Source organism: Sphaeramia orbicularis, unplaced genomic scaffold (genome assembly GCF_902148855.1).
Source record: "Sphaeramia orbicularis unplaced genomic scaffold, fSphaOr1.1, whole genome shotgun sequence".
Classification (NCBI taxonomy): domain Eukaryota; kingdom Metazoa; phylum Chordata; class Actinopteri; order Kurtiformes; family Apogonidae; genus Sphaeramia; species Sphaeramia orbicularis.
The window spans coordinates 14,143-86,231 of record NW_021941672.1 but is presented as its reverse complement, the minus strand read 5'-3'; the positions used below and the strand labels follow the sequence as shown (position 1 = coordinate 86,231).

The following is a 72,089-nucleotide window of genomic DNA, read 5'->3' as shown; positions in this document are numbered from 1 at the left end:
GCAAACTTGAGCACGGAGCAACAAACTGACCCTGATCCCAGAGCATTGAGCCCACAGTTTTGCCCGAACCTGGAACCTGGGGCCCGGAGCCTTGAGCCCGGAGCCTGGAACTGACCAAGAGCCTTAAGCCTGGAGCCTGAAAACCGGCCGGAGAATGGAACTGCCCCAAAGCCCGAAGCCTGGAGCCCGGACCTTGACCGCAGAGCCATAAGCCTTGAGCAGGAAGCCGGAATTTGAAGGCTGGAGACTGGAACTTAACCCTAGCTCGGATTCTTGAAATTGGAGAATGGAGCGTGGATCTCAGAGCCTGGAACCTGGAGCCTGGAAACTGGAGCCTGGAGTCTTGAGCCTAGAGCTTGAGCCTGGAACCTGGAGTTTGGAGCCCTCAACTGACCCCAGACCCGGAGCATGGAGCATGGAGCATGGAGCCTGGAGTTTGGATCCCCGAGCCCTTAACTGACCCAAGCTCGGAGCATGGAGCATGGAGCATGGACAATGGAGCCTGGAGTTTGGATCCCGGAGCCCTTAACTGACCCAAGCTCGGAGCATGGAGCATGGAGCATGGAGCATGGACAATGGAGCATGGAGCATGGACCCATGAGCTTGGAGCCTGGAGCCTGGAGCCTGGAGCCCGGAACCTGGAGCCAAAAGCCTGGATCTGACACTGAGCCTGAGCCTTGAGCCTTGAGCCTTGAGCCTTGAGCCCGGAGCCCGGAGCCTTGAGGGGGGAGATCGGAGCCTGAAACTGACCCCGACCCTGGAGCCTATAGCCTGGAGCCCAGAGCATAAAGCACGGAGCCTTGAGCCTTCAGTCTAGAGCCTTTTGACTGGAGCCATAAACTGACCCTTAGCCTTGAGCCTGGAGTCCTGAGCCCGGAGCATGGAACTGACCCCGAGGCTTGAGCCTGGAGAACGGAGCCTTGAGCCATGTGCTATTAGCCTGGAAATTGTAGTCACAAACTTGGAGAATAGAACCTGTAGCCTGGAACAGTGCCCATAATATGGAGCCTAAAACCTGGAGCCCGGAACCACAAACATACTCCGAGCCCAAACCCTGGATACCAGAGGAAGGAACGCGGAGCCTGGAGCCTGGAGCCTGGAGCCTGGAGCCTGGAGCCTGGAGCCACGAGCCTTCAAACTGGAGCCCGGAGCCACAAACTGACCCTGATCCCAGAGCCTCGAACTGACCCGGATCCTGGAGCGTGGTGTCTGGAACCTGGAGCCTGGAGCCTGGAGCCCGGAACCTGGAGCCTTGAGCCTGGAGCCTTGAGCCGGAGCTGGAACTGACCAAGCCTTATGCCTGGGGCCTGAAGCCTGGTACCCGGAGAATTGAACTGCCCCAAAGCCGGAAGCCTGGAGCTTTGAGTGCGGAGCCATGAGCCTTTGAGCAGGGAGCCCGGAGTCTTAAGCCTGGAGACTGGAGGCTTGAGCCCTTAGCCCGGAGCCTGGAACTAGACCTTAGCCCAGATTCTTGAAACCAGAGAATGGAGCCTGGAGCCTGGAGCCCGGAGCCTGAAGCCTGGAGCCTGGAGACTTGAGCCTGGCGTCTGGAGTCGGGAACCTGGAGCCTTGAGCTCTTAACCTACCCAAAGACCGGAGCAGGGAGCATGGAGCATGGAACTGGGAAATTGGATTCTGGATCCTTCATCCTGGTGGCTGGAGCCTGGAGCCTGGAGCCTGGAGCCTGGAGCCTGGAGCCTTGGAGCTGGAGCCTGGAGCCTGGAGCCTGGACCGGAATCTGAAGCCCAAAGCCTGGAACTGACACTGAGCCTTGAACCTGGATCCTGGACCCCGGAGCCCAAAGCCCAAAGCCTGGAAATTACCCTGAGCAAGGAACCTTGCACCTTGACCTGGTGTTTGGGGCACGGAGCCAGGAGCCTGGAGCCCGATGCGCATGCCTGAAACTGACCCCGAGCCAAGAGGCCTGAGCCTGGCGCCGTAGAACGGAACTGACCCCAAGCCCGGAACCCTTGCCTGGAATCTGAGCCTGGAGCGCGCAGCCTGGATCCTTAAGCCCGGAGCCTGAAACTGATCCGATCCTGGAGTCTGGAGCCGGTAGCCTGGAGAAAGGAGTCTGCAACTGACAAAGACCCTGGAGCCTGGCACCTTGAGCCTGGAGCATGAAGCCATGAGCCTTGAGCCTGGAGCCTGGAGCCTGGAGCCTGGAGCATGCGCCTGGAGCCTCGAGCCTTGAGCCTTGAGCCTGGAGCCTGGAGCATTAAGCCTTTGGCCTCGTGCGCGGAATCTGGAGCCAAGTCCTTTATGACATGAGCCCGGAACCCAGATTCTCGAAGTGACCCCGAGCCGGAGAAAAGAACCAGTATCCTTGAACTGACCATGAATATTGAGCCATGATCCCTGAGCCTTGAACCCGAACCCTGGAACTTACCCCAAGCCTGGATCCTCTAGCATGGAGCCGTGAGCTTGGTGCTTGGAGCATAGAGCCTGGAACTGACCTTAAGTCCGGACCTTGGAGCCCAGAGCAAAGAAATGACCCCAAGCCCGGAGCCCTGAAAATGGAGCGGAGATCGCGGATCCTGGAACTGACCCCGAGCACAGAATCTTGTGCTCGGAGCCTGGGATCATGGAGCCGGAGCCTGGAGCCGCGAGCCAACGCCTTGTACTGACCCGGAGTCAAGAGCCTGGATCCTGGAGTCATGAGCCCGGAGCCTGGAAATGACCCTGTGCCTGGAGTCTTGAGCCCAGAGCCTAGAACTGACCCCGAGCACAAAACCTTGAGCCAGGACCCTGCAGCCAAGAGACTGGAACTGATCCCGAGCCTGGAGCCTGGAGCTCGAAGCATTGAGCCGTGAGCATGGAGCCGTGAGCCTGGAGTCTGGAGCCTGGAACTGACCCCAAGTGCGGAGCCTTGAACCTGGATTCTGGAGCCCGGAGTGTGGAAATGACCCCGTTCTCAGAGCCTGGAGCCAGGCGTGGATCCCGAGGATGGAACTTACCCCGAGCCCGAAGACTTAGTCTTACAGGGGTTCTCTTAAGTATTTGTTATTATACTTCTTGCTCCCTGTGAAAGAGGCTTTTATTTTGTAGACGCCTACAGTATGTTTGTATGTATTTCCTGTTGTCCTTCTCTTGTACGGCGCTCATGGTCATGGCTGTAGTTGTTGCTACGCGCATATAAGTTGTGAGTAAAAATTAATAAAATGCCCACAAAAGTGGCTAAAGAACAGACGTGAAAGCATCGTTATTGCAGTGGAAGCCAGAATCCAGACTTGCACGCTTTAACAGTTCTGTCTGGAAAAAAAAATAAAAAACACCTTCATACGGTTCGACTTTACTGTTATCCAGCTCCAGATGAGAAAAGCACCGGAAGTTAAACGGGGGATCAGCAAACCGGCGTTCTGTCTTTGAAAAACAAAACCAAAAGATTCCCACAAAGGGCCTGGAAATAGCAAAGTCCCACACAGGCCTGGAAAAAAGACAGACTGCACACGGTCCGCCGGCCGTCCCGGCCTAATCCTGACCCGGGTAAGGGCGACATTTCCCGGAGCTCCTCCTCCTCAGCGCATGCAAATGTGCAGCTTCAAGGTGGCTGGAAGAAAAAGGGGGAGAAAAGGGGAAAAGAAGAACCAGGACCAGGGCGAGAGGTCGTCCCCGAGTGTGAGGCTCTGATGTTGGGCAGCATCACATTCCCAATGGGGGGGTTTGAAAAAGTTCCACAACTCAGTGAGTAGTTTTAAGGACGCTGGAGGTAAGAGAGGGAGAGGGGAAAAGAATCAGACCTTGAACAAGGTTAGGTTTCGGGCTGAAGTTGAGGAGAAGCCCCGAAGGTTAAACAAAAAGAAAAAAAAGGTGTTAGGCTTACAGGGGTTGTCTCTGGAAAAGAAATAACAAAGTTCAACATACAGTTCATGTTTTATCGTTATCCAGCTCCAGATGAGAAAAGAACCGGAGCTTAAAAAAAAGGGCTAACCGGTGTTCTATCTCTGGAAATATAACAATGTCCCACATGGGCTGGAAAAAAGACAGAGTCCACACCGTCCACCAGCCGTCCCGGTCTAACCCTGACAAGGGTCAGTGCGACATTTCCCAGTGCTCTTCCTCATCCATGCACGCCAGTGTGCAGCTTTAAGGGGGGTGGAGGAAAGAGGGAGAGAGAGCAAGAGAGAAAGAAAGACAAAGAATCAGGACCACAGACAGAGTTCGTCCACTAGAGTGTGGCTGCAATGTCAGGCAGCATTCAATCTCCACGGGGCGGTTTGAGAAATGCCAGAACTAATGTGAAGCTTTTCGTTCTGCTTGAGAGAAAACATCCTTGTCTCAAAAGTGACCAAATCAGCTTCTGCTTGCATGAAACGCTAAAAACTGACATTTTTACCAATATAGTAAGAAAAGCATGAAAACACATAAAAAACAGTCAAAAATAAGAGTTTTATTGCTATTTTTGTAGTCGTCTGAGGTCTTGAAAAAACGTCCTTGTCTCAAAGTGAAAAAAAAGCTTCTGATCTTCTTAAACGCTAAGAAATGACATTTTGCATCTTCTATAATATTTATTATATATTTTTATTTATTATATTTTTATATTATAAAAAAAAAAACTAAAAAAAAAAACTAAAAACCAGTCAGCAATAAGTGTTTTATGGCTGTTTTTTAAAAGTCTTCTCAAATCATGAAGTTCTGTTTGAAAAACACATCTTTGTCTCAAAGTGACCAAAACAGCTTCTTATCGTCTGAAACGCTCAAAAATGACATTTTTGAATCTTCTACTCAGAAAAGTTTGAAAACACTTTAAAAAAGTCAGAAATAAGTGTTTCATGGCTGTTTTTTTTAAAGTCTTCTCAAATCATGAAGTTCTGCTTGATAAAAAAAATCCTTGTCTCAAAGTGACCAAAACAGCTTTGATCGTCTGAAACGCTCAAAATGACATTTTTAAATCGTCTACTCATAAAAGCATAAAAACACTAAAAACAAGTCAGAAATAAGTGTTTTATTGCTGTTTTGTCAAAGTCTTCTCAAATCATGAAGTTCTTCTCTAGAAAAAACCCCTTTCTCAAAGTGACCAAAACAGCTTCTTATCGTCTGAAACGCTCAAAAATCACATTTTTGCCTCTTCTCCTCAGAAAAGCATGAAAACACTAAAAATGAGTCAGAAATAAGTGTTTTATGGCTGTTTTTTTGTTTTGTTGTTTTTGAAGTTTTATCAAATCATGAAGTTCTGCTTTAAAAAAAAACATTTTTTTTCTCAAAGTGACCAAAACAGCTTCTTTTCGTCTGAAACGCTCAAAAAGGACATTTTTTCCTCTTCTACTCAGAAAAGCATAAAAATACTAAAAACAAGTCAGAAATAAGTGTTTGATGGCTGTTTCTTAAAAGTCTTCTCAAATCATGAAGTTCTGCTTGAAAAAAACATCTTTGTCTCAAAGTGACAAAAACAGCTTTTTACCATCTGAAACGCTTAAAAATGACATTTTGCCTCTTCTAATCAGAAAGAAGGGAAACACTAAAAACAAATCAAAATAAGTGTTTTATGGCTTTCTTGTATAAGTATCTCAAATCAGGAAGTTCTGCTGGAAAAAACATCCTTGTCTCAAAGTGACAAAAACAGCTTCTAATCGTGTAAAACGCTCAAAAATGACATTTCTACCTACATAGTTAGAAAAAATTGAAAACACTAAAAAAGAGTCAGAAATAAGTTTTTTATGGCTGTTTTGTCAAAGTCTTCTACGATCATGAAGTTCTGCTTTAGAAAAAAACATCTTTTCTGAAAGTGACCAAAACAGCTTCTTATCGTCTGAAAGGCTCAATAATCACATTTTTGCCTCTTCTACTATGAAAAGTAGAAAAACGCAAAAAAGAAGTCAGAAATAAGTGGTTTTACCTTTTTATTCGAGTCTTTTCAGTTCATAAAGTTGCCCTTGAGACAAAAATATTCTTTTCTTAAAATGACCAAACAAATCTTCTCATTGTTTGAAACGCTCAAAAATGACAATATCCTCTTCTACCAAAAAACAAGGAAAACCCAGAGGTCTGGGCAATGTGATGAGTGTAGGCCTTAGCCCAGCACTAGGAGCCCTTTGAGCCTGGAGCTGAACACGAGACCGGAGCCCGGAGCCCGTAAGCCTGGAAATGAACGCAAAAATGGAGCGGGAGCCCGGAGCCCAGTGCAAGAAGCCCGGAGCTCGGAGGCCGGAGGAAAGGAGTCCGGAGCCCTGAGCCCCGAGCCCCGAGCCCCGAGCCCCGAGCCCGAGCCCCGAGCCCCGAGCCCGAGCCCCGAGCCTGGAACTGAACCCGAGCCCAGACTTCTGAGCCGGTAACCTGGAGAACGGAGCCTTACACTTAAAAATAACCTGAAGCCTTGAGTCTGGAGGGCGGAGCCTAGAGCGCGGAGCTTAGAGACACGGGATTAAGGACTGGAGCTCGAAGGCCAGATCCTCAAACTGACCAAGTGCAGGGAGCCATGAGCCCGGAGCTTGGAGCTGAAAACGAGCACAGAGCCCGGGACTGACCCCCCGAAGCCTGGAGAATGGAGCCGTGAGCCAAGAGCCGTGAGCATGGAGATTTGAGCCTTGAGTCCGGAGCCTGGAAATGACCCCGTGCTTAAGCCTGAAGCCTGGAACCTGGAACCTGGAGCGCGGAGCCTAGAGCCTGTGCCTGGAGCCCGTAGACTGGAACTGACCCCGTGCCTGGAATATGACTTGTACTTGGAACTGACTCCATGCCCAGAGCCTGGAGCCCGAAGCCCGGAGCCCGGAGGCCGGAGCCCGAGCCCGGCCCGGACCCGGAGCCCGGACCCCGGAGCCAGAGCCATGAGCCTTGAGCGGGGAGCCCGGAGCCTGGAACTGAAACTGAGCCAGGCGTCTTTAGCCTGGATCCCAGAGCCTGGAGCCTGGAGCCTGGAGCCGGGAGCCTAGAGCCTGGAGCATGGTGCTCGGAGCCTTTAGCCTGGAATGCTTGGCAATGAACCTGGACTATGGAGCTTGTAGCCTGGAACTGACCTCTAGCCCGAAAAGTGGAGCCGTAAACGTGGAGACCAGATCGTGGAACTTACCCCATGCCAAGAGCCTTGAGCCCGGAGTCTGGAACCTTGAGGGGGAACACGGAGCCTGGAACTGACCCTTGAGCCAGGTGCCATTTGCCTGGAATGTGTAGTCACAAACTTGGAGCATAGAACCTGTAGCCTGGCACTGCGCCCAAATATGGAGCCTTAAACCTGGAGCCCGGAGCCATGAACTATGGGCTAGGAGTAATCCTAGCCCAAAGCCTGGATCCCGGAGGAAGCAATGCGGAGCCTGGAACCTTGAGCCTGGAGCAAGGAACCTGGAGCCTGCAATCAGGAGCACGGAGAAAAAAACTAACTTTTCCCAGAGCATTGAGCCCAGAGTCTCGAACTTACCTTGTCATGACAATTTAATTTTGTGTTTTCAATTCTTTATTTAGTCCAGCTTTAAATTTCATTTTGGTGTATAAGCGCCATCTAGTGGTTATATAGGTGTTGCATTGTAAGTTAGTTCAACGTCACCGCCCCTAGTCAGTGGAATGTTAAGTTTCGATTTCATCTGAATGCTGTGCTGTGCGTGCGCTGAACCTCGGAGTAGATATGCCCGTAAGTTGTTTTATTTTCTGTTTGAATATTTGTACTTTTCGGTCTAACTGTTTATGACTGATATTCTGTTGACACTGTTAACTAAGAGAGAAATACTTTTGAGTAGAATGCTGTACTGTATGTTTGTGTCAGAAATCAACATCAGCTACCAGTTGTGTTATGCTAGCGTGCCAGTAACGTGCACACCTGGAACGCCTTTGTGATTATGTTTTATCTTGTATTTCTTTTAGTTTTACGGACATGAGTGGAAGAGTTCATCAGTAAAGCATCTTAATTGCAACAACTGTGCTCTGTCAATCATTCAACCGTTCGCTATCTGTCTATGCATTGTTGGGACACATCGCTAGGACAGAATAGTAAAAGGGCATCCACTCGGCGGGAGAAGCAACTGCACAGCAGCGTCGCCGACTGAAGATCCAACATGTCGCAGGAAGACGGGAACAGACTGCAAACTTTAGAGGCGAAGTCTAGAGCCTCATCAGTAAAATCCAGTACATCAACAGCCAGCAGTGCAGCAACCAAAGCAAGGGCGAGGCAGAAGCATATAAGGTGAAAATTGCATATGCCGAGAAAGAGGGCAGCTATGTTACGTGAGAAAGCTCGCATTGAGGAGCAGCAACAGAAAACACTGGCTGAAGCAACGCGCCGCAAAGCAGAGGTAGAAGCCGACCTTCATGTTTTGCAGCTAGAGAAGGAAGCAACAGCGGCATCCAGAGAAGCAGAGGTCTACGAAGCAGCAGCTGACATGGAGAAGAACAGCATCTTGATTTTGGAGAAGAAGAGAGAGCTCAGCGCACAAGGAGTATGTACAGAATATCCCAGTGCAATACGCTCAACAGCCTTTTCCTCGATCACAGACACTTCCTCCTCCTCCAACTGCCACTCAGCACCTCCTCAAGCTCAGCCTCATGCCAGCAACGTTCTTCAGCAAACATCCAGTCAGCTATACGAGACCCCAGAACAACCACACACCACAGTACGCCTCCAACCCTCCTTCACGTGTGGCATCTGAAGGCTACACGAATGCACCGCCTCAGCTTCCCGACTTCACCACCTATTTGATAAGAAAGGAGATGGTGAGTTCAGGACTGACCCAATTTGATGACCGCCCAGAGAATTATTGGGCATGGAAAACCTCATTTCAAAGCACAACGCACGGCCTAAGCCTGACGTCCAGGGAAGAGCTTCAACCTACTCGTCAATGGCTTGGACCAGAGTCTTCCACGCATTGCCAAACGAATCAGGTCAGTCCAGGTAACATATCCAGAAAAAGCAGTGCAGCTAGTATGGGAGCGCCTAGAGGACTGCTATGGGAGTCCTGAAGTCATTGAGTATGCTTTGCTGAAGAGGCTTGAAGAGTTTCCCCGCATCACAAACAAAGACCCTCGACTACTCAGAGAGCTGGGAGACCTGCTACAGGAGCTAGAGTCTGCAAAGTGGAATGGCCTCACACCTGGGCTTGCATACCTCGACACTGCACGGGGTGTTAACCCTATAGTTGAAAAACTCCCATACAGCCTTCAGGAAAAATGGATGACACAAGGCTCCAGATATAAAGAACAGTTAAAAGTAGCCTTCCCACCATTTAGCGTTTTTGTAGAGTTTATATGCGGACAAGCAAAAACTAGAAACGACCCAAGTTTTGTTTTCTCCTCATCCAGCTGTGCAAGCAGCGTGAAACCAGACAGAACCATTAAGTCAATCAAGCCATCTGTCTTCGTCAAGAAGACTGAAGTATCAGCCACTGCCTCAGCTTCCACATCCAGCCAGCCTGAGAGGAAGTCAGATGAGCCGGACAAACACTGTCCTATCCATGACAAACCCCACCCCCTCTCTAAGTGTCGAACTTTTCGAAGCAAACACCTAGATGACCGGAAAACCTATCTCAAAGAAAATTCCATCTGTTACAGATGTTGTGCTTCTACCAAACATATTGCTAAGGACTGCAAGTTATCTGTGAAATGCAAAGAATGTGACAGTGAGAAGCATGTGACTGCTTTACAACCCCTGGGCCTGCCCCTTGGTCCACTCAAGAGACCAAAAGTGAGCCAGAGCAGACAGATGATCCTCCGAGCGTGAGCTCTAAATGCACAGAGATATGTACCACTCTCTCCAGCCTAGGTCATGCTCGAAGATATGCCTGGTAAGAGTCTACCCCTCCAACCAGCGTGAACGAATGCAACATGTCTATGCAGTACTAGACGAACAAAGCATCGGTCGTTGGCTAAGTCACAGTTCTTTGATCTGTTCGGCATTGAAAGTAACCCCTCTCCATACACTCTGAAGACGGTGTTCAGGCACGGTTGAGACGGCGGGGAGGAAGGCGAACAACTTCGTAGTGGAGGCACTTGATGGAAAAACTACAGTACCACTCCCTGTCCTTATAGAATGTAACACCATTCCTGATGACAAAGCGGAAATTCCAACACCAGACATAATTCAACACTTCCCCCACCTTGCTCCGGTGGCTGGCAAGATTCCACCTCCAGATCCGAACGCTCAGATCCTTTTACTCCTGGGGAGAGATGTCTTGTGCGTGCATAAGGTACGTGAACAGCACAATGGGCCTCACAACACTCCATATGCACAACGCTTAGACTTGGGCTGGGTCGTCGTTGGAGAAATCTGCCTCGACAGAGCCCACCAACCGAGCGAGGTCAAAGTCTACAAGACAAACATACTCAATAACGGCAGGGCTTCATTCTTCATGCCTTGCATACGGAATGTTCAAGTCAAGGAGCGGATGACGTCTTGCCCCCTCCAGTATGTGCCTGATGTGCCACACTACTCTAGGCCTTCAAACAGCCTCAGTTCAGTTCCAAGTCGCCTCGGAGACGTCTTCTCGAGACATGCTGATGATGAAAAAATTGCACCCTCAATCGAAGACAACGTCTTCATAGACATGATGAACAAAGAAGTGTTCCTTGATGAAGACAACCACTGGGTGGCGCCACTGCCATTTCGTTCACCTAGACATCAGCTTCCGAACAACAGAGAACAAGCAATGCAGAGGCTGTCTTCGTTGCAACGCACCTTCTCAAGAAACCAGGTATGAAGGAACATTTCTTTGACTTCATGCAAAAAGGTAATTGAAACCCGCCAAGCGGAACTCGCTCCACCTGTACAGCCAGGTGCAGAGTGCTGGTATTTGCCATATTTGGTGTTTACCACCCTCAAAAGCCTGACCAAATCAGAGTGGTGTTTGATTCAAGCGCGCAGTATCATAACACCTCTCTCAATGATGTCCTGCTACAAGGGCCAGACCTCAACAACACCTTAATAGGTGTGCTGATGCGTTTCCGCAAAGAGAAAATAGCCATTACGGCGGACATCGAGCAAATGTTTTACAGCTTCAAGGTGAAACAAGACCACCGCAATTATCTTCGCTTCTTGTGGCACAAAGAAAACTGCCCCGGAGAAGAAATCACTGAGTACAGAATGACTGTGCACGTCTTTGGCAACAGTCCATCACCTGCTGTCGCCATATACGGCCTACAGCGCACAGCAGAACTGGGTGAAGCAGAATATGGCACCGATGCCAAAGAGTTTGTACTTCGCAATTTCTACGTCGACGATGGGATAACTTCAGTTCCCAATGAAAAGACAGCGATTGACCTGCTGAAAAGGACGCAAAAGATGTTGGCAGCCGCAAACCTGAAACTCCATAAAGTGGCCTCTAACAGTGCTACAGTCATAGAAGCCTTTCCATCAGAGGAACGAGCAAAAGAGTTCAAGGACTTAGATCTGAGCACAGACCCTCTGCCTCTCCAGCGCAGTCTGGGCGTGAGCTGGAATCTGAAAATGGACTGCTTCACATTCAGAGTGTCAAGAGAGGTGAAGCCATTCACACGAAGAGGAACACTTTCAACGGTCAACAGCCTGTACGATCCCTTGGGGTTTGTCTCCCCGGTCACCATGCAGGGCAAGGCACTTGTGAGAGAACTCTCATGCGTACAACAGGACTGGGATGAGCCTCTCCCAGCAGACAAAAAGGTTCAGTGGGAAACATGGACTACATCTCTTGTAGACCTCGAACATCTACACATTCCAAGACCATATGTCTCAGTGTCATTCTCTCAAGCTGTTAGCAGAGAGCTGTGTGTCTTCTCCGATGCGTCCGTTCTGGCCATAGCTGCTGTGGCATATGTGCGGGTCAAAGATTCAGAAGGACAACATCATGTGGGGTTTGTGATGAGCAAATCTAAGCTAGCTCCATTTCCTGCTCACGCTGTCCCACGCTTGGAGTTATGTGCCGCAGTGCTTGCAGTTGAGCTCATGGAGCTCATAAAAGAAGAAATGGATGCTGACCTGCATGTCCAGTTTTACACAGACAGCCGTGTGGTACTCGGCTACATCCACAACACGACAAGGAGGTTTCACATGTATGTGGCCAACAGAGTTGCACGCATTCGCAAATCCACCTCCCCAGATCAGTGGCATTATGTACGAACTGACCAAAACCCAGCTGACCATGCCACTCGACCTATGCCACCATCTCAGCTGCACCTCACCAACTGGTTTTCCGGGCCTATCTTTCTTCAACAGCCAGATGTCGTGGAAGACGACGCAGAGTGTTTCCAACTCATAAACCCAGATCTGGATGTTGAGATCAGGCCTCAGGTAACCACACTTTCGACAAAGGTCACACTTCAGTCTCTTGGCACACACAGATTTCAACGCTTTTCAAGCTGGAATTCACTCGTGAGAGCTGTCACAATACTGATTCACATTGCAAGGTCTTTCTCTCAGGCTACGCGTACAGACACCTGTAGCAAATGGCACCGCTGCACAAAACCTCGCACCTCAGAACTTTCACAAGCAAAGTGTACAATCATTAAAGCAGCACAGCAGGACGCTTATATGGAGGAGTTTAAGAGCTTGACACGAGATGGCAAGGTGTCGCACCACAGCTCACTCAAGAAACTCGACCCCTTCATCGACAGCGAGGGACTGTTGAGAGTAGGTGGCCGGGTACACATGGCAGACCTGCCTGACCAAGAGAAACACCCTTTGGTCATACCACCCAAACATCACCTAGCAAAACTGATTGTGGGACATTATCATGGCCAAGTGGCTCATCAAGGACGCCATTTCACTGCAGGGGCAATACGCACAGCAGGCCTGTGGATTGTTGGAGGCAAAAGGCTCATCTCTAGTGTCATACATAAATGTGTCATGTGCAGAAGACTGAGGGGCAAGCTGGAAAACCAGAAAATGTCAGACCTGCCGGCGGATAGAGTGTCTGTGATCCCCCATTCACACACACAGGTCTCGACATCTTTGGCCCATGGAGTGTAGTAACACGTCGGACGAGAGGCGGCAGTGCTGAGAATAAAAGATGGCTGTGCTCTTCAGCTGCTTGTCTTCCAGAGCTGTTCACCTGGAGGTGATTGAGTCAATGTCGACTTCAAGCTTTATCAATGCCCTTCGGCGCTTCCTGGCCATCAGAGGGCCAGTTCAACATCTCCGATCTGACAGAGGCACGAATTTTATCGGCGCCTGCAGGGAGCTGCAAATGAACACAGAAGATCCAGAGATCAGAAACTTCCTACATGATCGAGGCTGCACCTGGTCATTCAATGCACCACACTCATCCCACATGGGGGGAGTGTGGGAGAGAATGATTGGAGTCGCAAGGCGCATCCTCGATGGACTCCTGTTGACCAACAGTTCCACGAGACTCACCCATGAAGTGCTGACCACATTAATGGCTGAAGTCATGGCAATCATGAACTCCCGACCATTAACCCCCATCGCCACAGATGCAGAAACGCCTCATGTTCTTTCACCTGCAATGTTACTGACTCAGAAAGCAAGCGTCGCACCTGCTCCTCCAGGGGACTTCAAAATCGACCATCTACACAAAAGTCAGTGGCGGCAGGTTCAGAGTCTGGCAGACGCTTTCTGGAAAAAGTGGAAGCAGAATACCTGCAGGACTCTCCAGCCTAGAAAGAAATGGACTGAAACAAGAGCCAACCTCCAAGAAGGGGATGTTGTACTGCTTAAAGACTGTCAGGTGAAACGCAGTGAGTGCCAGTCGGACTTATTACAAAGGCCATTCCAAGCAGTGACAACAGAGTTCGTAAAGTCATGGTAAAGACCTCCAAACATGGGATTGTGAAAGAGTATCTTAGGCCCATTAGTGAAGTTGTTGTGCTTTTCCCCAAAGAAAATAACTGATAGGCATTACTGCCGACTGTAATGAAACAAATAGTGGTATAATAGAAATTATACCAGGCGGGGAGTGTCATGACTAATTTAATTTTTGTGTTTTCAATTCTTTATTTAGTCCAGCTTTAAATTTCATTTGTGGTGTATAAGCGCCATCTAGTGGTTATATAGGTGTTGCATTGTAAGTTTAGTTCAACGTCACCGCCCCTAGTCAGTGGAATGTTAAGTTTCGATTTCATCTGAATGCTGTGCTGTGCGTGCGCTGAACCTCGGAGTAGATATGCCCGTAAGTTGTTTTATTTTCTGTTTGAATATTTGTACTTTCGGTCTAACTGTTATGACTGATATTCTGTTGACACTGTTAACTAAGAGAGAATACTTTGAGTAGAATGCTGTACTGTATGTTGTGTCAGAAATCAACATCAGCTACCAGTTGTGTTATGCTAGCGTGCCAGTAACGTGCACACCTGGAACGCCTTTGTGATTATGTTTTATCTTGTATTTCTTTTAGTTTTTACGGATATGAGTGGAAGAGTTCATCAGTAAAGCATCTTAATTGCAACAACTGTGCTCTGTCAATCATTCAACCGTTCGCTATCTGTCTATGCATTGTTGGGACACATCGCTAGGACAGAATAATAATAGTGTGAAGTACCTTGGCATAGCTGTATTCACATGGAAACTTCTCCTTCACTGATTCACTAGTCAAGGGCTGTCCCTCCACCAATCAGATTGGTCAGACTGAACGACTGGTAGTGGCCGATTACACATGTTGGATTGGCCAAAAAAACTGGCGACGGCATTAACAACGGCCAGTTGCACAGAATTCACCAAACAGACTCATGTCACTGACCTCGCCAGACTGCCTGACAATGTCCGACCGTGGAAAATCGGGTTGGTGTGTCTTCGCATTTATAGAAGTTGTTTTTTTCACTGAAACTTTTGTTTTCACTGTGGTACATATTACAGTAAAGTATGTACAGCAGTAAAAACTAAATTTTCAATATCTGAAGAAAAGAGACTGGGAAACAAATATGCATGTTCATTTCAATGCTGCAAAAACAGCAAATCTAAAGGCCACCTAAGACTTTTGCACAGTACTGTATATTATGATTATTTATATTGTGATTTTTTTGTTAGTGTTATTTATGCACTTTCTAATGAAAATTTTCTTTTAGTGTAAAGCATGTTGAAGCCTCACTGTAGTAAATCTCTGTCTAAATATAGTATTACTTCTTTACTTACACCACAACTACTGATGTTTTGACTCTTTAGAGTGCACAGTAAAACTTTTGGGAGCAGAATCCATCACAGACGTTTCTGGATTTGTGGTACAGTAGGCTTTAGGGTTGTTGCAGCAGTGTTTTATGGTGAACTAATGAGACCCATGTGCTTTTGAAGTCTTCTGTTTCTCTGTGTTTAATTTGGGTTTTAACTAACTAAAACCAGTCAGATGGAAGGAAGAAATCAGTACTTTACTCAGAAAACAGAAGTATTCACTTTCAGTTGTGATTTCTGACACTGAAGAGAAGTCAGGTGTTAGTTGTTCTAAATCAGGACTTTGTTTGCTCCATCAGTAAACCAACCACCTGAGGGTGTGTTTGTGGTACCTGTCCTGTGTCTGGAAAATACTTAACAAGTGCTTACCGCGACACTACATCGCAATGACATGCCTTTGCACTGCCTGGTGTAATTACTGGAGGGATCAGTTCCAAACAAATAAATACCAAAAAACCAGAAAAACGCCTTCTTATTTTTGCTGCATGCTGGATTATGTTGTGTGCAGCCTGGTCAGGGGCATGGCCTGAGTGTCTCCTCCTACAGACAGGGATGAGAGCTGAAGCATATAAATACAAGACAAACAGTATCTTTACAGGACATTCCTACAGACCTGAGCTGAAGGTAAGAGCTCCATATTATTACTTATTACCTGATTAGTTTATCTTTTGACTTTACTTTTTTTTTTTTTGGCTTTTTTGTTCAAGTATTTCTGGATTTTTAGACATTTTCCTAATATTTTAATCCCCAGAGTCTATTTTTGTTGATCATTTTTTGCTCTAATTCTATTCCAGCATTAACTACAAACACAATGGCAGGTTAGTGCATTTTTTCTTCCACTAAAGACAAACATTTTTACTACAGGTCATGGTTTGTCTTGTCTGGAGCAGAAGCTCAGCTCCCTACAATTACTTTGAAAGACACTTCCTTCAGGCGCTAAAGGCTTATTAATCAATAATGCCTCTTTTAACTCTGCAGATGAGAGCTTTAAGAAGGAGTTCCTGGACACCCACAACGCATACAGGGCGAAGCATAGTACTCCGCCAGTAAAATACAACGAAGAGCTGAATGCTGCAGCTCAGAAATGGGCTGATCACATGCTGCAAATCAATACCCTGCAACACAGTGACACAAAGGATGGAGAGAATGTATTTTCCAGCTGGAGCTCAGAAACTCTGAATCCTACAGGTGAGCAATAGTAATAATGTTTTTTATGCCAACCACTATGCAGTTAATCCAGTTTATCAGGTTCCATGTTCTACATTTGTCATAATTTGCACTGTTGCTTAAGAATTTTGCAACCAGACTATAGACATAAAACTTAAAGAAACAAACACCGTGTTCACAATGTGAAGAGATTGTGATTTTTTGCTTTCTCTTCTGTCATATTTTAGGGAAAGAGGCTGTTGATTCATGGTATGGTGAGATCAAAGATTACAGCTGGAGCAACCCAGGATTCAGTGGAAACACTGGTAAAACACTGGTTTAGACAGGCTTTTTATGGCCCACCATGATGTTTTGTTTTACACAAAGTATTTTAGTTTAATGTAGTAATTTATTTTATACTTTCTTGTCTCCGTAGCACTTCGAGATCGTGTTAAATGAAAAGTGCTTTATAAATGCAATTTATTATTATTATTATTATTATTATTATTATTATTATTATTATTATTATTATTATTATTATTAATTATTATTATTATTATTTAAATATTTATAGGTGAGTTAATGTTGAGAATATCCTTGTGTTTTCTTCCTTCAGGTCATTTCACTCAGGTGGTGTGGAAGGAAACCACTGAGGTGGGTGTGGGCGTGGCCACTGATGGCAATAAGCTGTTTGTGGTGGGGCAGTACCGGCCGGCCGGCAACATGGTCATGCCTGGATACTTTGAGAAAAACGTCCTCCCCCTTGGTAAAACACTGCCACAGTTTGTCATATTTTATTTGCTTATTTATACATTTGCAGCTTCATAAGAAATGTTTAGTTTTGATCACTTTCTAGCATAGTACCGATTCTGAAGTGATGTCAGGTAAGGATACACTTGTATTTGTGGTACCTGTTTTGTCTTCTCCAGTTACTCATAAATATTTGCCTCATCCAGATTAATCTTGTGTTTGTGTGCAGTGATTACATCAGAAAAACTTGATGCCACAGCAGAAAAATGCCTTTTTCTAACACCTTTTGATGAAGCAAGACAAATACAATAAATCAAGTACATTTCTGATCAGTCTATTAACAGCAGAGTAGGTGGACTGAAAACATGCTACATTTAAATCAAATTTCCATCACTAAAGCCGTGAAGCATTAGATGTAACAGCCCTTTTTTCTAATGTCACCTCTGCAAAATCAAAAGCATGCTCCTCATGCTTACACACATCATCAGTATTAACATTTGCAAGCCTCACCTAGTATTTACTGTCACTTTTCCAGCATAAAGGCTGTGCATTTTACAGCTGGAGGATCTGCAGACGGAGCAAACAGCACCTCGGATAAAGAAAGTGGAACAAACAAGGGAGGAGGAACAAATGAGAGAAAAAAATCCTGCATAATTCTTTAAAAGAGCACAACACTGTTACTGAATATCCCACATATATTTGTAAAAAAAAAAAAAAAAAAAAAACATTAACTTGACAGGATTTATGTAATGGTCATATAAAATAAAACTTTGTCTTTTAAAATACATTGATTCATTACTTATTTGATGTTTGTGTATGACTTCTTTAAATAAACCTGTCTTTATTATTAATATACACCATTGTATTTTATGACCAATCATTGTTCTGAGTTACATATTAATCCATCAGCACATTGGATTTGCCATGTCAGTAGACAGGTGATGATGTATGAAATTATATATTTACAATGCTAGCCAGGATATAACAACTCAAACTGATATATCTGTCAAGAACAAAAAGGGATTTTAATAAATTTCAAAACACATAAAGGTGCAGAGTGAACATTTTAAACATAGCTGTGGTATTTTTATTCTATTGAATGTGGAATCTTTGAATATTGGGTTTTAATTGGAATAATATGTTAATTCATTCATTCATTCATTCATTCATTCATATAACATAAAAGTTACCAAAAAAATTCTTGACTATTAAGGATTTTACTCTTAGATGATGGATTGTATAAGACCAAATTTTATTATTGTAATTCAGTGTTTTGCTTTGATTCTATTTAGATAACGAGATCTAGTGAAGATAAACTTCATATTGAAAAAGCAGTGAACCTTATTCTGCTTCATGTCAGGGATGGGTTAAAATCTTGTAAACCCCAGCTGCAGCTGCTAAAACAATTCTTAAAAATCTCCACTAGAGGGAAGCAGACCACAACAGAACAGGTTATATGTGCAGCAAGCTGTACATAAGCAGGAAAGCATGAACTCAGCTTACGAGACTATTAAAAACCCTTATGTAAGTTTTAATTGTTTGATAAAAAAAAATAGAAAGCTCAACGTAAGATTGCATTTAGGATCTTAGAACTGTTACTGACATTCAGGAATTAAAATGAGATAATCATCTAAAAGCTGATGTTTGATTATCAAAAGTAGAATCTATGCGTGAAATACCACAGTCATAACCTGAATGCTGTTACATTTTTTTCTACACCACAGCATAATTTATTTTACTGAGAAAAAGCTATTTTTACCTGCGCTAGAATGTGCAAAATTAATTAAGACACCAAATCTGTTTTGTTTGTGTGTCAAAAAAGAAAAAAAATAAATAAATAAACCACAATGTCATTAAGCACGTTTTTCATGTAGCTATTTAACTGTATGATGAGGATAAAACAATGGTTTTTGGGGACCGCCATTATTTTCCTTGATTTTAGAGTGACATCACTTGAACAACTCAGTTTAATAGTGTTAAAGGTGCCGTATGGAAGAATTATATTCCCAGTAATCATAAAATGGCCCTGAATGTCACCAGACATTAAGGAATCATGTTCATTTCAAATACTGACATCACTGACAGTAGTAGTCCAGACAACATATTCACATTTGAAAAGCTAAGTGTCAGGCCATAAGTAATGTTTATGTGTCATTTTGTGTTTTGGTCTGATGCTCCACTCATCACCTATCTCCCAATCACAAAGTCCGTAGCGTTTCAGCATCAGTTCCCACTGAATTGCAGCTAGGAACATTTCTGATCACAAATGTCTCACATTACTAAACCTAAAAGGCCTCGTTAAGATTCCCAAACTGGGGCGCCGTTGTGGGGGGAGGTTAAACATGACAAATTCATGGGGTCCAGCATTTCGAGGGGGCCCATACAGCAGTGGAGTGGGCCTGGAGAGTTAGAAGAAAAGTAAAGTATCTTCACTTTCACTTTGAACCGCTCTGACAATCACAGAACAATGCCAACACACCCCCCCCCCCCCCCCCCCCCCCCGACAATCACAGACTGCTACTACCCCCACTCCGACAATCATGGACTACTAGCCCCCTTGCTGCAACAATCACAGACCGTTACACACGCACACACACACACCCCTCAGCTCCGACAGATTGGTACCACTGACTTTCTTGTACCAAGGGCCCAACGTGATGAACATAATTAACAGATGATTAACACATAGTGTAGGACTCGTCGTTTGCTATGGTAGCTCCTTGTAGTGGACGCTCATGCTGGATCTGGCAACTTCTAGTCTGGGGGGTAGGCAGAGGGGATACTACACTCTACAGTATTTTCAATGTGACTGGGGTACCAGTTTTGGCTCTTTTAACCCTGTAAAGCCTCATTGACAGAAAATTCCAGTTATTTGAAAGTGGAGCCTTTATTGGTCCTTCTGAACAACCCCAAAAATGTTTTTTTCAAATATAAATTTCCATCTATGCATTTCAATTTTGTATCATATTTGATACATCAGGTCTCAATGCACAAATATATAAATTTTGTAACAAACAGAAACATAATAAAACACAAACCTGTCTGATAAATTAGTAATTCCTTTTCAAAACTGGCGAAGTTCTGCCTCCTTCCTCATTAATGATAATCTTGTAGTATCAATGGAAAGGCCTCTGGTGAAAGAATTCCTCCCCCCTGATGGATTATCCATTTATTGCATTTATCTAATTGTATACATCATGTTTTACATGAAAAAAATATATCATACTGATCATGTAGAGGACTTCAAAACGTGTATCAAATATGACACATTCAGCATTATAGGGTTAAAGGGGAACAAGGCAACATTTTACTGTTTTGGTTCTTCTTCGCTGGTTTTGGTTCTTTTTCGCTGGTTTTGTAGCATTTTTCCCAGCACCCCCTACAGTTTCACAGTACATATTCACTGTCAAATCAAATTTTATTTATATAGTGCCAAATCATAACAAAAGTTATCTCATGACACTTTACATATAAACCAGACCAAAACCAGGTCAAAACCAGACTCTAAGCCAATTTACAGAAACCCAACAGAATCCTCCAGGAGTAAACACTTGTGACTGGTGACAGTGGCGAGGAAAAACTTCCCTTTAACAGCAGAAACCCCGAGCAGACCCAGACTCCTGGAGGATGGCCGTCTGCCTTGACCAGTTGGGGTTAAAGAGAGAGGGTAAAGGAAGAGAAAAAGAGAGAGCGATAGAGACAGAGAGAGACTGGGGGAGAGGGGGAGAAAGGAGAAGTAGGGGGAGACACATGGATGCAGTTGATGCAAGATAACTGAACTAGAACATCTATGGAACTATATAATAAACACTATCACTGTCGTAAAACCCACCGTTAACTCTCCCCCTCAGACCATGTACATTTGTTTTCAATGAAGCCGGGGACGAGAAGGCAAGAATAGTGATCAAATACAGTACTGGAGCGGAGAGGAATGGGAAACTTTAGCCGGACATTGAAGTTTAGAACATTTGTTTTCACTTCACACTGCTCTTTAGCTCTGTGGCTAACATTAGCAGCTCGGTGCCAGCGGCTGCAGACGAAGCATTAGATTGCCAGTCTCTGCACACACAACCAGTGTGTCATTGTGTCCTTTCCATTTGGGTGGCCAGGGGGGAATGTAGTCCGCCGGGTAGCAGTGTAGGAGCCTTGGGAGTCGGCAGCTGGGGTTGAGCAGGAGGCTACAGCATCACCAGCAATCATGGTCTGGTCTGGAATGGTGGTTGGGAGTTGGCCCAGATGTGACAGGGCCTCAAAGCTTTGGTCCACGACTTCGGACCAAAGCGGCTGTCTGTTCGGTGTAGAACTGGAGATGGGCCGAGGGCTGGCGTGGTCCCAGACAACCGTGTCTTGGAGAGCTGCCTTGAATGAAGCAATATACAGAGATTGTTCATGGGCAACATCCATGCAGGAGGACAGCAACTCTGATTTTGACCTCAGTTCCTCGGTAAGTCTGTGGATGTCCTCCCTGAGGTGAGTAATGATTTTTGTTTGTTTGCTGAGCTCTGGGTTCCTTCCTTCAGCAGTTAGCTGCTCTTCATAATTTGCATTCTCCTCATGATGCTCCTCATGATCTGCCATCTTCCTTTTTTTGCCACCTAATGTTTACTTATTTTTTAATTTAATTTAATTTAATTTAATTTAATTTAATTTAATTTGATTTTATTTTATTTTATTTTATTTTATTAGGGACCGAGCCGAGAGGGCAGGTCCACTCACACAGTGAGTGGACTTGCCAGAAGTCAAGGCCCCTATTGTTTTTCGTTCGGAAGGCATGGGAGGTGGAACGCACGGGAGGCGGAACGCCCAGTGCGAGGTCCCGCCCAATGCTGCTTGCAGCTTTAATTTTTTATTATTATTCCGTGCCACTTTGAACTGGATTTTGACCCCTAAACATGCTCAAAAACTCACCAAATTTGGCACGTATGTCAGGTCTGGCGAAAAATTTGATAAAATGCAAAATATAACCCCGTAGGTGCCAAAATGCACTCTCTAGCACCACCTATGTCAAAAAACCTGGAAACCGCCATAGCAGCCAGAAGGAATGTCCAAGAGACATGAAACCAATGCCAAAATGTTTGTTACATCGAGCACTACAAATGTTCCAGTGGGCGTCGAGAGCTAACTCCAACAGGAAGTCATCAAATTGCCTTTCAAAGTGAAACCCTCAACTTAAAACTAGTCTGAGCCAGTTTGTCATATTGGCTTCTAAATAGCATCAAAAGATAGAGTAAACCCCTCTCAAAAAACTGTCCCCACAAATTTCTAATTAATGTCTTAGTTATTTTTTATAAGCTCGGAAAAATGCGATGTCTGGGACTAATTTTTCAATTTCGACTTTTCCCCACATGTTATATATCCATACATTCAGAAAATTCACCCCAACTCTCCTATGCAAAAATTTTGAGATAGGATGTACAGTTGGATTTATAAGAAATTGTTCGTTTTTATACTTTTTTTGTTTTAAACTGCCATTTGACCCCCTCAGCATGCTCAGAAACTCACCAAACTTGGCTCATATGTCATGTCTGGTGAATACTTTCATACAATATCAAAATTAACCCTAGTGGCCAGTAGGAATGTCGTACAGGCATGAAACCAATGCCAAAATGTTGGTCTCATCGAGCCCAACAAATCATACACTCACACTCATGAGCTAAATCCAACAGGAAGTTGGCAATCTGCCTCTGACTGTATTCTCACACCCAATAAATAACAGAAGAACACGCATTTCCACGGTCACTGCTGATTCAGTTCAATCTTTTAACACAAATATGATATATTAATCTGCTCAAGACACTCACTCCTTGCCTCTAGTCCAAGAATTTTTGAGATATGATGTACTGTTATAAATTAAACACTGTTTGTTTCAAAGAATAGCTGTCTGCCTCTTTCAGAGTTTACAAGGTGACAACCTGCCAAATTCTTCTTATTCCGATGCCTGAAAGCTGATTGGCGGAATCTTTCCTGTGTAATACATACATTGAAACCACCAGGTGGTGCTCTAAGACCATGAACAGACAGTCAGATTCCTAGTTTGACTTAAAAACATGACAAGTGGGACAACATGACAACTGTCAAACTCTGCACACAAGAACATTTGAACAATACAGAAAAAATATGAAAATTACGTAAGAAATATATGTATGTATGTCAAAAATTATATATGAATAAAAGTTGAATAAAAATGAAGACATGATAAAAATGTGAATGGTACACACACACACGCACGCACACACACATACACACACACACACACACACACACACACACAAACAGACACACCCACACACAGACACACCCACACACACACACAAAAATACAATAAAGTTTTAGCCAGAAGGCAAGGCCCCTATTGTTTTTCGTTCGTTTTTTATTATTAGTATTCCGTGCCACTTTGAACTGGATTTTGACCCCCTAAACATGCTCGAAAACTCACCAAATTTGGCACGTATGTCAGGTCTCGCGAAAAATTTGATAAAATGCAAAATTTAACCCCGTAGGTGCAAAAATGCACTCTCTAGTGCCACCTATGTCAAAAAACACGGAAACCACCATAGCGGCCAGCAGGAATGTCCTAGAGACATGAAACCAATGCCAAAATGTTCGTTATATTGAGCAGTACAAAAAATATAAGCGGACGCTATGAGCTCTCTCCAAGAGGAAGTCGGAAAATTGCCTTTCAAAGTAAAACCCTCCGTTTTATATATATATATATATATATATATATATATATATATATATATATATATATATACATACATATTCCTCCTACCGGAACACACGGAAGGAGGAATACATGGGAGGAGGAATGCACAGGAGGAGGAGCGCATGGGAGGCGGAACGCATGGGAGGCAGGACGTGCGGGAGGCAGAATGCACGGGAGGCGGAACGCACGGGAGGTGGATCACCCAGTGCGAGGTCCCGCCCAATGCCGGGTTTACTAATGTAGCAGGTGCACGTACCTTATGCTAATACTCCAAATGTGTTTTTGCGATCCGAGGTAACACTGATGAAAGCTTTCACCATCTCCTGTATGTCTAGCTGTTCTACATGCATTAGTGTGAGGTGCGTCAGCCTCTTCTGGGTCATGCTGTTCCTCAAGCAGGTTTTAAGGGATGTAAGTCATGCACACGTAAACTTGGGAATCTTAAATCTACAATGAAAAACCTTGGCCTAAATTAAATTGACATTTGAATTCTAACCAACAAACAATAATGAGATCATAGGTCTTGATTGATTAATCAATGACTTATTATTTAATTTATACATTTGGAATGTTTTGTCCTGTGATCCAGAAGGGGGTGCTGCAGCACCTTGCACACCCCTACTTCCCACTGCCTTGAATGCACCTATTTTTCAGTGTTTTCTGTGGTGGCTGAGAAGTGCGAAACACTTTCACATTACAAAAAGCACATTAACAAATTTGAAAAAAAAAATGCATTTAGAAAACCCTTTTACATTTTGAAAACAAATTTACATTTTAGGGAACAAATTTACAAAATATTAAACACTTGTACTAGTGCCCAGACAGTTCTACAAGTGGCAAAACACAAATACAAATCCCTAAACAAATTAACAAAAGGCAGGGAACCGAAAGGGAACATCCTAGCAATGGAAGTGACACAGCATTTCTCAGGACAGAAACTGTTGTGATTGGTCCAATCAAGCAACCAATCAAAACAGAGGAGAAGTAAGCGCTAAGTGGCTAACGGTTATTGCTGGGATTGTCATCATCATGGATTGAAGGCCTTGAGTTTTTCATCGCAGGAAGGTAAGTTTATTTTCCAATGAATTAATTGTGTGGAAGAAAATAGTGTGGAAGTGCTCAGTTAACAGGAAAAGCTATAGTAAATTTTTGTGTGTGCCCATTTTCTTTACTCAGTAGCACGTAGAGATGCAATGATATGATAATTTCATATCACAGGTATGATGACCAAAATTATCTCTGTTATCATTATTATTGCAGTTTTGTTGAAATTTGCTCAAATGTTCAAAAAGTACTTACACACACTTTGAAATAATTTTACCAAGTTTTATTTTGAAAAAATAAATAAATAAATCAATTAAAATAACACGCAAAATTTACTCTCTGTTGGTAGAAACATTAAAATAGCAACATGTAAACATCAAACATACAAATGTGCATTATAGATGGCACCTTATGGCCATAAGAGGGAACTGCACTTGGACATTCAGCGCTCAAGACTAGATCTGGGTCATTGATGGATAAGACTTTTGAACAGGCCAATTTTAAAATGCTAAAAATAGGGATATTTTTGGCCATTGTTGAAACATTTGGAATGCAGTGTACACATGCATTTAAAGGTGGGGTAGGAGATCTTGGAAAAACAGTTAGAGCGAGCTACATTTTGAAAATACAGAATTCAGAGGTCCAAACCCTTTACTTCAGACATCTCCCTGAAGCTACGCCTCCAGAGTACTGGCACAGCATTGTGGATCCATGTGTACCTCTTTCAGTCTCCTCCAACACCCCCACTCTTGCAAAACAGCCCCAATTCATACCTCACCGGCTAACAATACATTCCCTAGTGATTTAGGTTAGTTACAAAACAGTTTGCCGATCAACTTTACATCCTAATATAGCTAGCCAAGCTCTGGCTCTGGCTTTGTTTCCTGTACAAGTGCTCCAAGCCTCTGAGAATGCACAATTCATGCACGAAGAGGGGTACGCACAGAGAGGGGTGCGCCAAATGGCAGTTGAGTTTGATAGACATATCATCAATCAATCATTTCAACGGACCAGTTAAAAACACTGGATGGTGTTTTTTCAGTCCTGTCCATTCCACAGGTGACAATTTTTTTTTAATTTTTGTGTTAGAGCAATTAATTGGTTGCACTCGGGGTGTGAAGGGGATTTTAAGCAATGTAGTAAAAAAAAAAAAAAATGCTCCAGGAAAACATCTCCTCCCCCACCTTTAAGCAAAAAAAAAAAAAAAAAAAAAAAAAATCGAATAAATAGATTTTAGTGTTTTTAAAGTTGAATTAATTGGACACAGCCTTAAAAAAAAAAGTCATTTGGGGTGACCATTATTTATCTCAAAATGTATATATTTCTTTAACATTACTAATAGTTTAACAAGTATCAGTAACTAAATAAACAGTTTAAGAAGGACAGGTTTGTGTGCCCTTTCATTTTTTATAAACCATGGTTTCATAAGTTTATTCTATAACGACAGTGTCTTCCTTGTAATGCAGTCACAATACCCATTTTTGCTCTAAAATCCATAAAACTGATTTAAAATGAATATGTACAGATAGTATCCACTTGACCATTGTATACTATTAATACTATTAATATTTGAGCCAAAACTGATGAATATTCTGTTTTGAATTAAGTACAGTTATTGCCAGTCGTTGGTTACCCAACATGACAGACGGTCGCCCCAAATGATGAGAAAACCTCAGGCAGTTCATAGTCTAATTAAAATGTACACAATAAAGTTGAGACGAAAGAAAACTGAACAAAATTTTTATTCAAACATTTCAACAATTCAACATTCAAATATCACAAAAGAAAAGAACATGAACATTCAAAAAGTTAAAGTGCAGCACACATTACATGCTTCAGGAATTTGCTCAATGACAAAAAATTCACAAATGAAGGAGGGTTAAGTAGCATCACTTTTGTGGACCCTGGTAGTCACATTGGAAAAGGATGAACAATTTCAGTCAAAAAGTAAACAGAGTTGTACGTATGGAATAAAAACAAAACCATGTCTTGAGTCAATAAGCAATAAACACCAGCGTAGTTGCATGGATGTGCCACAACCCTGCTCTTAGGCTGTGACAAAGATGGAAACGGAAGAGGTGGTAAAAAGCCAAACAGTGATTTATTAAACTGTAAGTTTGACTAACTTTTTTGGAGCTCTGGTTGGTTTTTCATTAAATATAGGCACAAAATTTGAAGCTGTCAATGAAGTCCAAGCATTTCATGTATGTCAGAACCCTCACAGAAACAACAACATCTGAGCACAGAGACACTAATAAGTGGAACCCAGGCCTGTATTAGTGATAAATATAATTATTCCACTGTCACAGCAAACAAGCAGAACATCTGACTACAAATGTGCATTATTATTTAATTGTTCCTAATTTAGGACTAGACATTACAAATCTGTAACAAGAACACAAAGAATCAAGAGTACTAATCGTACTAATGTTCGTGAATAGAAATGTATTTTACAACCTGACTATGATCTGTAAACAATGGTCCTGGTAAACTCTGCTGGTAGACATAAAACAATAAGTTTGTTTATATCACTGCTGTCACCAAGTGTTTGCACCTGGAGGATTTTGTTGGGTGTCTGTAAATTGGCTTAAGAGTCTGCTCTAAACGTAAAGTGTCACGAGATAAGTTTTGTTATGATGTGGTGCTATATAAATACATTCGATTGATTGATATCTGAATAATAAAGTTTTTCATCAGATTTCCTGTCAATGCAACCTGTTGTTAAAATATTTTTATCTCCACTTTATAATGACACAGTTCATAAGTCCAAAGTACAGAACTTTGTGTTGCACGTCATTATGTCACTAATGTGAGATTAAGATTACCAAAAGAGGGAAGCACATTACAACAGACAAAAATACAGGATGTTCTCCATAATGTATCATGAAGAGAAAATCAGGAAATACGTGACACATACAGTACACTTCTGTTTTTGGAGCCTTGTTTTTTAAAGGACTAAATCTATTTAACTACAAAAGTACAAAGTAGGGAGTTGGATGAAACACAAAACATTTTCATTCAGAGTAAATTCCCTACAGTTCATTTTAAAGTCACTCGATGATTGCAGGGTATGAAAAAAGGAAGTTCTGTGTAATATGCCTCAGTCGTGCTTGTATATCCAGCCATTGTATCAGCTTTTTACACCACTAACACATACGTGAACTTTAATAACACCTGTTAATACATATATTGGTCGAATGTAGGATGTTTCAGACTTGGACGTTTCGGCCTAGGACGTTTCGGCCTAGGACGTTCCGGACTAGGATGTTTCGGACTGCACTTTTTGCAGTCCCTAACCCTAACCCTCGAAAGGCCGAAACGTCCTAGGCCGAAACGTCCGTGTCCGAAACGTTCGTCCACCATATTGGTCATATTACATCGAATAAAATGAAGGCACATGAATAAAATTGAATCTTAATCATAAATATGTTGGCTAACTTTGATGTTGAGAAATAAAAGTAATTGTGATGATTTGTGAGTTGACACCAGTGTTGTTCCCATTTAGTTCACATTTGCATATTTGTAAGCTAAATTACTATCACAGTAATGAATTGTATTTGCTTTATATTTCTGTACAGTGCTACAGTGCTATTAATTTACAAAGCATGTAACTGCACACCCATCTCCAGCACCTCTGCTTTTTAATAATAAGTAAGGGGGGTGTATGAGGAGGAAGTTTCACACAATACCACTGTGTCTGCATGATTTGCCTACTGTCTAAAATAGCACAGGTTGCACATTTGGACACGGTTATTTCTCATTATGGTTGAGTATGTTTTACCTTTTGTATCAGTGCCTATTTTCCTTTTTGCAATAGTTCATAAATCTCTAAGTATAGAGTGTCTTTTTAGTTTTGATTTGTTGATTTAATATCAGTGACATTAAAACTGAGGAATTCTACAAAAGTAAATGTAAATAAGAGCAACACACTGATAACATATGATTATGATCTGTAAACAATGGTCCTGGTCAGCGTTTCCTACTTTTTAAAAATCACAATTAAGCTATTCACACAAGGTGTATAAGCAAAGAATATTGGTGATTTATGTATCACTTTATGATAAATTCTGGAACAGGAAAATCAGCTGTTTCAGATAAATAAAATGTAAAGGTGTAGGAGACTTTTGTCACCAATTTTTCATCAGATCTGTAAAACCCTGTCATAGCTTAGGAAGCGAAGGCTCACGCACTTTGGAAAAATCACCCGAGTCCACTTTATTTTCCCTCTGACTTATTCACTGTATTTCAGAGGCAGCTGCTCAAAGCCTGAATGTATTTCCTGTCTCAGATTTTTTTCTGTCTCTGATTAAGGCCACACTTCCCATAAACTTTGTTGCTTCCTGTCTCCTCCTCTTGTGTGTTTTTATCATGTTTTTCCTGTTCCGCTGAGAGATTATCTGTCTTTGTTAATGATAAACTGATGCTAACATATTGTAAGTATATAAAGTTAAATCTGAAATCACATATGATCAAATCTCAGACATGTATATGGTGAAGAGTGGAACTCCACCCACACCCCTTTCCAAGCTACGCCCCAGCATCGTGACACTGCTGTATTTTTGTAATGTGATATCCTGGGTCAGCGGGGTGGGCAGATGCATCATGGACTTCCCCTGGACCAGACGGTCTTTGGCTGTGCATAGTCTGCTGGTGACTGTCTGGCCATGTTCCATCAAATCAGCTTCCTGAGTCAAATCTCTGGAGAGCATGTAGACACAGCTCTTAAAGCCACATTGCACATAGAGCAGCAGGGGAAAAAAATCAATGGAGGGAAGCATTTTTACTTCTTTAATAATTTAAAGCTGGTTGTATCGGCATTTAGCTACACCCTCTATGAAAACCATGTGTATTTTTCTGGCTCCACTGAGTTTATACAAATGTGGTGTTATTTGTGCCTCTACACATCAACATTATAAAGGTTGCTATTGGACTGTCATCCTATATCTCCAATGTCTTAAATTCTGTTCTAAGATACAGGAAAGGGAACAGAAAAAAAAAACAGAGGCAGTGAAACTTAATCATTCATGCAGCATCGAACTGTTTTACTCCAACAGTGACTAAAAGACAAGAGCTCCTTAGTATTAGCATATATTTAACATACTTTCAGTTTATGTTGAAGACACCATATAATCTTATTATACCAATATGTATATAATGTGGCTTTATTCATTTAAATGGGTTTTAATCTGGATCTTTGACATTACTTAAATTCATGTCAGTTTATTTATACTATTATACGTTTGTTCAATATTTAACAAAAATGAATACGCATTTTGATAAACCATACTCATATGGTGACCATTCACCTCACAGGAAGTTCAAAATATTGATAGAAAAAGTTCAAAGCTATAACACTGGAAATCAATAAATTGCTATCATTTTACCACTTCTCTAGGAGACAGGATAATGCACCTTGAAGGAGCTTTTTGTAGTACTGCTACTTTAATATATTAAAAATGACCTGAAATTATCACTGGTGCCCTAAAGTTCTGCCAAAGATGTCAATGTATTGAATTGTAGAGATAAGAAGTGAATTTATTTACAGCAGGGGGCTGGGGGATTTTTGTGTCCACTAGAGGGAGTAGTGAGTCACTCTGCCTGTCTCCCATGGTGAGGAAAAGAATCAGAAAGTGACCAGACGGGATTAGAACCACTAAGGCTACGTTCAAACAGGAGGTCTTAATGCACAATTTGGATTTTTTTGGTGAAATCTGATTTTTTTGTGTGCTCATTCATATTACACATTAGATGCAACTTCTATCAGTCTTGAGTATGAACTGAATGCAACCCTGAAGTGACCTCCATGTGCAAAAGAGGCTCTGATGTAATTAGGAATGAGGACATATGTCACGTGACATATCTGGAAGGCATCTCCATTTTGAACTTACAAGCTATCGCTTGCTATGGGCAACAGCATAGTACTGACATGCAGGAAAGAGCTGTATAAATCAAGATTTGAAAAAATCGGATTTGTGCTATTCAAACTGTCTTTAACAGATCGAATACAGGTCACATTTGGGCAAAACATTGGATTTGGGACACATTTGACTATAGTCTGAACAAAGCCTAAGAAACAACTTTTAGAGTCAAAGAAAGTTATTCAGTGATAAAATCTAGACACTTGGTTTCTCCACTGGACACAGCTCTAAAGGAAAAGATTGGAGTTTGATGCTAAAATGGCAGCATGTCTTCTGCACAGGTGAGTTTGATTCTGAGGCTTATGAGAGTATAAATTTATTATGTGATGTTATTATCTTTGCTAAGTTTGACACAGACAGAACTGTGACAGTTCTGACCTTGTTTGGATGATTGTAAACAAATCTGTAGAGCAGCTACAGACGACACAAACTGTACAGAAAATGTGGGTGACTAGTGAATTTACTGTGGCTGTTTTCCGTCTAAAACAGAGCAAAGCTAACAGAGCTATAATGTAAACTATCAGCTGATGCAGCACGTGAGTATTATGAGACACAACATTACTTTGATTGACTGTTACAATAAGCAGCTTGGAGTTTTATTTTGAAGAATAAAACTTGATTAATAATACAGATGTGTGTAAACTCACTTTATTCAGTGACTGATACAGTCTGTGGATATTTAAAGTTGATTTCTTGGTGGTTTTGGTTCAAAGTGTGTTCTGGCATGTGACATCCCCTCACTGTTGAGAGTTACTACAGAGAACCCCTTCACCATTAGATGCCCAATGCTGCTATTGAACAATAAAATGTGTTCTGAACTTCAGTAGAAATATGGTGGTGGAGTAGGGCAGTCTTTGATATAAACTCCTCATTCAGATGATTATATACTGATTATATTCTATATCTGTGACTAGACGCTCTACATTGCTGTAAAACTTACACACTAGACCTTCAAAGTTGTACATTTATGATCCGTCTTTGATTTAGGAGTCCAGTTTTCCTGCAAAGATGGCACTAAAAATGTAACTACTACTGGTCAATCATCCAATATTTTTCTAACTCTATCCAAATTTAAGCAGTTCAAGTCAAATGGATGAAGTGAAATAGAACTGGGTAAAACTACCAGCAGTTAAAAAAAAAAAAAATGAAACTTTTGTGACTAGAATTGAAAAATAATGTACATTTTAGAACCACAAAATACAGAATTTTTGAGGGAAAATGCTTAGACAATTCCTGGTGCCCTTTTACTGGTCACTTCTAATGTGCTGTTTGTATAAAAGCAGTATTATACCAGACTGTGTTACGAAATCCTCTGATGCATTATTTAGACAATACTGCATAGCAGAAAGTATTATTTTTTACAATCCAAATGGTGAAAAAAGGAAGACAGATCGCTACAGAGATGTTCTGAAACTTTTGACCATTATTGTAGATAGATGTTGGCTCATTTAGCCATGTGAGAAGGATATGCTTAAGGTTTCAAAATACCAACTTTATTTTGTTTGCATAATGTTTTAGTTACTTGTACTGTGAAATGTTGGATCTTGGTGAAATCACAGTTTTTATGACCTGTAAAACATTACATCATCTGTTTGTAGTTTTATTGTACTTTTGTTGGCTATCTCAAATCTCTATCACAACCTACTTACAAACATGCATCTCTGTCAGCATCTATTCATCATGCATCTTTCCCACGTGAACCATTGTATTTTCATTGTATTTTGTGTTATTTCCCAAAGCTGGCTCAGGGTGTAACCCACACTCGAGCAAACACAGTATGTCCTGACACACTTTTATCGCATCTATAGACTGAAAGGCCTGTGGCTCAGAGCAGAGTGAGATGGGCTGAATGCTGCTGTAGTGAGGAGTCAGTAACTTAATACGACAGTGAATCAGTGGTTCTCACAGCAGACATACTGTACAAAAACCCAGCTGTTCCTGTCTAACACCTGTCCATGCAAAGCGCCCCTACCCTACTGTATCTACAGCAAACACTGGGTGTGTCCAGCATTTCCAAAGAGACTTATATTATCATATTATGCTTCTCGGTACATCTTTATCTGTGTGCACTGTACTTACTATCTAAAGCAGGGGTGTCAAGCATACAGCTCGTGGACCAAAACTGGCCAGCCTTAGGTTCCAATCTGTCCCATGGGATGAATTTTTACACAGATGATTTTAAGTCAAGGGTATCTTAGTCAAGGGTGTTTTAGTTCCAAACTCTAAAATTTAAACAATATTCTACCTTCCACTAAATGTTTTGTGCCTTTGTAGATCCAAGGTGATCTTTAAGTTATAATCCATGCATAAATGATCAAATGGGGCATAATACTGTTAACATTACACATATTTTTCTTAAGAAATGTCAGGTTGTTCATGGTTATTCACATTTTTTGTGATAGTTTGTAAATGTAAACATCTTCATATTTTTCTCCCAGATAAAACAGAATAACTTGGAGTTGTCATTATTTATTATTAGAATGTATTATTATTAGTTTCTGCTATTTTAGTATTCATTATTATGCTATTACTTTCCTAGTTTGGCCCACTTGAGATCAAATTGTGCTATATGTGGCCCCTGAACTAAAATGAGTTTCATACCCCTGATCTAAAGTGGCCTAAATTACTGTGCAAAGTGTCCCATTAATGATGATTTTAACATATGAGGTAAAATGTACAGTCTCATTTGGATTATTTACCTTCAAAAGAACAACACTGTACTCAATTCAACAAGAAGACATCATATTGACATATTATATTATTATATTATAATTCTGGGTCTATCTTTGATCTGCATGTACTGTACTTAGTATCTAAAGTGATCTAAATGACTGTGCAAGGTATACAATATATGATATACAGTCTCATTTGTATTATTTCCATTCCAAAGCTCGATGCTGTACTCATTTCAACAAGAAAAGCATGCCAAAGCTAAATTATTTCATTGTAAATTATGATGAGAAGGACTCCAGCAACACATTTGTCATGCACAATGAAAGCATATCACATTGCATGATCTCACAATGCAGTAAATGTAGTGAAATATTATGTTTCAACCCTTTGATAAAAGCTTCTGCTCCTCTTTAAGCTCCTCAGTAGAGCGCATGCTTCTGCCAAGGCCAGAGTCCGACAGTCAAATTTAACACCATATCTCAAAAAGTAAGAAAAAGGATCCACCCTTTTTTTTTGGGCCCTGCTCCAGAATTCAATGGGTTTGTCCTTGGTTTGTATCCTACACTTCCAAAACATTTCACAAAAATCAATTTGTATTTCCACTCACCACCCAGACAGGAGCATCAATCTTAACTGAACTTGGTCACAAAAATATTTTAAATTAAATATCATTGCTTAGATCCAGAGGCTATACTGTACTTCCCTTTGAGCTACTTTGCAGAGACAGAGACATACTTTGTCCTGAATTTTAGTTTTAGTTTAGTTTACTTTCAGAAATAATAATACAAAACGTAGGAAAAAAAACAAAACACTCACACACACAAAAAAAAAAAAAATAGAATAATAGAAAATGGAACAACTGATGTGCCTGAAAGGGAGTAGGAAGAAGCCACTTTTAAGTGTATTACAAGTATTTCATGATCTAATCAGTGATGATTTTGTCAAGCCATTACAGCATTTGAGCAGGGCCAGTGTGGGTGTGTCCATCCTGACAGCATCTGTTCCCTCATTGATCTGGCTGCTGGAGGCTGAGTGCTGAATGCTGCAGTATCCTGAGAGATGCTGAGTCATAGGAACCTGCACTGGTTCAACAAGGTTTCACAGACACACAGATTGTGTGTTACTGTACTGCAAATACACTGTGGGAAGCATTTTATCATGAAGTATTGTACTCATAAAAATGTATTAAACTGCATAACGTCCTCCCAATACGCTGAAAGGTTTTTCAAAGCATTAAGCTTTGGCTGACCAGTTCATTTTGTTGCCACAAACCACTCAAAGCACACGTCACCCCCCCTTAAAAGAATGAATAATTGATCAGTTTTGGCACAGATACAACAGACTGCAGAAAGACAAAACTCACTGAGATGAAAGAGAGGATCCAGGGTTCTGAGCCATGAGACTGATTGTCTTTTTGCTAACACTGCAACACTCTCAGTTTAATACTCAAAGGAAACGTAGTGTTTTCTTCTTAAATACAGATCCAACACTTGATTGATAGTTGAATTCTAGCGTACAAACTAGTGAGCTTTGTCTCAGTACATTTATCTCTTTTCATAATTCAAAGCCTTGTTGCACAAAGCAGGGTTTATAAAGAAATGGTTTGGTGTGGTTAGGTGTTTGGTGTGGTGAGGTTCACAAATCCCCAGCCTTAGCCCAATCTGGATTAACTGGAACAAGGATAACAAGCAACACATTAATGCCCACACTGTTGGAATGAGGAGCTGGAATCACATGTGGGTGTAAAGTTCAAAATGTGCAAGAAACATGTGTTCATTTGGTTAAATATGAAAAGAGATATTATTTTACAGTACAATATTACATTTACAGTGAAGTAGGCTCTAGTAAAATGCTCCATGTCTATTTTATACTTTAGATTTTTCTTCAGTTTTATTAATAACTGTGTATTTATTCATGTCCTTATACTTTGAATTTTTATATTTTTCCTTTTAAATTCTCATCTTTTTATATCACTGCATTGGCCTAAGCACCCTAATTTCATTCAAAATTGTAATGACGAAGTCTATTATGATTCTGAATATCATCACTAATATAATACACAAATTGTTTAAGTATAAATACCCTTTTCTATCTGGGTATAGCTTGGTTAAGGTTAGGAAAAGTCTTAATCAGGGAAGTTACTTTTGACTTCAATTAATTTCAAAACATAATGTAAGCTACTTTAACTTCTGCTATATGAATTAAACATGACACTGTAGGTCGAAGCTGGTAGGGAATTAGTCATGTCAGCACCTGTGAAGGTGAATCCTGCCCCTAAATATAATTTAAGGAGTTAATGCAAACCTTTTTCCAAAAAAGATACCTTCCACGTGTTATATGTTTTCACAGAAGGAGATCAGAAAAAGATTGTGATTTTCATGTGACGCCAAGTTAAAAAAAAATAAACATATATGGGTCTGGTGACATGAATATTTGCATGTCAGGCTGCAAAACTTTGAAAAAGACAGCACACCTACACAAACCAGCTCAAGGGGAATAGCATACAGTACTAGTTATCACATCATATTTGCTTGATGACACATGCGTTCTGTGACCTAGCCCTGCCACAGAACTGAACAGAGACCTTTCTGTGTCAGATTACAATACATGCACAGCATGACCTACATTTGTATGATATAAGCATAGCAGCGGTGTCTCTATAAAAACCAGAGCCAGGCTCAGGGGACATCAAGTCATAATAACACCACTTAGACTGAATTACAGACATGTACTACCATTCATCCATATTCAGAAAGCTTTCCTGTGTAGAACTAATCTACACAAAAATGCATGGTATGCATAGATACCATTCCAAAGGGTGGTTTTGGAGAGCTTATACAGTATAAAGCCCTGCACTAATGCACAGATATCCCCAATGCCCAGTGGGACAGCCTAATCGTCATGGCGACAACCAGCTGGGGTCGATGTTTTTCCCTCTAGGTTGTTAGAGACATGGCTACTGCAACTGTACCATACAGGAGCGCTGGTGTCACTGTCACATTCATGCCTGGTATTCAGATGAATAAACCCATCTGCCCTAAATCCAAAGGTCTGCTCAACATACAACAGCCATAATACATACATAAAGATTTGGATTTAGAGATAGAAAGGAGCGCAAAACTTAAAGCCAAGAGTTAGCGTTTAGGATAAAAGAGGAATTTACATCCAATATTACTTAAATACAAGCTAATAAATCCAAAAATTAACACATCGGTATCATTTACTCCATCTAAGCATTAATGCATATCAGTTACTTTTCTATTTCATGGACTGTAATGTTATCATCCTGTTTTCAATGTAACATGGCCTCAGAATTAATCTTTTCATTCCAAACTGTACCCACACCAGCTCATTACAGCAAACTGATCCAAGAGAATGGGAACTAATCTGTGAAATGAGCTGCTTCATTGGTATGAAAAACTGCAGACAAACACAGCCTCTAAAGCACATGACTGCAAAATCACTGCTGAAGTCATTCCAGAGTCAAGGCCTGTGCAACTGCAAATATTCAAACTTCTAACCAGACCCCATTCATTGCTCAGCCACGTGGACTGCTCAGAAATAGCGTACATCAAGAACGTATGCTTCAGGAATCCGCGTTTAAAAATTTATTATTTTACTACTCCTTGACGAAATGCGAGGTTTCGCTGAATTACTTCGACGGTATCGGTTGAGAAATGCAGAAGAAAGCTGGTCTGTGTCGCATTTTCTTTCCGCCATCATGAAGGAAATAGGCCAACGTCTCTAGATTATGCATTAGTCACACATGTGACAGAAGCGAAATTGACAGTGCATTTGGACCAATAGCGTACAAGGACGTCACATGTTATTGGTCTACATTTATGTCTGTAAAAGTGGACTGTGCATATAAGCCAATAGGGATTCGTGGTGTGTGGAAAGGGGGAGGGTCGAAATGTCATATAAAAGACAACGGTCAGCCCTCGTACACGCATTTCAACGAAAGCCAGACAACCCCTGTGTGAGACTTGCTCTACCTCCAGACAAAATGAGGGAAATTGTGCATCTTCAGGCCGGCCAGTGCGGAAACCAGATTGGTGCCAAGGTGAGTACGGTTTAATTTTGTTTTGAGTCGCGTTTGTCATCTTTTCATTCCAAAAACGCCATGTTTTGTGGTCTTAAAGCCGGTGCTTTGTGCCCGGCCCGGCAACCACACCCAGGGAATTTCATTGTGTCCTATTAGTGAACGTACGGGCCGTAGTTGGGCCCTTTTTGTGGTGTTTTAAGAACACGGTATGTTAAGGTGGATATGAAGCTAAATATTTCAGTTAAACATAATTATGCGGAAATACTGATTTCCAACAGTTGCGTCAAGATGACTTGCACAAGCTCAAAAATAACGAAAGTTGTTGGCAACAACCTTAAATGGACTACATTAATGTTAGTGTTTAGTAGTAAAAGGTGAATGTAAATCTGAAGAGGTGAGTGTCTTCATGAGTTATGTCCTCTTATATTCTAACGGTCATTGAACGTTGTGTAGTTGAACTGGCTGTGTCCGGGTAGAAATTGGTGGTTGTGTAACGGGCCGGGCGCGTTGAGGCCTGCTCCGCGGTGCTTTTGTGCTCTGCTTCCCAGGCGGGAGGCGGTGTTGGCGGTTAGTGACGTAAGGGGAGTTTTCAAATTCATAAGCGCCCCCCCCCCCCCCCCCCCCCCCCCCCCCCCGAGCTGCAGCCAATAGGGCGTCAGGCCGCGCGCGCCTTAGAAAGCATGGCGGGAAACTGAGTTTCAACAGACTAGTGGCCTTATGTAGCTCACTGTTTAATACCCCTAGTCTAATAAGAAACCGATAAATGCTATGCATTAGTCTCTAGAGCTCTTATGACTGCATATTTCTGTCCAGTTCTGGGAGGTGATCAGTGACGAGCATGGCATTGACCCAACTGGAACCTACCACGGAGACAGTGACCTGCAGCTGGACAGGATCAATGTCTACTACAATGAGGCCTCTGGTATGTGTCTCGTTCATTTCAAAATCCTAATTTGTCATCTTGTATTTATGCAGTCTTTAATTTCCTGGATTTTTGCCTCTCTAGGTGGTAAATATGTTCCTCGTGCTGTGCTGGTTGATCTGGAGCCGGGCACTATGGATTCAGTGAGGTCCGGACCCTTTGGTCAGGTCTTCAGGCCAGATAACTTTGTTTTTGGTAAGTGCACATCTGTCTATTTGGCTTTTGTTTACACATGACTATAGATGTATTAAATTTTTTTTTTTTTGTTGTTATTCCAGGCCAGAGTGGTGCTGGTAACAACTGGGCCAAAGGTCATTACACAGAGGGTGCAGAGCTGGTGGACTCTGTCCTAGATGTGGTGAGGAAGGAAGCTGAAAGCTGTGACTGCCTGCAGGGTTTCCAGCTCACACACTCCCTGGGTGGTGGTACTGGTTCTGGTATGGGTACTCTGCTTATCAGCAAAATCCGTGAAGAATACCCTGACCGTATCATGAACACCTTCAGTGTGGTGCCCTCCCCCAAAGTATCAGACACAGTTGTTGAGCCCTACAATGCCACACTATCAGTCCACCAGCTCGTAGAAAACACAGATGAGACCTACTGCATCGACAATGAAGCTCTGTATGACATCTGCTTCCGTACCCTCAAGCTCACAACTCCCTCATATGGTGACCTCAACCACTTGGTCTCTGCTACCATGAGCGGCGTCACCACCTGCCTCAGGTTCCCTGGACAGCTCAACGCAGACCTGCGTAAACTGGCCGTCAACATGGTGCCATTCCCCCGTCTGCACTTCTTTATGCCAGGCTTCGCTCCCCTCACAAGCAGAGGCAGCCAGCAGTACAGATCCCTCACTGTGCCAGAGCTCACTCAGCAGATGTTTGACGCCAAGAACATGATGGCTGCCTGCGACCCACGCCATGGCCGCTACCTTACAGTTGCTGCCATCTTCAGAGGCCGCATGTCCATGAAGGAGGTGGATGAGCAGATGCTGAACGTGCAGAACAAGAACAGCAGTTACTTCGTTGAATGGATTCCCAACAATGTCAAGACCGCTGTCTGCGACATTCCTCCCCGTGGCCTCAAGATGGCTGCCACATTCATTGGCAACAGCACAGCCATCCAGGAGCTGTTCAAGCGCATCTCTGAGCAGTTCACAGCCATGTTCAGGCGCAAAGCTTTCCTCCACTGGTACACAGGTGAGGGTATGGATGAGATGGAGTTCACTGAGGCTGAGAGCAACATGAACGACCTGGTGTCAGAGTACCAGCAGTACCAGGATGCCACCGCTGAGGAGGAGGGAGAGTTTGAGGAGGAGGGTGAGGAGGAGCTGGCTTAAATGTCTAACTTTTTCCCTTTTGCTGTCAAATCTTTGCAGTGAAATATAACGTTCCAAGTCTTTTTCAGTGTTCTGTTTATGTTAATAAAGTCCTCAAGCATATTTGAATCCTGCCTCTTGATTACAGTAGTTAGTGTGCATTTCCTTATTCTAAACGCATTACCACTGCTGTACATGTGGCTGAACTACAGGCAATTGATTACTGAGGATTTATCTAGAAATGTAGTAGTTAAGCAGTAAAATTTTACAAGTACATGGTGGATTGAGGTTGAGTAAATGCTTACTATTTCCTGAAAGGTATTCTCATTTAACTACCTTTGCATTGCATATGACTATTGTGAGCGAAATGGCATTTCAGTTGACTGATTTGATGGTAGTGTACTGAGGTCAATTATGACAACCTGACTTCTGTCCAGAGTAGGGAACATTAACAAGGAAAATTCAGGTACAATTATGCCACAGAACTTGATTGAAACTCAAGCTCTCACCAGCCAGGCTGCTCTAATATCTCATTACATGCAAATGCCTATTAACTTGTAGAATTAATGCAATAAAAACTCCATGATATGAATATGTATTAAGTCTAACTTAATCTACAGGACAAAAGTAAGCAATGCCCTGTTACATGGAGCTCAGCAGGTCAATTTTAAGAACCAGATCAAAGGTCATATTGTACAGCACAAACAACCTTATTAGCTCCATTTCCAGCATGTGACTATTGGAATGGCTTAAAAGCTCTGATGTAGCCACCAGTGTGTATGTACACATCAGTAATAACCAAAAACACCATTAAACTGTAAAATATGATTCAGACTGTTCTCTGGTTTATTTCATGTACAATTTTCTCCAGAATTAAAGACCCTAGAGGGACTTCATAATGTAGTACAGGGGTGTCAAACATACAGCCCATGGGCCAAAACAAGCCCGCTAAAGAGTCAAATTAGGCTGATGGGATGAATTTGTGAAATGCAACAATTAAACTGAAGATATTAACAATCAAGGATGTCAAAATCATTTTAGTTCAGGGGCCACATACAGATAATATGATCTCAAGTGGGTCAGACCAGTAAAATAGTAGCACAATAACCTGTAAATAATGACAACTCTAAATTATTTTTGTCTTAGTGTTAAAAAAAAAAGTATAATTGCAGGAAAATGTTTACATCTACAAACTTTGACAAAAATGTGAATGAACCAATCAAAATGAAAGGTCTTCAGAGAAGTGCAATTTTAACATTATTCTGCCTGTTATTAAATGTTCAGTGTCTTTGTAGATCCACTGTGACCTGTAAGTTGTAATGTACATGTATAAATGATAAATTGATGTAATTTAACCTTTTTCACTGTTAGTATTTTACTGGTCTGGCTCACTTGAGATCATATTGGGCTGTATAGGCTTTATGCACAGCCCCACTACTTCCTGAACTTAATGCAGCTCCTTTATTTCCTGCCTTTCTTTGTTGGACACACTGGTTAATCCGGGCTTGTCTGACTACAGTAGTCACAACAAGAAGTAGCAGACACACCTGAATTTATCAGTGTGTCCAATAATGAAAGACAGGAAATAAAGGAGCTGCCTTTTTTTTTTTAATTGGAACTTTAGAATATACAACAATATACAGACTCTTATAGAGGACATCTCAATAATGACAGGAAAGATTCAAAAAGGAACATGTAAAGTAGCACTACATCTATGACAAGTCAACAAATGAAAGAAATACAAAAGAACAAAAAAGGGAGCTGTAAAATAAGTATAACATAAAAACCATTGGAGCAAGACTAAAAAGGACTGATAAATGTTGCTTAATTTCACTATGTAATTTTTTGGCTGATTTATGAGAATTTTTTGAAGCGATGAAAAAAAAAAAACTGTTCAAAATCATTTATGAACCATTTAAAAGAGGGCTTAGAATTTTCCATTTATTACAATGAATATGATATTTACAAAAAAGAACAATTATATTAATAAGATCAGATACAGACAAATTCAAATTATCTATAAAATAAAGAATATCAACAGTATCAAGCAATGGTACATCATCAATTTGAAGAAACAGCCAATTCTTGATGTCAAACCAAAATTCCCAAGTAATTAGACTTAAAAAAAAAAAAAAAAAAATGTTCTAATGTTTCCTCAGACTTGGCACAGAAGGAGATAGCTTCTCCTTCAAATTTACACTTTTTGACAAATTCCGCAAAAGGAACTGCCTTAAGTTCAGGAAGTAGTGGGGCTGTGCATAGAGCCCATTTGGCTCCTAAACTAAAATGAGGCTGAACGTTTTAAGAGCATGTCTAGTAAGAGATTCTGGTTCTAGTCACTAGGTGGCAATGTTGGCTAAGCTACTCTTTTCCACAGGCAGTAGATGAGGATGCTGGAAGCCAGAGCCAGTAGAGACCAGCAACACACCCTCTTCACATGACCCTCCAAGTCCTGCTTCACCCCAAACCGGGACACGAAACCACTCTGTGACAGCAGAAGGGAACCAAACATTTCCATTAGATGTTAGAAACTTGAGGTAAGTTAAATGGACTGACTGCTCAGATGTTCCCAGGATTGTCCTGGAATGCACCATGGGAATGGAATGAATTAACTTTTCACTTGAACTTTTCTTTGTTTTGTGGCTTTCTTATGTTGATAATTTGCCATAGGCATTGCTTTTAGGGAACTGAAAAATAAAGTTTATTGAGTTTATAAAAGTTTATTAATATTAAAGTAATTTATCCAAAGTCTCATCAAACTGAAATGTGGTAGTACTTTAAGCAATATCACCTGCTGTATTTTACTCATTAATGTTAATTTACGGGTTGCAGGGAGGACTACTGTCTATGCAAACAGTTATACCTCCTTTGTGTGTCTGACAAAGTCACACATCTTGAGCAGTCTCTGTTTTGTCTTGATGACAACAAGACAAGTGGGTGAACAGCTATGCAAAAATATTCTGGTACCATTCATTCATTCATTCATTTTTTGTTCCGCTTAGAGCAGTGTTTTTCCACCTTGGGGTTGAGACCCCATGTGGGGTTGCCAGGAATTGATAAAATTGATTAAAAAAAAATTAAAAATCTTGCAAATTATAAATATATGGTGAGTTGAGGGAGACAATCACGGTACATGAAAGACATAACAAACTGAAGCTGAAACTGAAGCACTGTGGTACCGTTTATCTTTCAAATGTTCATTGTGGTCGGTTCAAGATGCTGCAGCTCTTTCATAATTCATAGTTTGAGTTATTGTTGTTCAGTATTAATTTGCAGCCTTGTAAATACAAGCTGGACTGACTGTACATATCCTAACCTAGGAAAATAAAATTCTCCTGCACAAGCAGTAATCTCAGTCTGGCATTTCTGCTTCTGTCCATAATAATATAAATTATATAGCCTAAATGTCATCTAAAATTGGCGTTTATTTGCAACATAGTATTTACAGCTATTACATGATCAAAACCAAATTAATTTTAGCCAAACAAAATGTCTCAGTTTTGAATGTAAGAGGTCGCCAGAAATTTGTGATGTTAAAATGGGGTCACAAGCCAAAAAAGATTGGGAACCACTGTCTTAGAGGGTCGCATAGATGATGAGGATGATGATGATGATGGAGCCTACCCTGATACAAGCCAAACAAAACTTATCACAAAAGAAGGGAACAATGCTCCAGGTATGTCAGTTAATTTTCTTTTTCTTTTTGCATTGTCATAAATAGGCTCCAACACCTATAATATTGTAGATAGGCTCCACCATCCCCGTGACCCTCCAGAGGATAAACCAGTATGGAAAATGACTGAATGAACATTTATCATTTGCATTAAACATGTATCAAAGAGAACAACAGGTATTTCTTATAGATGCATAAACAGCTCCAATTATCTGCTGATCAGCAAAAGCAAGAAAAATATATATAAGCTGTCCATCACAGTGCTGGAGAAACATCAGGCAATTCAGATGAAAATGTAGGAATACAAAGACGTTTAGTAGTTGTTTTGTGGGGGAAAAAGAGTGACCAAATTACACTTTTAAGGCGGTCGGCACAAAAGAATAGAAAAGCTCCCGTCTTCAGTGAAGTGATTTTATACTTCTGAGAAGGAAGAAGTCCAATTTCCCCATTGTGGGATCAACAAAGTCTAATCTAATCTAAATGTACAGTACAGTGCAAAAGTTTTATTACACCTTTGTCTTTGTTGTTTGTGCAGGGTTGAAATGATCATGCATACTTATTTCTCCTTCAATTTACTACTGCAGTCAAGTGGACCACACTTTAAAAATCTATGTGCGTCTATTCTAGACATTACAGTACAGAAAAAAAATTGAACGCTTGATAATGGAGACTTTGAACCCCTATAAAATCATTTCCTTAAGAGGTCACAAAATAATTCCAATGTATTATTGTTCAGACTGATGAATACTATGAGTCTGATGCATTTTCAAGAACATTTATTGTCAAAATTATTAATTCAAATGTAAAGTCTATGAAATAATCAATGTCGATCAAGTAATTTTCTAAACTTTGAACCCTTATAAAATAATTTCCTTAAGAGGTCACAGAATAATTCCATTGATCATTTCATGATTTTTATCTTTCAATTATTATTAATTTTGACAGTACTTCTTCTTGAAAATGTATCAGATTAATAGTGCTCACCAGTGTGAACAAAATAGCATTTTAAGTGTTGTCTGACCTCTTCACATAATGTTTTTATGTAGATCTAAAAATGGAGAAATGAGCCAATCAGCACATAATCTTTCATGTAACTTACCTTTAAATTATTAATTATTTTTGAAAATGCATCAGACCCATTGTACTCATTAGTCTGAACAATAATCCATTGGAATTATTCTGTGACCTCTTAGGGAAATGATTTTATAAGGGTTCAAAGTCTCCATTATCAAGCGTTCATCTTTTCCCGCACCGTAATGTCTAGAATAGACCTGCATATATTTTTAAAATGAGGCTCACTTGACTGCAGTAATTTACTTCAGATACAACAAGAAAATGCAGGAAATATGTGCACAGCTTTAAAACACACAAAAAAACTCAGCTAAATGTGTTATAAAGGTTAAAGCAGTGTAGTCCAGGGTATACCTACTTATTTTTCAGTCAACATTGTGTATACCAACTTCTAAATCCCCCTGATGTTCAGTAGTATCTGCAGCCAAATTGCCCATTTTTCCCCTAGGATGGTGAAGCCATGACCCGCCCTACTCTGCCTCTAATTGGCTAGTACTTGATGCCTTCACTGATTAGATTGGTTAACTTCAGGCATGAGGACTGATGAGCCAATCAGAGGCAGAGTGGGGTGGGTCATGCAGAGGAAAATATTGCTGACTAGCGCTGGCCACCTCAGGAACCTGATTGGACACCTCAGGTGCCAAACTGTCAATGTTTTGTATGCATCTGTAGCTTCAATAAAGATGTATAAAAAGGCAGACAGACAGACAGAAAGAAAGAAAGAACTGTTCTTCTCGCCGTTGTCTGTTTCTGGGGTGAAAACTCAGCACTGCCCCTGGAAGCTTGGAGCACTTCTGTTGTGTGAGTGGATATGCAGCATTTTCTTCTTACATTTATTTCAGTTTCTGCAGCACTCATTTCTTACAGTGCGTTTCCGTATTTGCAAAACGTTTCTGTATTTGCAGCATTTTCCTCTAGCATTTGTTTTCTTATATGCAGCACGTTCTTTTAATATGCAAGCTAACTAGCGCTGGCCATCTCTGGAACCTGATTGGACATCTCAGGTACCAGTGCCACCCCAGTTGATTGACAGGTCACTGCATGTGACTAAAGACTAAAGATGCATTATTATTGGAAAAGTGGACGAGAAAGGCAAAAAAAAAACGTATTTCAAGTAAGTGACACATATCGTGAGAACCTACTTTCATGGAACACATAATTCTGAGGTAAGTTTTAAGGTGGTTTCCAAATGAGTCACTGTTAAACTACTGGTCATATGACCCCACATTTAGAGAAGAGATTTTGTTGCCAATAGCTAAACTGTGTGGCTAGGCCAACGTTATGAAAAGCTAATGTTATCCTATGTTTGCCTCATGTTGAATACATTTACATTCATGCTGCTTGTGTGACCAGTAACACCTACAAACTGCGCCTGATCAAGTCATGATCATTTTATAATAGTGAGCAAATACTACTGTTGGATTTTTGGGTAAACTAAACAGAGTAGTCCTACATGTCACTGCTTCTAAAACAGGGTGTTTTTTCTTTTTTCTGGACTACTTTAAAAAAAAAAAAAAAAAAAAAGAGACTATACCCACTTCTCCAGGGACCACTACTCCACTGGGTTAAGTCACTATTTAGTGTGACCCCTAACCCCATGACAAGACAGAGCACAAATAATTAGAAACATCTGACGTGTTTGTCTGCTTTCAAAATAATTACTGTCCCTACTTAATAAATAAATAAATTATTGGAACTAAAACAAGGTCACTTTTGCCTCTCCCCGTGTGTGATACTAAATTGGTTTCCTAGGTTTAATTACCCATCCTCCCTTGTCCCGTATCTCAGGGCAGATGACCCTCTCCACGTAGCCCCCCACACACTCCTTCAGCTGGGTTAGGACAGCCTCCATGCCTCTCTCATGGCAGTGCAACGCCATCTGTCCGGCCAGCACATACACTGATAGCACGGCGCTCCAGGCCAGGTCCCGCCGCTGTCCCCCAGGGACAGGGGGGAAGAAATGCTCGTCCAGGATGCTCACGAGCATGGGGCAGGCCGTGGTCTCCCTCACATCCTGGAAGACACGTGGCCAGCGCCTGAAGAAGATGGGGAAGCGGATAAGGAGTTCATCACCGGCATGACGAAGGGCTGCGGTGCATGCCGTAGGGGCCGGTCCCATGGCACCATCTGCTCCCCCTGTGGTTACATAGTCTATGTAGTCATGGGCCATGAGAAAAGCCTCCCTCACTAGCGGGTCAGGACTGTTCAGGCCCAGTTTGGACTCTGGAACCTCTGACTGGCACATGGTCACCTCTTACCGCCACTTCATTAATCACCTCTCTGTGGTCTCATACAACAGCATCGCCATTTTGTCAGTCGCATCATCGGGCCATTCTCATATGAGGACACTGTTCATGGGAAATAAATGAAAACACACATTAGCGACCTTACAAGTACATGCTCTACTGTCACTTCCAACTAAGAAACAATTTAACAGGTGGATAGTGGTGGAGTTTTGCAGATTTCCAACTGAATACTGAATACGTAGCTTCACCCTCCCCTAAAAATGCAAAAAGGCCTAGACTCACACATCTCAGGATGAAAAATCTCCCATTAAACTTTAAGGAAATATTGATGTTTATTTGTCAAATCAGCATGAACAGGACATCTTACAAGCTGTAACCATGACGTGTCCCAATATTTTTGTCCATATGGTTTAAAAACATCAATATTTCCTTAAAGTTTAATGGGAGATTTTTCTTCCTTAGTGAGATGTGAAGAAAGTATATGGTTAGTTGTGGTAGAAAATTATTTACAGTCAGAGCACAAAAAAGTATTTTCAAAATGTAGAGGAAGAACATTTGAAATCATAAGGCCCTTTTCCACCAAAAACACCAGGAACTTTTATTACCAGGACCTTTTTTTTTTTTTTTTACCTGGGTAACAAAATCTGTGTGCTTTGCATTTCCATCACACCCAAAGTTGTTCAAATCAGGCTGATGACATAGGGGGAGAGGTAAAAGAAACTGCAGTACAGTTCATGTACATTCAGAAACTAAGCTCTAGCACAATAAAATTACACTGTACTTTATGTGGACGGTTTGGGTTTAACGTTTTGCTGGTTGCTGAATCACTTAATGCCTCTGGAATACCTTTTAAATGAAGTTAACCATCATTACATGTCCTTAATTCCTATTTAAATGGTAGAACATGTATTTTCAACTTCTCAGTCATTAAACTAATCATGTCTAACTTTAAGTGTGATGGATGGTCCTTTTTTATTTCTGTTGTTTTATAGATATAGTCCAGGTTCAACCCTAAAGTCATACAGATTTACTCAAATACCTGCATTTAATGCTACTGCGTATTACTTAAAAAAGTATTTCTTTTCTACTTATATTTTGATGCCTTGTAAATGAACAGACAAAATTAGGTTAGAATTTTTTTTTTTTTTTTTTTTTATTAAAAATTGAAACAAAACCAAAAGTACAAAAAAAAAACAAGGTGTCTTGAGATTAAAAGGGAAATAAACATCTGTGAAAGGATCAGGCTTCTGGACCAGTGTCTGCACCAGCTGGTCCAGGACAGCCAGTCTGGAACTCCATGGTCCCTCTCCCTTTTTCGCTTTCCTACATGAAAAGTAATAAACATTCAAAAATGAATAACAGAACACATGATGACAGAATCCTACAACTATGATGTGATATGTGAAATGTCTTATTTGGACCATTGTAAACAGCAGGAGACAATGGACCAGGGCACAAACAAGCCGATGTTTGGAAGAAGAGGTGAGTCTGTCCAGTCCATTTCAGGTGGAAATCACAATACTTGCAGAATAAATCAGTGTTCCGCTCACAGCGACAACACGAATACATCCAGTTCTCTGATTTAGGTTTAGCGTCAGACTGTTGACCAGTAAGCATTAACATTAGGGTAACCCGACTTTTGACTAAAGAATTGGTGGTACTGTGACAGCATGCAACGAACTAAACAGTGAATATTTCTGATATACATGCTATTTGTTCAGCGACAGTTGTGGTCCTTTAGTTTCTTATAATCCTGCATAAGTTTCTTCAGCTTTTCTTGTATATCTTTAGGCTTGTGTCTTACATTTGGCTCCGACAGCTAATTTTACTCGAACCTTGATCGTTTCGTGTCAGCAATTCAAAGTCCGTCTGAATTTCATCCTCTGCAAAAATGCTCAAAAGAGCCTGGACCTCGTCATCCGTCCACTTGTCATTACTTCTCTTTTGGTCCATTTTCCGAATTATCAAAATAAAAAGCTTGTGGAAATGAAATAAAAAATGAATGAAATAGTGGCGAATGAAAGAGTGGTGAAATGAATGTGGAAAGTGCAAGTGTAGTCCACCAATTAGCGTTCTCCAGCACACAGCCCCACCCCTTAGAATTCTGGGTAATCTGAAAAGTACCACCTCCCTACCAGGAACTTCTTCAGGGAAAGTTTGGGGACGAAGGAAAGACCTGGGTAATTTAGATGGAAACGCACTTGGGTTTTTCAAAGTTCAGGGTAATGCTCACACTTCCTGCAAAAGTCCCTGCGGTGGAAAAGGGCATATAGTCATGGATTAAAAAAAAAAAAAGAAAAGAAAAAAAATTAATGTTGAGAGAAATTAGGTAAAAAACCATCTCAGAGGCATTTTGGAAGTAAAGGTAACAATTTAAACAAAACTAACCAATGTAATGCAATGATATTTATCACAATATAAAACTACTGACGCCTTGACCCGTAGGGAGTTATGGGTCATATTAATATCGACATCTAGGGACTGAAGCTAGTAAATACATCATTTCAGTTTTTAACTTGATTTCCCACACTGGGGGTGTTCGGGCACATTGTCGCAGGGGGTTTGGAATAAGAAAGCTGAGAGGGGTGTGTCAGCAACCCCTTGGACAGACCCCCGGATTGAGGTCCATTGTATAACAGTATGGAAGGCATACCTCGCCTGTCCCAACCTGATACCTGGGGTTCACGGGTAACTTGCTAGTCCACACATCATTAGTGAGGGGACTTTATCAACTTCTGTTGATGTACAGCATCAGGGTCAGTCCATTTTCACTTTTATTTTTTTTTATGTTGCTAAGGGAAACAGGAGACTGTTGTTGCAGAGTGGATCATTAGTGCATGCAGTCGTATGTATCTATATCACACTGCTCACTTACTGTACCAGTCAGGTGAAATTGGATAATTTTCCACGGCACACCTGATGATTTCTCACGGCACACTAATGTGCTGCGGCACACTGGTTGGGAAACACTGGGCTATTGTGTTCCAAAATTACTTTATTCCAAAATATTGGTCCCATCAACTTGGTATTTAATGTGGAGATGGGACTTTTCAAAAACCATAGCTAACAAATTGGCCTGTTAAAAATGTCTCAATTTCTCAGAACTGTGCAGACACACACACACAAACACACATGCTCTGAGACATTCCAGTAGTATGATATAGATATGACATTTGTCATTATTGTTTTGTATCCCAGGCCCCTGTTAGAAAAGAAACACCCGAATTCAATGTGTTTGAATACTTTTGTCCATATAGTGTGTGAATGTCGCTTGACTAAACTATTTAATTGGACTTTTGTCTTTGTCCCAGTCTACATGCACAGGAGCATAATCAATTTTTCTTGATCAATTTTGTTGAAATTCATGTCGCCTCCACTACGATAGTTGGCAATATGCGCTCTTTTAACTTGTTACCGTTCACCATCACAGCCACAACAATAGTCAATAGTGAGCTAGCAATCAACCAAGAAGTAAACTAGCACAACAATGGACAACATTGTAAAGTTGTACATAGTGTACTTTTAGTCCGCTCTATTTTTTTGTGCAGACGAAATGCATGATGTTTGACTTCGAGGCCAGAATTTGGGTCAGAACACCTGGTCCCATTCTGGTCCGACTGGTCTGTTTACATACAGGCGTAGACTGACTTTCAATCATATTATCTAAGTGTGTTAGTCCGACTAGTAAAACTTTGATTTCAGATGAGCTAACATGTTTACAATGTACTTTTAAGTCCAGTTTCAGTAGGGGTAATGTAATAATTTGGGTTTTTTAAGTGTCATGTAAACATACTGACTGGATTGTGTAGTATGTGTTTTTTTTATGTAGTTACGGAGATGTTAAAGCTGAAGAAGCCAGAAATCAGAAGGAAAATGAACACCCTCCTGTAGATTTCTCCTCTGTGTCCAACTCAAACCCCTAATTATGAAGACAGATGATGTAATGTATTTTCATGCCGGTACAGAAAAGTAAAGACAAAATATGATGGTTATGAGCAGTCGATTCTGTGATGAGATACAGAGTAGAACAATAGAGTTGTGTCTGACAGAAGCTTAACAGTGATCTGTAATTTATTAAAGCTGTCACTCACATATTTATACCCAAATCACAACTGAAAAGGCCCATGATCATCCAAAATGTTCTGTCATAGTCTGTAAACAGTGTCATGAGGACTAGCATAGATCTAGTTTTCCTCTCAGAACTGAAAGATGATAATGGAAGTATCATATATTGAGGCTCCATCCACAAGAATGTCAAAAACTGCTCCAAATCCAAAAGTTTTGGAAACGCTGCTTTCGTTTGTTGCAGTGTCAACTTTTGGAAATGCTGACTGACCCCTACACTTGTTACTTCTTGATTCTTTGAGGCGTCATCCTTAAATACTAGCAGTTAATTCATCATCAATAGTGAATTACAGGTGTTTCCATCCTTATTGTCTCTATTAGCAGCTGTTTAATAGTGCATTTTTATCATGTTACTACCAATGATATTCCCAGCAGATAAACTGTTATTCCTACAACTTTTGACAATATCTGCATCCAGCAGTGTTGTCAACATTATATGTGCTTCAGGCATGTTTCAATGTTCATAATTCTGTGACTCTTCTGTGAATTATTTGTGGATGGAGATCATTTACTTTTAAAATGCAAATGTATTACTGTAAATGTAGTCTGAGATGTTGACTCTGGTCTCGTATCTAGTAGTACATGGGTGGTAAATATGCGGCCAAAAACCAGCCTGTCAGAGGGTCCAATCTGGCCCATGGAATGAATTTGGAATGAAAGTTGGAATGAAGTTATTAAAGGGGAACTAGGCAACATTTTACTGTTTTGGTTCTTTGTCGCTTTTTAAGTAGCCCTTTTCTTGGCAGAGCACCCCTTACAGTTTCAGAGTACATATTTACTGTCATTACACCCCCCCCCCCCCCGCCGTTAACCCTCCCCCTCCGACAATGTACATATGTTTTCAATGAAGCCAGCGACAAGAAGAAAAAAAATTGTGATCGAATACACTACTGGAGCAAAGCAGAATGGGAAACTTCAGCCAGACATTGAAGTTTCGGACATTTGTTTTCACTTCACAGAGGAGGTCGCGGAACCAGAGCTGCTGTTAAGCCCTGCGGCCAATGTTAGCAGCTCGGTGCTAGCGGCTGCAGACGCATCCACAACTGGCGTGTCATTGTGATCTGTCCATCTGGATCGCCAGGGGGGATGTGCGGACAGGAACCCCCTGGCCATCCGGGGGGACAGGTCACATTGACACGCCAGTCATGGGTGCAGGGACCGGCGGTCTGCAACCACTAACACCACACTGCTAATGTTAGCGGCACAACTTGAGAGCTAACTGGTGGCCTGAGACTCGTTCTGCAGCCAATAGCACCATGCCACTAACATTAGCTGCTCAACTCAACAGTCAGTGGTGTCAAAACCATTTTAGTTCAGTGGTCTCATACAGATCAATTAGGATTGAGGAGATGACATAATGACCAGTAGCCCTGCCCCATTTCACTGTTTTGAACTTACATGCGCCAACAGTCCCATAGTAGCGCGTTCATTGGTTTTGTAAATTGTCTGTAAAATCCGTCTGATCAAAGATGCCTAGGAGACACTGCTGCATTGAAAACTGTTCCAGTTACTCCTATGATTGACACACATACGTGGAACAAGAATGTAGGAGGAAACGTTAAAAACAAGCAAAACAGTGTTTTCACAGTCATCGGGCTTGTAGATCACCAAACCTTGAACCCAGCCACAGCAAAACTATTCATAGCTGTCAAGGGACTTAAGGCTTTTGAATTCTTCTGCTGTGTAGTAACTTATGCCGAAAACAAGATAGTTAACTAACTGCATGTTAGATGCTGTTGCCCATAGTAACTGCTAGCTTGTAAGTTCAAAATGGCGCATCCTGCCAGATATGTCATGTGATGTGACATATGTCCTCATTCCTAATTTGATCTCAAGTGGATTGGATCAGTAAAATACTACCATAAAACCTATAAATGATGACAACTCAAAAAATGTTATTAATGTAAACAATGAACAAGGTGTGGCAACCTTGTTGTGAAAAAGGGCTCTACAATTAAAATTGAATTGGACTGAACTACCTGACATTTCCTAAGTGGAATTTTACCTATGTTATGTCTGTTATTAAATGTTTTGTGTCTTTGTAGATCCACTGTGATCTGCAAGTTGTAATGCACATGTGTAAATGAGAAACTACGGCAGAATATTGTTAAAATTGTACTTTTACTTTTTTGTACTAAAATAAAGAGAAAAATTATCTAGGTAATTTTGCTATTATTTTAGTGGTCTGGCCTGCTTGAGCTAATTTTGGGCTGTATGTGGCCCCTGAACTAAAATGAGTTTGACCCCCCTGTATTAGTAGATGACGAATGACAACAGCCATAAAATGGAAAATGAATTCCTGCAGAAACATGGTGGCACAACAGGGTGGACTGTGCAGAAGATGACTCACTTTGACTGTAGATATAAACAACTCATTTTAAGGTAACAAAAACACAATTCTCAGGTGACTAATGAAAACATAATTCTGTATTTTCCAGTTCTGTAGTCAGACCACTCTAAATTTACCCTCTGAACCTTTAAAACTCACCTCTTCATTCAGGAACACAGACGATAATGCACACATACGCGCGATAAAAAACAAAACGGTGGCAGGTGAAGCAGTGTTGTGGTCCAGAGGAGCCGATTTGTGTCTGCTGAAGTCAGAGTGGGTCACCCAGTCCCCTTCACCTGCTAAATATAGACCCCTTGTTGGAAACTGACACCGATCTTCAACCTCACACACACAATCACAGCTACCCTGACACACATCCCCATTCCAACGTTAGTAGCAAGGCTAAATAAAGAGCACAGAGAGGAACAGGTTAGCATTACAGCCACAGCACAGTTGTACGAGCAGTGGCATGGCCATTACAGTCAGGTATCACACACGGAAAACACAGGAGAAAAGTCAATGTTCCCTCATTCATTTTCAGTAATTCACTAATGGCAGTTGTAGTTTGTATTATGTAGATTATAATTTAGATTTACAATGAGGAGTGGTGCTAGTTTTAGTTGTAAAAGATGCAATCAGATTTACTGATTTCTGATCATTACGTCAAGCATATTAGAAAGAAAGTTGAAAGAAAAGACGAATAATAATTGATTAAAAAAAAACATATATATATATATATATATACACACACACACACACACACACACACACACACACATATATATATATATATATATATATATATATATGTATATATAAGGAATTTACAATATTAACAAATGGTGATGGAGAGACGGGGCAACACAGTGGTGCAATGGTTACACTGCAAAACAGGCCTGTACAAAAATAAGAAAATGAAACTCATTATTGGGTTAAAATGTCTTATTTCAAGTAAAATTATCTGCCAGTCCAGCAAGAAATTGCACTTATCAAGTATTCTTAAAATAAGAAAATGTTATCAAAGGATTATAGAATGCTAAAATTCTTATTTTGAACAGAATATACTTGTTTCAAGTCTTCATAGTAAGATTTTTTTCCCAACATTCTTTTTATTGAAGTCAAGGCATGCCAAAATGGCAATCATACAAGAAAAAAAAAGACAACACTTGTAGATTTTCTACATAACAAAAGCCACAGTACCCACCCCATCCTTCCCCCCACCCTACAGAGCCCCAGGCAATGCATCCTCATCTAGCATTAAATAAATAAATAAGCAAAACAAAGAAAAAAAACCTGTAGAGGCAATAATATTAGTAGGTAGGACACTAATCAGGCATGAATAATTAAACAAAAAGAAGACAGGAGTGCAGTTGGTCTACAAGGTGGATTTCAGAGCAAATGGGGTTGTGTTGTGCTGGGCTGGGTCATGGACATGTCATCCCTCATGATCCAGCTTAGAACTCATAAATTCATGAGTTATCCCGGAGAGTTTTTAGTGTGTTAATAAAGGCCATTACTGGGTTCCAGGTGGAGTAGAAGAGGTTTCTGGACCCCCTGAGTGTGTATTTAACCTTTTCAAGACTTAGATGGAGTATGAGGTCACTCATCCATAAGGAGGTGCTGGGTGGTTTGGGGGATTTCCATTGCAGGAGAAGCCTCTGACAGGCAAGTAGAGTCGTGAATGCTACAATGTCTTTGTGCTTATTGATAATCTGCTGGTCAGAAGGTGATATTCCAAAAATGGCAGAATAGATGTTAGGTTGCAGGTTAAGGTTCAGTGCCCATGACAGAATACTAAAAACTGTTGACCAGTAGTCAGAGAGGGAAGGACATGACCAAAACATGTGTGTTAGTGTAGCTGGAGCATTATGACATCTGCTACAATTCTCATCAACACTGGAATTGATTCTGGCTAGCCGAGATTTGGAGAGGTAGGTATGATGCAAGACCTTAAATTGAATTACACCTAGTGGTCATAGACAGAGGCTCAATGGCAAACACAAACAAAAGTGGACAAAGTGGGCATCCCTGACGTGTCCCTCGTGATAGTGAGAAAAATTCTGAGCGCTTCCCATTCGTGACTACTGATGCTTTGGGTGATGTGTATAGGAGTTTAATCCAAGCAATGAAAGTGGGTTCGAAACCAAATGCTCACAGACATTCAAATAGATATGTCCACTCCACTCTGTCAAAAGCTTTCTCTGCATCCAGAGGGATGACCACCTCTGGTGTCTCCCTGGATGCAGGAGAGTGTATGATGCTAAGAAGGTTCCGGATGTTGGAGAAGGAGTGGCGACCTGTCATAAAATCTGTTTGATCATGGGAGATCTAGACAGCGGGCGAGTGCTTTAGCTAATATTTTAATATCACTATTTAACAATGAGATGGGCTGATATGATCCACACTGTGTTCTGTCTTTCCCTGGCTTCGGTATAAGGGTTATAGATGCCTCGGTCAGCATCTGTGGCAAGGCCCTGCAACCCATGGAATCATTAAACATTTCTAAGATTAGTGGGGATAGCTTGATTGAAAATTTTTTATAAAATTCAATCGGGTATCCGTCAGGTCCTGGAGCCTTGCTACTTTGCATAGCCGATATCGCATTTAGAATATATGAAAAAGTATGAAAAGGCTGTATGATCGAAGGGCAGAACTGCGTGCATTTAGCCCAGGTGATCAGGTTCTTGCTTTGCTACCATTGGTTAGTTCACCATTTCAGGCTAAATTTTCAGGTCCTTTTACAGTGTTGTGTCAGGTGTCTGGTCAGAATTATGTTTTGTCAACCCCAAACCGTCGTAAAACCACCCAACTCTGCCATGTGAACTTGCTGAAACCATATTATGCTCGTGCAGATAAACCAGTGTCAGCAGTTGCAGCGGTGGGGCCTCAGTTTTCTGGGGGGGAGGATGATGAGGTTGCTTCTCCAGATGAGGGTCTGTTGCGTGGCAGATTGAGGAATTCTGAGACACTGAGTGAACTAGAGTCATTCTTGGGTCACTTGTCTGTAGAAAGAAGAACTGAGCTGTGCGTTCTCATACATAGTTTTCCAGAGCTGTTTGGTGATACACCAAGTCGGACACATTTGGTAGCGCATGACATTGTAGTAGGGGATGTGCAGCCCATCCGCCAGCGTTTCTACCGGGTGTCTGAGGAGAAGCACGGGGTAATGGATGCTGAAATTCAGTACATGCTTGATAATGGCATTGCTGAACCTTCATGTTCAAGATGGGCATCACCCTGTTTGCTTGTGGAAAAATCTGACAAAAGTCCAAGATTTTGTACAGACTATCGTAAGGTAAATGCAGTTACTAAACCTGACGCTTACCCCTTACCCAGGATTGAAGATTGTGTCGACCAGGTTGGTGCGGCCTGCTTTGTCAGCAAGTTTGACCTTTTGAAAGGTTACTGGCAGATATTTGACTGAGAGAGCTAAGGAGATCTCTGCTTTCATAACACCTTCTGGTTTATTTTCATATTCAGTGATGAGTTTTGGGTTACGGAATGCACCAGCGACATTCCAGCGACTCATGAATATGGTGGTTTCTGGTCTGAAAGGTTGTGCCGTGTACTTGGATGATGTGGTCATCTATAGTGACACGTGGGAAGAACACCTGGCTCGTATTAAAGCCCTGTTTGAGCGTCTGAGGGACGCACATTTGACTGTAAACTTGGCTAAATGTGAGTTTGCTAAAGCTAAGGTCACCTATCTTGGTAAGGTTGTGGGACAGGGGAAGGTGTGTGCAGTCCAGGCCAAAGTGAGCGCTGTTGAGAATTATCCAGCACCCACTACAAAGAAAGAGTTGCAGCGATTTCTTGGATTGGTTGGGTACTACCGTGGTTTCTGTAGAAACTTTTCTACAGTAGTAGCCCCCCTGACAGATCTGCTGAAGGGAAAAACACCTTTTGTTTGGTCACCTTTGTGCCGGATGGTCTTTGATAACATAAATCTGTTTTGTGCTCATCTCCTGTCCTTGCAGCTCCTCGCATGGATCAGCCTTTTAAGTTGCATGTGGATGCAAGCGACGTGGGGGCTGGAGCTGTACTGCTCCAGGCAGATGATAATGGGGTAGATCGTCCTGTGAGTTTTTATTCCAAGAAGTTCAACCCCTTCCAGCTGAATTACTCCATGACAGAGAAGGAGACCCTTGCGTTAATTTGGGCATTACAACACTTCGATGTATATGTTGGTTCCTGTGTACCACTGACTGTGTACATGATCACAACCCTCTAACCTTCTTGCAGTCGGTACTTTGCCCAAATCGTAGGCTGATGCGATGGCTGTTATTTTTACAGTCCTATTGTTTGGATATCCACCACATCAAAGGCTCAGATAATGTTGTGGCTGACGCCTTATCTAGAGCCCCAAGCTCATAAATGTACTGACCGTTTATTCCCTTGGTCTGCTATGTCTCTGTTCTGTCCCTCTTTGCTGCTTCAGGCGCCGGAGTTGCTGAGAGGACAGGGTGGTGACTGGTTGGCTGGTAAAGTATTGCCTCTTCAGTGGTCAGTACAGATAGTAATGGTGGTGGGTTTAAATTTGGTGCTTTCCATTTATAGTCTGTTTATAGACAGTTTAGTCATATGGTAGGTGTACATTTAATCGAGTGAATGTCTGTTTGTGTTTCCTACTGGAACCCTTTTAAGGGGGGGAGTGTGACGACCCCTCCACACCACTAGGTGTGTGTTGGTCTTTTTGTTTGTTCCTTTATAGGATCTGACCAAGGCGGGGTTCGTCTAGTAATCATCAGATGCGCTGCACCTGGGCTCGGTGTCCTGCCGTCTTTAAAAGCCCCGACCTGTCAGTCATCATTGGACACTCGCACTCCCACTCACCTGCCTGCACTCCATGCGTGTGTCTGCTCCTGCTCCTCCACCATGGACCTTGAAAAGACTCTTAAGATTATCTGTTAAATTCTTACCTGCACTTTGTAAATAAATTAACGCGCTTTTTGCACCGACCCCGAACGCTGCTTTCCTTTGTGGTTGCGGTCTTCAAGTCGGACAGTAACACCCGGGTACGGGTGAGCTGAGAGACGTTGGTGGCCAGTTGAGTCTATCTTATCCACCAGGGAGTGTAGCACCTGCTCCATGTCCTCCCAGACGTAACCCTGAGACCGAACAGCCTCCCGGACCTGGTCTAGGTCTGCTGGGTTCATTGTTTGGCCAGTTCGTACTGTAACGATTTGAGTACGGTGACTGAACCCAAATGCAAGACCCGGAAGCAAACGTAAAAGTTTACAGTGTTTATTAAACACAGGTTTAACTGACAAGTCAAGGATTGTGTTAGAATACAGATTCTTGAGGTTACAGAGTTCAGGGTTCTTCTCAGGGTTTGTGAGGTGGACCAGAGACGGACCTTCACAGCCCGGACCGAAAACACACATCGGGTATCCGACTAGGGGAGAGCAGAGGGATGTCAGAGAATGGATCAGGTCATACACGGTGAGGCAAACAGATAGGCAACAGTACATTGGGATAAGACAAGCTCACGTACCAGAAAAACAGGCAAAAAGGTCGAACACACGATGAGGCAAACAGCAGCAGAGGTACAGATAGGGGTCGGGCAGAAAGGCAGAGGGCCAGAAAAAACAATCCAGGTCACAAACAGGCAGACAGAAAAACAGGATCCAAAACGCTGGTAAGTAACCACTAGGCGATACGAACTGGCACAGGACAGGGGAAAACACAGGGCTTAAATATACAAGAGGGAGGAAGACAATGAGACACAGGTGGAGCAAATCAGGGCGGGGACAGGTAATCACACACAGGTGGAAATGATTGGGGAAAGGAAGCAAAGACACCAGACATGACACATGAGGAGAACTTAACAAAATAAAACAGGAAGTGACAGACAAAACACACAAGACAGACAAAACCAGACTAATGTCTGGTGGCAGATGTGACAGGTCAGCGAATCGCCAAAAATTCAAACTTCCTGTTGGTCTGACGTCTTAGACCCAATGGACAGCGGTCTTTAGGGGTCAGTACTGAATGAGTTTCACTTGTCTGTGCCACACCCATTCTCCTGTGTTGAGGGTGAGACTCTTCTTCTATATGTGAAATTGATGCAGATTGGATGAGGCAAAGCTGAGTTATAACAATTTGTTCGCTTATGGCAAAACATCAGAACTCCATGATGACATTATATCATGTAAGGTCACCAAGTTTTACACATAGTATCGTCAATTTGTTAAGGCATTTTCGAATGAATTTCAGTTGGATATGTTCAACCTGTTTGGAAAAGTACATAAAATGTTTAAAAGAGGACATTTCCTGTTACCACTAGGTGGCGCTATGGAGTCTGATTCACTATTGTTATGTCATTTCATTGGAGGCAGGACTATTATCAACCATGTCAAGTTTGGTTTGATCGGATATATAATTAAAAAATGACTGAGTTATAACAGTTTCATTTTTAATGGCGAGACCTCAAAATTTGCTGCCCTGCCCGCGTCGATGGTCACCTGCCAAATATTTCCATAAACTTTTATCTACAACCTCTTTAGGACTTAACTGATCAGGTTTGAAGTCCATTGAGTTAAATCCCCAGAAGTTTAATCAAATAGATGGTCAGTATAATCACCAAATTCAAATGGCGGACTTGCTGTTGGTCTGACATCGTTGCCGCTGACTTGTAGGTAGATACATATAATTTCGTTCTGGATGGAGCATGTTGCTGGGTATAGTGGTGGCCATTGTGATTGGGGGTGGTACAGAGCCATTTTTGAAGGTTCATTTATAAATGTGTAAAATATCACATTTTTTGCCTCCACTCATGATTTTGCAAAAAATTTAAAAAAAAAACTGACTTTTTGCGCATGTTCAGGCCCTCAAAATGCAAAGGAGAAGCAGAATGATAATAATAAAAAACTAAGCAAATACAATAGGGCCTTCGCAGCACTCTGGCCCTAATTATGGGTCATTTCAGTAAAATTACAAACATAACAAAGCTATTTCTGTACCTCAGTTGAGAATAAGCATGTTTTTTTTGTTTTATTATCTTAAGTTATCAGACTTTTACTTCCTAAATAAAACGGTGGATTAAATATACAGTTGAAAACCTCGAGAAATGGTATTTATTGCTGGGTTGGTCAGCAGTTTTCACTCAAGAACTTTCTCTATTAAAGAAAAAATAATCCCTTGTGTTTAAATAAGACTGTTCCTTTGTCTGAAATAGATTCAGTAAGTGAGTTACAACAATAGATGGCAAGGAACAAACAATACATATGAACATTTTAGCATTTCCTGTATTTGCCTAAAATTTGATTTGATCTTTATTAAAGTCACTTGACAAATACAATGCACTTATATTGCAGACAAATAAGTTTCATGTCTTCAGCAAGCAGACACACTAAACAGTCACAGAGATGGGAAAAACTAAACAAAACTGCACAACAATGAGGAGGAATCTAGGACATGTCCTTGTAAGCAGACAACTCTGTGTTTTATCAGTCAGAGTAACTCTCACCAGTCTGGTTTGTTGTGCTCAGATGGAAGTTCATATAGTGACTCTAGTGGGTATTTAATATTTACTCAGTATAAACAGGAAAAGGTGATGTTTGTGATATCGGAATAAAATTACAGGAGGCCTCAAACCTGACTTTCAGAAAATAATGTCATTTATCAAAGTAAACTCTACAAAAAATTGCAACCTTATATCCTAACTGGTTCTTGAGATATTGGGGTTTTGTAACTGTTATACTGTAAAAAAAAAAAAAAAAAAAAAAAAAAAGAAGAAGAAAAAAAGAGCTCTGTTTCCAGAAGATCCTAAATACTCTAAGGGCATTTTCACACAGTGTACTTGAGTCCATCCAAGTATGCTGGACCCCAAAGTCCGCTTAATTTTATCCATGTGAATGCAACCATTCCGTGCTCGAGTATCATGCGGTGCAGTGGAGAAGGTAGTCCTGGGTACGGACTGCCCACACTCCAGCATGGTATGTTGCTGTGTGAATGCGATCCATGCCCGAATCCAGAAGTGACCTAATCACCACTCCAACAACAGAAGTGGGTTAATCACCACGAGACCAAAAACAGTGCTCCTGGTGTCTCCTGAAAAAGCCGTGGATGCGCACAGCATGGGCTTGCATTATCAACTGAACCATTCGGTGATATATCAGGGACAACGAAGGTTGCTCTGCTTCTCTTTGCCTCAAACAGGCTAACAGATAAGTAAGGGTTTGTCTTCTTTTGACTTCTGTGTTTGTAGGATAGCGACAGAATTCCCTCCACACTGCCACCTACTGTTTCGGCCCTGTAACACCCACTCATACTTGGGCACGGGCTGCGGCACTTGCGTGTGAATGCAACATCTGCGGGTAAGGTGTGAACATATCCAAGTACGGTACAGACTCGAGTACACTGTGAAAGCACCCTAAGTCATTGAAACTTTTCAAAACATGCGCATACATTTTTCAGGATTTGCTCATCTTCAAGATGTCTTTTGTTTCTGTTGTTGCATATATGCCCAATTTTAAGTTGCAGAACACTGTAAAAAATAAAAAAAATATTCATTTGTTCAATTTCTGACTGTACACTTTATGAGCTCTTCAATAATTATAGATCCATTAACTTTTGCCTTTCAGTTTAGATGCTTTTCACATTGAACTGTAGTCAATCAATCAATCAGACTTTATTTATGCAGTATAACAGCTCTTATTTATTTATCAGCTTCAGAAAAAATGTATATGTTGAAATTTTTTTTACAGTTTTTTAACGCTCTAAAGATCTGAAAAACCGCTAGTGACCAAAACCATACACTGGTGTAAAATGTTTCATTAAGCCTATAAATGCATGTAAATAATTTATGTAAAATCAATTTGTCATCTTTTCATGGTCATCAGAAATGACCCATTTGGATGTTCAGATGCTTCACAGTGGACATGGAAACACCGTCACATTCTGCAACATTAATTCACCAGTAAAACCCATGGAGTTTGACAAATGACAGTGGTTGTAGGCACTTGTTTTATGTTCAGTTAATGATATTTACTGAAAGTAACTTTTACTTCAGTTGATGTAATCACTTTACTAACAACATGCCATGATCAGTAAATTAAATATAGGAATATGCCTGATTTTCACTGAACAATGCAAAATGCAGAGGGTAATTGTAATAAATGGCAATAAATCACTTAGGAATAGTTAAATGTAGAGAAAATTCATTTGGGCATCGTTACAGAAAGCACCACATTTCTATTTTTGAGCTAAAAAGGAAGAAACATTTGGGAAACACTGGAAAACATGAGTCACAAAGTGTGAACTGGCCCTTTAAAGCATAGCGATGCTTGTATTTCACCACATGGTAGCAGTGGTGTATTACCAGTGACACACTATGTGTGTGGTTGTTTGGTTGCATCTGTGACATGCTCGTGGAATCTGATATTTTACTCATAACCACTTGTTTTCTGCAAACTTCAAAATAAAATCTGTTTTTGCGCCATGTCTCTACACATTTCTACCTCTGCATCAGTTGTCTCAGCTCTCAGATGGACTAAATATGTATGTAAATTCAAGCATGTAGAGCTTCTCTAATTAGATTCAGTAAATGTATTTAAATCAGGCATTAATGCCCCTGAGATCTCTGCTGTGGACTAACACTCAGGCACGCATGGGTAAATCTACATTGTCCTTTAAGTGTTTCCTCTACTTTTATGAAATAGCTTTATATGTCACATGGGGATCAATCAAATGCTCTGTGTATGGCATTTATGTTCGTTGTTAATATACTGATTTATAGCTGAGCAAAGACATGATCAAGTGCTACCATTAGCGGCTCTGTGTTCTCTGGCCATCTGGCGCAACATACATTGGGAATGTGCATGGGAGGGAAGATAAGGCTAACCATCCAGAAACAACCCAGCCCCCAACCGATCACCACACACATTGCCTCTACACGTACACAGCTTTAAATGAACTATCAAAGTGACTGTGTAAAAACAGCTACCAAGTTGTTTCTCATTGCTGAGCCAGGGAACTGAGGAAGTGGCTTGGTTGATGGAGGCTCCTATCAGGCCTCTCATATGTTGGTGAGGCAAGATCTGCAAACGGGGGAAATTTCCTGTCTCCTTTTGGAGGGGTTTTCATGTGTAGATGGTTGCCTTGAAAAGGAAGGTGCAAGATTAGGAGGAAACACGTTGGTGCAGCAAAAATGCAGGCAAAAACTTGCTCAGATTATTGACAGGGTTACTTCTGAAATGTAGAAGGTGACAGATTAAAATTAATTCTTTAATTAAAGGATCTGTATGTATTTTGACTTCCAAATATAAAAGAATGAATCTAAAACTATGTCAAGTATTTAGAATGAAGATCTCTGAAGTTTTGTCAAAGATGCCAATGTACTGTATTGTAGAGATATTTATTTGTAGCAATGGGCCAGGGGCTTTATTTGACCACTAGAGGGAGTAGTGGAGTAACTGTACTGGCCTCTATGGAAATCGAGAACGGCCCATGGATTTGGTTTTTCTCGTGATAACTAATTAATTCATTTCATTATTTTGTAATGGAGAACCATATACAGACATCAGATGCGTAGCAGTACCACATCCTCCACATCGCCAGCCTTCAAGAGCTGCCACTGACATGTACTGTACAGAGCAGAACCCACATTCAACAACAACTTACCAGTAAGTTACATTAACTACAAGGAAAACACAACTTTATTTATGTTGAGATAACAAATTAATGTATATTGTTATCACGTGGGCCTTAAAGTTTTGCAATTTCAGTCTTCTGTATGTGCTGTATGTATGGCAAAACTGACAATAAAGGTGACTTTGACTTTTCACCACCAGACACAACTCGAAAAGAAAAGAAAAGAAAAAGAAAAGAAAAAAGAAGAGAAAAGAATGGAGTTTGATGCTGAAATTACAGTGTTTCTTCTACACAGGTGAGTTTGATTCTGAGGCTTCTGAAGGTATAAAGTTATAATGGAAGGTTATCATCTTTGCCCTGTGAGGCAACCTTGTTGTGATATAGGGCTCTACAAATAAAATTGAATGGAATTGAATTTGCTAAATTGCCATTTGTTAATCCACAGTTCAGACTAAACTATAACAGGTCTGACCTTGTTTGGACGATTCCAAACTGACCTTTAGTGCTGTTCCTGTGGCTGTTTTCTGTCTAAAAACAGAGCTAAGCTAACAGAGCTAAAATGCAAACTATCAGCTCATGCAGTAAATGAAGATTATAAGACACTGTTATTGTGAGTGACTTTCAAAGTGTGTATGAGTTTTAGTTTGAAGAGGAAACTGGATGATACCATAGTACAGATGTGTGTAAACAATGAGCTTTATACTTTATTCAGTGAGTGATCCAGCCTGTGGATAAATAGCGTTGATTTGCTGGTGGTGTGTTCTGGTGTATTACTTCCCCCTAGTGGTGAGAGTTTGGAATATTAGCACTACATACTGTATATCCCCTTTTAGTTTTTTTTTGTTTTTTTTTTTTAATTACATTCAAATACTTTATTCTGCAAAGTGTTTTAAATTTGGAGACTCCTAAAACTTTAATGCACGGGAGACGTAAAATACCAGGAAATGAAAATACACGTTCTTTCTGCAACTCTTTCCAACTCAAATAATTTAATCTCGCAAAAAGATGGTGATGATTTCATGCTGGTATGGAAAAGTAAAGTGAAAATATCCCAATTTATGGAGCACCCATGTTCTTCTGGAGTAAAACCATGGAATAAAATCTTAACATTGATCGATAATTGTAGCTGTCACATATTTTAATACATATTTGTCTCTGAAAACACCTGTGTTGGACAAAATCAATCTGTACAAAAAGGTTCTTGCTATTGTAAATTCAGCAAATCCTTCACTCATACATTTAAAATTAATACAAATCAATAGGTCAAATACATCTAACCAGTGTATCGTCTTTAAGAAGGATGAACAATGTTTTATTACATTAACAGACAGATAGATTTTCTACAGCCAGAGTGCAGAGGTCTAGTTTGCTTCTCCAATTCTTGAATTAAAATATGCAGGAAAAAAATGTGGAATTTCTGTGCAATGATTCCAGAATAATCTTAGATCATCACATCAGGTCACATATAGAGCAGGTTGTTGCTCATATTTTTCCAGCTTTGCTGAATGATGTGGTCCAGATGTGGTCCAGATGTGGTAAGATTTCTATCTTACAACATACCATATCTTACAACATACCACAAATACATTCAATCTTTTATACTCTTCAGCATATTGATTGAGACAGTGTCATTTATCTACATGTTTTTCTCAGCACCTGATGGTGATGTAATTATGTAACGCATTACATCCTGCTGAGGCCAACAACACATCACAGAATTCTCATTTCAGAAACCAAGCATTACTCCAAGACAAGTCATAAAACAATTATTCTACTTGCAGAAAATTGATTTGAAGGGGGAAAAAGTCTCCATTTTAAGCCACTGAAATCTGAAAAATTGTTTCATTGTCATCCAGTTTTTAAGTGTTGTTCTGATTAAAAAAGCAAGTTTGTTATTCGGTATGAATTTTCTTAAAGCGTCTGCTTTACTGGTTTCCTGTCAGCAGTATCAAGATGACAGGAAGTTAAAGACGGAAAACACCTTTACACTTCAACCACTAAGTAAAAATTATTTTATGACACAGAGGATAATATAGCTGGATAAACACAAGTGTGTAAAGACTGAATTCTCTACTGTACTTATTAAATTCAAGAATAACATAGAATTTTTGAGACTCTTGCCAGACTTCAGTTAAAGTTCTTTCCCAAATTATCCTTAAATCAAGTTCATTGTTTTTGTTTCCTACTTTATTCATTTACTGGAAGAATGAGAATGGATGAAACATAAACTACCTTCACTGGTAAACAACAGTACTTGTGCAGCTTTAACCTTCAGAGGTTAAGTTTCACCCAATACAGAGTAAGTAGATAAGGGCCAGACAGGTTGGATATTATTATCATGGTTCAGACGCCCTCCCCTTCAGGAGCACAATGGTTCCTTTTCTGTCATTTTCATCCCTGCTGAGGGGTTTTTGTTGGTACATAGCTGCTCCAGGACACAGTGCATAAAAATAGCTGCTATAATTTAATCCAAAGCATTACAAAACATTTCTCTTTTTCCACTAATAGAGGCGCACAATGCAAATGGCAGAGTTGATTTTAACTGTGGGAGCAATGATCAGTGAGCTGAGGTGAGCATCACCATCGTGCAAAATTCACCACTTTTCAAAAGCTGAAACAGCATGGTCTTGTTCTGCTGAATGCAACAATGCAGTGTGTGTGTACATATATATATATACATATACATATATATATATATATATATATATATATATACACACACACACACACACACATATATATATATATTATATATATATATATGTATGTATAGTGTGTGTGTGTGTGTGTGTGTGTGTATCTGTAGACAGCATAAAAGTATCTGTGGCTCTCAGGAAGTGCCTTATCAACATCTACACAGAAGTTGAAATGCACTTTGAAGTTCTAACCCATTGAAAAAAAAAAGAAAAAAGAAGGCTCCAATAAAAGCTGCAAGGTGACAGAGAGAGGTTGAACACAGCAGACGGATGAAAACCGACCTCCTCCCGCTCCTCCCCACCAACCCGCAGTCAAACAATCGCGATCTCCACGCCTCTTTGTTCAGGACTCCCATCAGCCTCACGGTGGGGGGTGTGGTCGAAAGAGGAGGAAATTGCTCTGAATTTGTGGGTAATTGAAAACACCTATATCCCCCTGTGTCTCCATCTCTACCTGCTTTAAAAACCTCCACACCCCTTCTTCCTCCCCGGCGCCACCTTCTATACCAAACACTGCTAATGGCACCCCTTTCCCAGCCTGTCCTCCATCCCCACCGGACTGAATTGATGCAAACGATTGTGCGCCCATTTGCTGTCTGGAGGCGAGGTGACCCACTTGTGTGGTTTGCTTGCCCCACCTTCTCCCAATTGCAGGTATTGATGCCCCGCCATTGTTTCCCCCCTGCCCAGGGGTGGAGTGGTTTGTGGGAAATTGGGGGACCCCTCAGGTGTTTGATGGCTTTTATCGATTCACACCAAACTCTCCAGCTCCCATTTACCCTTTGTAACAGCGCACAAGCTTTTTAGATAGCAGCTGTGTCTGCATTGCATGCTATTGTTAAGTGGTATTATTCAGTTCAACCGATATATGAGCACATGTTTTATCCCCATGTATGGTTAATCAATGCGGACAGAAGGAAATGTGGCTCCAAATTAAACCTTTCAAAATTTCCTTAATTACAGAGTCTGTGACAATTAAGAGAAACACCTTCATTCCCTCTCTAACCCTTTCTTTTCCAGGTTTAGACTTATATTCAAAGAATTTGGACAGTGGCACAAATGTTGTAATGTTTCTTCTGTTCACCACCACAATGGATCTGAAGTGAAAATCAAGATGTGACTAAAGTGTGGATTATCAGCTTAATTTAACTGGTTTAACAAAATATTGCATTAACTGATTAGGAATTGTAGCCATTGTAATGAAGATGCCAGAATCTTTAACTTCTTTTGGAATTTAAAGGAGAAAATAATGTTGTTACATGGATTTTTATTCAGCGTGTAAGAATATGAACAGAATAAGCTATAAATACAGATTTTTTTTTCTGTATTGCTTAGGATTTCTGCAGTAAATCAAGAATGGAGGTTTGCAATAAATTCTTTACATTACTGTCAAAACATTAAGTCAATGAATTTTCACTCAGTGTGATGATGGGGAAGGTTTACATTTTATTTTAAAATTATTATTCTTATCCCATTTTACATTCTTTTCACTCTTCATTTATTTACTTATTTTTTAAACTCTTCATTTGGTTGTGTTCATGTATTTGGCATGAATTTTGCCAAGATGGTGTATTTTTTTATGTATTATTTTCAGATCAGCTCCTGCAGTAAGCCTAAAATACACTGCATAAAAGTAAAAGTTATGTTCATACTGCTGAGCACAAAAATGAAACCCATTTAAATCAATGTATAAATGAAGAGCAAATTTTTTGGTGTTTCTGGCATTTGAAGGGTTAAAATCTGTATTTAAAATAAATAATATAATAATAATAATAATAATATAATAATAATATATAATAATAATAATAATATTATCAATAATTATGTAATGTAGGTGAAAAAGTAGCCCAATGGAAGTAGAATGTAATATTAACGTATATTATTTTTTACTGGTGAACACTTCAAGTCTGACTAATTTTAGAACTAGCCTTAAGGATTATTATTATTATTATTATTATTATTATTATATTGTTGTTGTGTTGTTGTTGTTGTTGTTGTTGTTGTTGTTATCACTTCTGCCTCTGTCTATATCTCCATCCTTCGTTCAGATGTGCTGATGGCTCTGTGTGTACAGTAACATTTAAGGCAGACTGGTGCAATAACAGCTGACATTCAAGTTCATTAAATCTCACACTATGCAAGACGGGTCTAATGGAATCTAGGTTGCAGTCTTTTTAGACAACATTTTATCAGTTTGCAGGTTGTCAGATTGTGAGCTGAAAGCCTGGTGAATTGCACTTTAATTATATATCTTATTATTTTTAATTGGTTTTGAGGTGTTTCATTGGTTGTTTCAGACATATTTCCTTGTTTAATTTTCAATATTATTCTATTTATTTATTTATTAATGCACAGTATGTTGTTTTCTTTAAATGTCCACAAACTGCATCTTCTGCCCAGAGACTGCGGATGAAAACAGTTTTTATCTGTAATTTATTGTGTACTGGCCTGGCAGATGAACAAATAAAGCCATTCCCAAAGTGGTGCTTATATCAACGATACAATATGGTGATTTCTGATTGGTTGTTTTGTGCATGTGTGATCATCTATAGCAAGCTGAAGGAGCTAACTTCGGGCTAAATTGAGCGGTGGTCAATTCTGAGAGACAAATCATTTTTAGATCCCATTTGAGTTGTGCCACCATTTAAACATATGCTGGTTGCCAATTTAAAATGATAATTTTCCAATACAAGAAAGTTGCAGTTTGTGGTAAAGATAGTAAAAACATCTACTTTTGTGTTATACTGACCAATGGACTGCATCTCTCATCAATAACATCATACATCCATGTAACCAGAAGAATGTTAGCTAACAGTTCAACAAAACCAGTAGTCCAACAACAGAACACAATCTACACAACAAGAATTTAAACTGCCAAATGTGTAAAACAGCTGTCTGCAACCAGCATATGTCTTGAATAATTTCTGCTCATGCTGAAGATGCAGAGACATCTTCACTCTCTGAACAGATCACAGACAGAGACTATTACAATGTCATCTCCTCCATGACTTTCAGATGTGTAATCTTTATATTCATGTATTTTCACAGACTGATACTTCAAAACTTTTACCACAAACTACGCTCTTGACTTGTAAAATTATCTTTTAAATTGGCAAATATCATATGTTTAAATGACACTTAATGCAAATGGGATAAAAAAAAATAAAAAAAATAAAAAAATACTTGTCTCTTACTATTGACAATAATACTTTTTTTTTTTTTTTTTCCAAAATAAGGTTACAGTAGGATCCAAAGCAGCTAACCTTGATCACATTAGGGGAGTTATTCTGGGGGAATTAGGGAAAGCATCTCTGGATTATTCCTATTTTTAGTATTTAAACTGCTCTGTATTTTTATATGCACTCTGATTGATATTCTGTATGTACTGTATTATTGTAACGAAAATGTAATTGTAAATGAGACTGTATGCCTCAATAGGATTACCTGTATATATAATGGTTAAATAAAATAAAGGAAAAAAGGTCCCATGGGGCACAGTGGGAAGGGACGGAACTTTGGCTCTCTGTAGAACAAGACCACTGTCACTGATGGCATTGTCTAATTAAAAACAAAACCCCTCTAAAACACCATCTAGATCAGGGGCCATCAGCCCTGGTCCTCAAGATCTACTATCCTGCATGTTTTACATGTTTTAGATGTATCCCTCCTCCTACATACCTGATTCAAATGATAAGCCCATCATAAAGCTCTGCCTGATAATGAAGCCTGATAATGACTGTCAGGTGTGCTGGAAGAGGGAAACATCTAAAACATGCAGGATAGTTGCTCTTGAGGACCAGGGTTGGTGGCCCCTGATCTAGAGCCATTTGTATTGATGCTATTCATTAGTTACCTCCGCCAAGGAGGTTATGTTTTTGCCAGGGTTTGTTTGTTTGTCTGTTTGTCTGTCCGTTAGTGTGCAACATAACTCAAAAAGTTATGGACAGATTTTGATGAAATTTTCAGGGTTTGTTGGAAATGGGATAAGGAAGAAATGATTAAATTTTGGTGGTGATCAGGGGGGGGGGGGCCCACAGGGGGGGCGCAGACCAGAAAATTTCATCAAACAAATTTCAGACAAACAAACCCTGGCAAAAACATAACCTCCTTGGCATGGGGGGGCCACACGGGGGGGGCACTGATCAGCCTTGGCGGAGGTCTGCGCTCTCCGAGTGCTTCTAGTTTTTGATATCAAATTGATGCAAAAATAGCATGGCCCAGCTTTATAAATAGGTCCCATAAGGTAAAGGACTGTCAAACAAAATTGTACAAGTTGTCACTTTCCACAGTTACTGTAATAACTCTGGTGACAAATACTCATGTAACAGTAGGCAAACAGACTGAGAAAACAATCCATAACAAACATTTATACATGAGTTTATCTCATGTTAACCTCATTCATATAACAATCATCCTCAGTCATAGAACAAATAATATACATTGCTGACTTTTAACTTACAATGGCTGCAGAAGTTGCTAGCCTAACAGTCTCTTGCAAACATCACTCAGCACCGATACAAAAGCCAAGCCAACACCAGTGGTAAACCTCATGTCCCAATACAATCAGCTTATCAGTAATCTTTCAGTATTTATTTGTGCAGGGATGACATTTTGGAGCATATTTACCCACAAGAAAACAGGCTCAGCAGGTGAATGGGCTCCACGTAGTGGGGGGTTTGTTGTAAAGCACTTTATGTAATATGTACATATATATGCATGTAATTTGTGTGAAAAGTGCTATACAAATAAAGTTTGATTGATTGATTGATTGATTTGCACAGCCCCACTACTTCCTGAATTTAAGGCAGCTCTTTTATTTCCTGTTGTTCATTATTGGACACACTGATTAATCCAGGTGTGTCTGACCATAGTAGTCACAACAAGAAGACGTAGCAGGAACACCTGGATTAATCAGTGTGTCCAGGAATGAATGACAGGAAATAAAGGAGCCACCTTAAGTTCAGGAAGTAGTGGGCCAGTGCATAGAGCCCATTATCCCAAGTTAAAGGCTTTCCACTTCCTGTTTTTTTTCTTCTTCTTTGTCTCCTTCATGTTTTATGGCGGTTCGTGCATTTCCGCCACCTTTTGCTCCAGAGCAATGGCAGTTTCTGGCATGTGCATTTTGTGCAGCTGCACAGGGTGGCTTTGGGGTGGCAGCAACGCACCCCAAAATAAAAATAAAAAAATTTACTATGTGGAATAGTTTTCTATTGTGTAATGCAGTGTTTCTCAACCCTTTTTGAACAAAGCCCCACTAACAACAGGATCAGCCTCCTGCTGCCCCCCCTATCCCAGAAAAAATGTGTGTGTGTGTGTGTGTGTGTGTGGGGGGGTGGGGGGGGGGGTATCTTACAGAAAGTGCCATTCAAGATAGCGCCCCCACTGCTCCGGAGCATGGGTCAGACAGTAGATTTACATGCTCCAGGGTGAAACTGCCTGCAGCCGTCAACTTCCAGGCAGCGCAGCCTGGGAGGCTGCACAAGCATTGCTCTCAGCCAACCAGGGGCTCCTTTCTGCACTAGCTCGTCAAATCGTTAAGGCCAGTGCACCGCAAAATGCGTCTATTTAACGCGTTTTGCGCTATCCTATTTCTGGGCTCGCTCTTTGTTCATTAACAATCAACGCAATGCAAAATGCATTGTGTGTTAGTTCCTTAACCCCACTGCAACACAAAATGCGCTATCCCATTTCTGGGCTAGCTGGTTGAAAGTGTGCGCTCGCCCAGTTCCTCGTCACAGGGCTGATTCTAACACGGATCTCCGAGGTCCATGTTAGAATGAGAGTGTATTCTTGTAGCTTCATTTCACTTCACTAATTCCAT

The 72,089-nt window shown here is 40.9% G+C and overlaps 3 protein-coding genes across 6 annotated transcripts; 2 read left to right on the top strand and 1 right to left on the bottom strand.

The window, feature by feature from the left end:
• Nucleotides 1-15,519: 15,519 nt before the first annotated feature.
• LOC115416773 (Golgi-associated plant pathogenesis-related protein 1-like) lies at nt 15,520-17,763 on the top strand. Of its 4 annotated transcripts, none has more exons than XM_030130634.1 (7): nt 15,521-15,634; nt 15,805-15,828; nt 15,989-16,198; nt 16,405-16,482; nt 16,773-16,922; nt 17,013-17,040; nt 17,465-17,483. In XM_030130634.1, the coding sequence occupies exons 2-6, from the start codon at nt 15,822-15,824 to the stop codon at nt 17,015-17,017; spliced, it is 450 nt and encodes a 149-aa protein (XP_029986494.1). In that variant the 5' UTR covers nt 15,521-15,634; nt 15,805-15,821; the 3' UTR covers nt 17,018-17,040; nt 17,465-17,483. The 4 variants fall into 4 exon arrangements, with proteins under 4 accessions (XP_029986491.1, XP_029986494.1, XP_029986493.1 ...); XM_030130633.1 differs by having other exon boundaries at nt 15,522-15,634; nt 17,442-17,763; XM_030130631.1 differs by lacking the exon at nt 17,013-17,040 and having other exon boundaries at nt 15,520-15,634; nt 17,465-17,669.
• A 19,413-nt stretch (nt 17,764-37,176) lies between these two features.
• LOC115416770 (tubulin beta-1 chain) lies at nt 37,177-39,666 on the top strand. The gene is made up of 4 exons (XM_030130629.1): nt 37,177-37,310; nt 38,106-38,214; nt 38,299-38,409; nt 38,493-39,666. The coding sequence occupies exons 1-4, from the start codon at nt 37,254-37,256 to the stop codon at nt 39,551-39,553; spliced, it is 1,338 nt and encodes a 445-aa protein (XP_029986489.1). The 5' UTR covers nt 37,177-37,253; the 3' UTR covers nt 39,554-39,666.
• A 2,013-nt stretch (nt 39,667-41,679) lies between these two features.
• Nucleotides 41,680-53,227, bottom strand: LOC115416771 (apoptosis regulator Bcl-2-like). The gene is made up of 3 exons (XM_030130630.1): nt 53,136-53,227; nt 46,039-46,624; nt 41,680-42,017 (listed from the first exon to the last, which is right to left on the bottom strand). Exons 2-3 carry the CDS (start codon nt 46,519-46,521, stop codon nt 41,889-41,891), a joined length of 612 nt encoding a protein of 203 aa, XP_029986490.1. The 5' UTR covers nt 46,522-46,624; nt 53,136-53,227; the 3' UTR covers nt 41,680-41,888.
• Between the last annotated feature and the right edge of the window lie 18,862 nt (nt 53,228-72,089).

What these genes read in the sequence shown, in the direction of transcription:
- LOC115416771 (XM_030130630.1), bottom strand. Translation starts at nt 46,521, where the DNA reads ATGTGCCAGTCAGAGGTTCCAGAGTCCAAACTGGGCCTGAACAGTCCT. An exon ending in TACGGGACAAGGGAGGATGG is followed by an intron (nt 42,018 to 46,038) that starts GTAATTAAACCT and finishes CTGCTGTCACAG; the next exon opens with AGTGGTTTCGTGTCCCGGTT.
- LOC115416773 (XM_030130631.1), top strand. An exon ending in AGAAACTCTGAATCCTACAG is followed by an intron (nt 16,199 to 16,404) that starts GTGAGCAATAGT and finishes GTCATATTTTAG; the next exon opens with GGAAAGAGGCTGTTGATTCA. An exon ending in GAAAAACGTCCTCCCCCTTG is followed by an intron (nt 16,923 to 17,464) that starts GTAAAACACTGC and finishes TGCATTTTACAG; the next exon opens with CTGGAGGATCTGCAGACGGA.
- LOC115416770 (XM_030130629.1), top strand. Translation starts at nt 37,254, where the DNA reads ATGAGGGAAATTGTGCATCTTCAGGCCGGCCAGTGCGGAAACCAGATT. An exon ending in GAAACCAGATTGGTGCCAAG is followed by an intron (nt 37,311 to 38,105) that starts GTGAGTACGGTT and finishes ATTTCTGTCCAG; the next exon opens with TTCTGGGAGGTGATCAGTGA. An exon ending in GCCAGATAACTTTGTTTTTG is followed by an intron (nt 38,410 to 38,492) that starts GTAAGTGCACAT and finishes TTGTTATTCCAG; the next exon opens with GCCAGAGTGGTGCTGGTAAC.